The 72,089-nt window shown below is 29.3% G+C and overlaps 1 protein-coding gene across 4 annotated transcripts; it reads right to left on the bottom strand.

The window, feature by feature from the left end:
• Positions 1 to 14,775: 14,775 nt before the first annotated feature.
• Positions 14,776 to 57,070, bottom strand: betaCOP (coatomer subunit beta). Of its 4 annotated transcripts, none has more exons than XM_087151128.1 (22): positions 56,955 to 57,070; positions 39,883 to 39,977; positions 37,085 to 37,314; positions 35,805 to 35,974; positions 34,797 to 35,004; positions 33,947 to 34,084; positions 33,035 to 33,154; positions 32,629 to 32,736; positions 32,279 to 32,425; positions 32,055 to 32,200; positions 30,529 to 30,625; positions 27,595 to 27,754; positions 26,568 to 26,698; positions 26,190 to 26,261; positions 24,962 to 25,117; positions 24,787 to 24,876; positions 22,379 to 22,610; positions 20,690 to 20,809; positions 18,127 to 18,272; positions 17,944 to 18,033; positions 16,633 to 16,785; positions 14,776 to 15,034 (listed from the first exon to the last, which is right to left on the bottom strand). In XM_087151128.1, the coding sequence occupies exons 1-22, from the start codon at positions 56,996 to 56,998 to the stop codon at positions 14,966 to 14,968; spliced, it is 2,922 nt and encodes a 973-aa protein (XP_087007254.1). In that variant the 5' UTR covers positions 56,999 to 57,070; the 3' UTR covers positions 14,776 to 14,965. The 4 variants fall into 4 exon arrangements, with proteins under 4 accessions (XP_087007254.1, XP_087007255.1, XP_087007252.1 ...); XM_087151129.1 differs by lacking the exon at positions 56,955 to 57,070 and adding an exon at positions 40,989 to 41,118; XM_087151126.1 differs by lacking the exon at positions 56,955 to 57,070 and adding an exon at positions 41,059 to 41,095.
• Between the last annotated feature and the right edge of the window lie 15,019 nt (positions 57,071 to 72,089).

Below are 72,089 nucleotides of genomic sequence, written 5' to 3'. Positions count from 1 at the left end.
CTATTGTAATTCATCATTTCTTAAAAATGTGAATATTTCTCTTTATCAATTGAATATTTTTATTTTCCGTTTTAAACATGACAATTACGTTTTAAATCCAGATAAATTAAGCTGGAACAATATGAGAAAAATACTACACATAAAACTACTTAAATTTCATTTATTTTTCCGCATTTTGTGGTATATTATATGTTATATATGTATGTATTATGTGTTATATATATGTTATTGTGTTATATTTTAGTTTATTTTATTTTTCTCTTTAAAAATCCGAAGCAAATAAAATTCATTGTCAAGACAAGCCATTAAAAAGAATTTTTTATTTAGGAAAAAAGCTGTATAACCTTTTTCTTTGGTATTATATTTGCTTTGGAATTTCAAATAAATAAATAGTTCCCTGTCATGATTGTTTACTCATATATGACGTCGCGAATATATATATTTACATGCCTTTCTGATCAGAAGTTTCAATAGGCAAATTATTCAAAAAAGAATCTTCTTTAAAATATAGCCATATTTTTAGGTCCCTGTACACACTGGAGTAACGTAACTTTATTTTTAGCTCGATGTTAATTATATAACTGCTGAATATTTTTTTTATAGTGGCTTTTTAAAAGGAGAGCATATGTGATACATAAAACCGTAAAATTCCATCCAATTTCTATAAAAAGTGTTGAAAATTTTTAATTTGAAATCAATAAGTAATTTCATTTTTTATAACTATATATTAAACAGATTCAAGAAGTTTTATGAAATTGACACTTCATGACTTGCATTATAATTAGCTTGTTGACTAGGGATAATTTATTTAAGACTTTTTATGATTACTTTACTTATTTAATTTTAAGTTATGAGCTTCCATTGCCCATAAGTGATATATGCGCCAGTTTTATAAACTTAATTTATACAACAATACAGATATTTACTAAAATTGTCTGAAAAATTAAGTTTAAAAATAATAATAAAGTAATAACTTAGTTAATTAAATTAGCTCCAACTGTTATTATTCTTTTTTTAATTTTACAGTATCATTTAATCTAATACGTCATATGGTAACCATATTATATATAGACAGAGCTATACTTTCTTCAAAGTTTACATTTTATATTAAATCCATTTTTTGATTTTATAAAACCTTCAAAATACAATTTTCAGTGTCTGACCTGTTAATTCCATCATACCTGTCTTTCTGTATACCGGATAATAATAATAATCCGAATTAAAAATTAACTTCAGAAATTTTTTTAGAATTTTGAAATTTATGTACAAAAAAAAAGTTTTTTCTTATAAAATAATTTCAGAAAGCTAAAATTATGCAAAAATGAATATAGAAGTATACACCAAATAAAAAAATGGGATAATTCATTTTAAGATTTCGTCTGAAAAAGAAAAAAGAAGTCCCTGGGCAAAGTAGAAATCGGGAGCCATCACCGATTTTATAGTTAATACATTCAATGTCAATTTCTCTTCTACTAATCAATTTTCAGGATCTCTTAAAACGAAAATCTTCGCTTAAGTTCCAATTGTTCATGCGATTTCCTGACAATTTTGAGGAATCTCAACTAAAATTATTAATTGTAGCATTTAGAAGAAGCAAACACATATTCATCGTCGACATTGACACCCAAATCTTAAAAAAAAGTTTAAAACATTGCTCAATTTTATAAAGAATTATTAAAATAATTAAATATCCATTTAGTATTAAATTATATTTAGTTTTTTTTGCATCACATTATTTTTACTAGAAAAGCGATAAAAACAAAGATAAAAGAAAGCTATTGTCTTTTTATATTCTTATTGGTCAGTTTATTTTGAAAATTTACGGAACATGTACAGAAACGGCTAAACCGTGCAAACACAAATTATTATTTTGTTCAAAATTAAAAGTTATTTCGTTACTTGAGTGGTGAGGTTTAGCACTTTCTTGTAATATCTCGCATGCTCACGCACTTTTAATTTTTGATTCTGTGCAGTGCAGGTAATAATTATTTATGTACGTGAACTAGCAAGAGGCTATGCAGTGCAGGTAGTAATTATTTATGTACGTGAACTAGCAAGAGGCTAAAGTTTTCTATTTTGTAGCAAAATCAAACAATGTATTGAGCGTAAATAAATAAATAAACAAAGCGAGCACTCTTAGATCAAACAATCGCATTTTCATAGGACTCAATTCGGATAGTTCGGGAACCTGACTTTAAATATGTGAAATAATTAGTGTAAGGGTAGACGATTTTAAGAGTCAGGAAATTTCCCCCACGAAAACGTACTTGCTTTGAATAAACTTTTTCAATCAACGTATGCAGATTCTTGACCCTTAAAATAATGGGATGGCTGTAATCTGGAAGGAAAAAAAACAGTTCGACAATTTAGTCAGAGCAGTTAGAGCCTTTTTATGTTTGCGATTTGAATATTTTTGTTATACACAGGGCCGACGATTCTAAGGTTGTTCAGTGATGATCAGTAATCTTTTAATTTATTCCTTTTTTTTTGTGCGTCAGACATAGTTTAATGCATTTTTTGCAGGTATACCTGGCTCAGTAATTACGATTTTTTTCTGACATTATTTACTTTCTATATTTAGTCATGTATTATTGAAATGCTTTTTCCGAACATTTTAATTTTCAAACTTCGTAGTTTACTTTGATTATTTGTCAGTTATTTTTAAAAATAATTTTTTTTCGGATTTTTATTTTCTCTATAATAATTTCTATTCCTCTGTCCTTGTTATTTTTCAAACATTTTTAAGCTAAATGGGAATTTTTGTGATTAATTTTGTGACCAGTAACTCTTTATTCTCATTAATAAAATAATAAGTCTTAATAAAAACTATGTTATAATACAAAAAATTTTTAATAAGTACAGCAAATTTTTCAGATTTAGTCTTTGTTTAGTTGTAATAATTTTTTTAGATTTCATTTTTATCGAATTTTTGCTTTTACGCTTATGTTAATGATATTTTTGTTAATTGTTTTCTCTATATTTTGCTACAACATTTTAAAATCCTTACATATATTTCATTCAATTTATACTTGAAAATTTTTAAATATTTTAAAATTATATAACATACTTTCCCAATATCATTTGGTTTTTCGAAAGATTCTTTTAAATTTCCATTAGTCTTTTTCGCTCTACAATTTTGTTTCGAATAGCTATAATTCAAAAAGTAATATTGCACTGTTAAGTTAAAAAAGCACGTAGCCTCTAATATACAATAAAATTTTCGGTTATAATTTTATAATGTGTTTAGATTATACTTCTGTAAATAAGAAACATATTTAAATATGGCGAGCTGGAAATTAATTCCTTCATTTGTTTTAATTTTTTCATCCCTAGTCCTTTATCATGAAAACTTAATATGATAAAGTTAATTCTACTTCATTAAATTACTGCATAATTATATGTTTAAAATTGTATTTTTTTTTCTTTGTATACATTTTAAGCTTTACCTTGGAATTAACCAGAAAAATCAGAAGACTTGTTAAAATTCAAAGTCATTTTAAAATAAGATTTAATTTTAGAAATCAATCTCTTTTACTCCTTCATTTATTTTAATGTTTTTATACCATGTGCTTATCATTAAAATTATGATAAAGTTAATTTTCCATTTTTTTTGTAAACTGAAAATTTATATTCATGATTAAATTCAAATCTATGCTAGAATCAAAATTTAAATAACAAGTTATTTTTAATTCAATATGTTTTTGAGGAGCGAAAAACCATTCTATGTCATTATGATTAAAATGTATCGACAAAATGTATTGCTCAGCATTAACAAGTTTAAAGGAGTAAAATTACAAAATTCATTAATTAAATTTTTTACATTTTAATGCACTTTTTTTCTTTTTAATTAGTTTTGGATTGATAAATCATTTTTTGTTAACTAAGTTGGTGTGGATGTAATAGTTAAATCATCGTTGTCATAAACAACGGAAATAGTTTAGATAATTACAATTAGACAAATTACAATATTAAAATAATACAACTAACTTTAAAATATTAAATCAAGCAAAGCTTATGACTTTGCATTGGCTCGCCCCCCCAGTCAAAAAAAAGTTGGCACGCCACTGGGACGAAGATAACTTAACAACAACCATTGTGAAGTCTAGACTATTAGTTGAAGAAAAAAGAATATATAGAAATGTGCCAAATGTTGAAGAGCAGGAAGAACGGGCACTTCACACAAGAAACTATAATCAAGAAAGACCAATGCAGACAAACACTGTGAAGAAATGGACAACAAAAAGAAACAGCGGCAAATTCGAAGAAAACTGTCAGGTGTTTTAGCTGTTGAGAATGGGGTCACATCTCCAAATATTGTGAAGAAGCGTAACAAATAAATCAAAGCACTGCCAAGACTGCTATAGATTTAAAAACGAACTGGACCTTATTAACAAATAAATTTAAAGCTGAAGACTCAACAATCTTCATTCTAGACAGTGGTGCTACAGAGCACATGACGTCAGACAGAAAGAAATTTGAATCGCTAACTGATTACGCCTCAGTAGTAGAAGTGGCGAATTCTGAAAAAGTTCAAGTTACCGGAACAGGAAACATCACTATTTCAGTTCAAGAGGATTCTACCAAAAGCAACATTAATCTTGCAAATGTATTGTATGTACCAGACTTGGGCGGAAATTTGCTGTCGATTGGCAGGATTGAAGAAAAAGGTTTTAAGATTGAATTTGCCAATGGTGAAGCAAAAATACTGGCAGAAACTGGTGAAATTGTTTTGAGAGCTAGAAGACAGGGAAGACTATATATTACAGAAGAAGATCGTCCTGCAGCGTACATTTCAACGATCCAGTCGAATGGACTCTGGCATCGCAGGCTAGGACACCCTTCCCCAGGCACTTTAAGAAACATAATAACCACTAAAAGTAAACAAGAATGCAATCTTGAAACAAACAAGCCATGCTCTGTGTACATTCAAGGAAAGATGAAGCGCAAGAAGTTTCCAAAATTCTCAAACACACGAGCTAATGAAACTTTAGAAATTGTGCACTCTGATGTAGTAGGAAAGATTTCACCGCCATCACTGGGAGGCTCAAATTACTTTGTTGTGTTCACCGATGATTTTTCTCGTTACTCTACAGTGTATCCAATCAAAACTAAAGATGAAGTCATAATGAAGTTTGATGAATACAAGAGAATGGCTGAAAATTTTCACAGCAAAAAGATAAAAATTTTGAGAAGTGATAATGGAGGTGAGTTTAAGTCACAAAACTTTGACAACTATCTTATTAAACATGGAATTCAAAGGCAGCTAACTGTGCCGGAATCCCCTCAACAAAATGGAATTTCAGAAAGGATGAACCAGACTTTGATCAACATAACCAGATGCCTTCTCATAGAATCAGGAGCAAAGCCAGAATTCTGGGCTGAAGCTGTGTGCACAGCATCTTATCTCCGAAATAGACGCCCATCTACTGCAATTGGAAGAAGTACGCCAGAAAAGTTATGGTCAGGTAAAGAAACGAACTTGGATCACTTGAAAGTTTTTGGATGTCGGGCCTGGAGCCATACACGCTCATTTCAAAGGCGGAACAAATTTGACCCAAAGGCTATAGAATGTATCCATATTGGGTAATGGGTACCCAAGTGGTATCAAAGGATATAAACTTTGGGATCCAGAAAGAAAAAAGTTTTTTATCAGCAGAGATGTGCTCTTTGAAGAAGATGTGTTCCCTTTCAAATTGACCAAAGAAGGACCCTATGAAGATAAGATTTCCTTATTTATTGAAAATGAAGACACAGACAATATGAACTCAAGTGATGAAAAATCAAATAAACATCCAAATTCTGAACTACATGAAACATCGCCAGAAGAAATAGATGAGAATCCAGACACAAACGCCATCAGCCAAGATGAATCCCAAAATAATGTTTGTGGAGATCAGACTTACCAACAAGTTGAAATGACAGAGGAGTCCAACCAACTAGAACATGATCAAGAAGATCCAAATAATCAAGTCTGTCGAAGTGATTCTGCCAGAAGAAGCACAAGAGCTATTAAAACCCCTGCACACTTGCAAGATTATGTACTTTGCAAGGCAAAAGAAGCATGTTCTGAAAATGCAAAGCAATTCCATAGGGACCCTGTAACATTGAAAGAGGCTCTAACATCACAAGAAGCAAATTTGTGACAAAAGGCCATAGATGAAGAAATTAAAAACTTACGTTGCGCACAAACGTGGGAGCTTGTTAGCAAACCACCAAATGTCAAGCCTATCAGTTCTAGATGGATATTTCGGAAAAAGAAAGCTGAGACAGGAGATTGTGATAAATTTAAAGATAGACTGGTAGCTAAAGGTTACATGCAAATTCCTGGAATTGACTTTCAAGAAACATTCTCTCCCGTGATCAAATTAAAATCTATCAGGATTTTATTGGCACTAGCTGTGGAATGTGAAATGGATATTCATCAAATGGATATAACTGCTGCTTACCTGGATGGCACTTTAAAAGAAGACATTTACTTGAAACAGCCTGAAGGAGCCATAGTGCCAGGCAAAGAACATCTTGTCTGCCACCTTAAAAGAAACCTATATGGATTGAAACAATCTGGAAGAGAGTGGAATACGTGTTTCGACACCTTTTTGAAAGATTATGGATTAACACGTTCTAAAAGTGATCCATGCATTTACTATCATCCAAATAAAACACTTTACCTTGGCACATATGTTGATGATATGCTTATTGTTGGAAATCAAGAAGCCATAGACATGTTTAAACTTAAGGTTAAACACAAGTTTAGAGCAAGAGATCTTGGAGAAGTAGGTGAAATTTTATCGATGAAAGTGAAAAGGTATGCTGATGGATCCTTAACCTTAGACCAAACATCCTATGTAGAAGAAGTATTGAAGACCTTTGATGCAATCTTACTCCGAGGAGCATCAACTCCCTTAGACCCAAGTGTTAAACACTATAAGTTAATCAATGCTGAGTGGAAGGAAACTAAAGAAACATCGAACAAAATTCCATACAGGCAGGCGATAGGCAGTTTACTATATCTTGCCTGTGGTACTCGCCCTGACATTGCTTATAGTTCAACTTATATGAGCCAATTAACGAAAGACCTTCTGAAAATCATTGTCGAAGTTTCAAACACTTATTCAGATATCTTAAACAAACAAAACATCTTTGTTTGACATATAGAAAAACTCGAAAGAAGCTAGAAGTATTTTCCGATGCAGACTGGGCAGCAGATTGCATTGACAGAAAATCATTTAGTGGTTATGTGGTCATTCTTGGGGGTGCTGCGGTGTCTTGGTCCAGTAAAAAACAACATTGCACTGCATTGTCTTTCGCAGAAGCTGAATATCTGGCGATGGCCCATGCCTCAAAGAAGTATTGTGGATAAAGAGTTTACTGTTTGAGCTCGGTAAAGAAATGTTTGTACCACCTTCAGTACTAATAAATGTTGATAACCAGGCAGCTATGTTCATAGCTAAAAATCAAACTACGTCTGATCGGAGTAAACATATAGATCTTAGGTATCATTTCATACGGGACAATGTAAATAAAAGAATTGTCGACTTTCAATATATTAATTTACGAGATAATGTAGCTGACTTCTTAACAAAAAACATTTCGAAGAAAGTACTCAATAGTTTGAGGACTCAGTTAGGTTTTATAGAATAACTGTGATATATTATGTATATGTGTAGTGATCAATCCCTTGCTCTGGTAAGGGGGAGTTGAAGAATATAAAATACCAGGACCGGAGGTTATTGATGGAATCAGCAAATCGAGGCAGTCTGACTGATGCATTGCCTTGTTTTGTTCGTTTGATTTTGGCAACTATTTTATTATTAATTTTATAGGAAATATATCAATAGAAGTGTTCTTTTCTTTTTTTTTTTTGTCTAAGTTTGTCTTACGTTATAATCTTTATTAAAATATTTCTTTTTCTCAAAATGATCTGTTTATTTACAATTGTAATTTAATTTCAACACGTAGAAGGATCACTAGTTCTATTCAACAAGTCTTTTTCCTGCTCCGCTTGCTTCCGTGCTCTGTAATCACGGTAATATTGTGCATTTTCCCCTCGTGGACCTCTTGAACCAGTGGAAGTGCTTGTGGTTACCTCATCGTCTCGCCCTGGAAAATGTATTTGCATTAATAATGTATGTGAATGCGTCATAATGTAATTTCAGAAGAGAAAACCTAACAATCAATTGATATTCACAAGAGACGTACCTTGACATAACCTTAAATCCGTCGCATTGTCCGTGGGATTGTTTTCACTCATTTTTTACAATTGTTATCCACTAAATTTGAAAATAAAAAATTCTACCCTATTAAATAATATGTGTATCAAAACAAACTAAAAAAATATTTATAGGAAAACAATACTTTTAATATTTTTATGCTAGTGAGAACCAAAACAATATGAATGAGGAAGAACTGGATCCTACCACGTGATTTCCCGGCCAATAAAAATGTAGCGTTTAACGTTTAATGCCTCTATCACACGAGAGAAAAATATGTGCAATTGCAAGTGTAACTGCAAGTGTAAGTGCAACTGTAAGTGAAATTCCTCCGTTCGGAGTTGCCGAAAGGGTTGCTTAATTGCCTGAACGGTTGCATGAAATTGGGTTACCATATTTTGTTATTTATCTTTACTTTTGGCTCATATTTAATTTTATCATATGATTCTATTATATCATAGTTTCTCAACGATGTTCGTAAAGATGCTGTAGAATATTGATTGATTTTGATTTAATTTTTTACATTTGTATTTGTGTTAAGTCTTTTCTTCAGCAGGAAATTAAAATTCTGAAAACTTTATTTCCCCATTAGTGAAGTAGCATAGTATAAAAAGGATTATGATTTCTACCTCATAAATTGAGATAATATTAAGATATCATTGAATTTCATGCTGCGTCCCTAAAAAGTTAAGGGGGTGAAAGGGGGATGGACTTAAATACTATCTAGAATTTTGACGATTTTTTTACTTTGATTTGAGTGACTAATGTATAAAACATGGTGCGTAGCGTTTTTAAAAAGTGCTTATTTTTGATTTTCATTTTTTAAAGGCCCTTTTCTTAATAAGTGTTTTTAAAAAGTGCCTTATTTTCCTTTTTCGAAAAAGAGATTTATGAAAAGGAATGTCGATTTTCGCCACATATTATGTAAAAACGTACTTTTCACATTTTTCTATTTCATGTTTTCAGAATTCATTCGTCCCGCACTGGACTGATCGTTAAGACGCGGTTCCCAGCAGATCACCGAAGTCAAGCATCACTGGCTATGGTCAGTGTGCGGGTGGGTGACCACTTGGATCAGTCTGCGTAGGGACCGAGGGTGTGCGGTATGGGTCCTCATTAAACTGTGCTACCGCAAAGTGCTCAACTTCGCTCGCAGGTCGTCGGGCTACCGAGGCGGGGGTGCCATCCCCTCCGCAGAGGATCAAAATTGTGATGGCATGTCTTCGGATCATCCTCCGGGATGTTTCCCAGACCGTCGCCAATAGCCCATTGTGCAGCTCTAGTGCGAAGTAAATTAACAACAACAGCAGAATTCATTCAACCATGATCAATTTCAGCGTACCGTCAGTCAATAGCGTATGAAAACGCCAATCATTTTACAGGTTTGGTGAAATACTTGCGAGTCCGCATGTGCGTCTAGTGAGCTGGGTTCGGTGAGATTCTTGCTCTGTCATGCTGTATTTTGCAAGATATTCTCAATTTCAGGCTTTATTTTCCACCCTCTGAAATCGAACCGAAAAATCTCTTGATCATTTTTTTAATGGCTAATATAATCAAGAAAACAGTTCTTTGTCAAATTCTAGTTATTTTATCATGATCATGTAAAGTCTGAGAATTATTTTGCATTTTGTCAATTTACCTAGAGCTTTAAAATATTTTTTGAGTGCCTAAAATGTTCTTAAAAGTTGCTTATTTTTTGTTGAAAGATTTGGCTCCGCACCCTGTAAAAGCATAGTTTATTTATATATATTTACTATGTAACATGCTAGCTAGGCAAGTGCGGTATCATTATCTATGTAAACACTAAATCGAATGAGAATAAAAACCAGCTGTCTGATTTAATAGTTTAACAATTCGAAAATTTATAAAAAGTTCAATGTGTAGAAAGGACAATTTTATGACTTATACCACTTTATGCAACTGACATTGCTATCTAATCAAGTAAGGCATTTCTTCAAATTTATTTTTTAAGCTTAATTCAAAAACATAGTCCTTTGAAATAATTCTGTAGAAGAAATGATGGTTTAATGTATGAAATATAAAATTTTTGAATTACCTTTCACTCATAAAATATTTATAACATCAAAACTATTAGATCTATCAAATCAATTCTATTTTTTAAATTGAGTCTAGAAAATACATAATAAATAATGTCAGACTTGTCTATACTACAATGTCTCAGAATTTTATTTTCATCAAATTAATTTACATTACATGAAGGGATCATCAATTTTATTCATTTACACATTGCATATCAGGAATATCACTTTTATGAAAATTATTTTTTCCACTTTCTTAGTAAAATTGCTTTTTAAATATAAGAGGATTTTCAATGTCATACTTACATTTTATTATTGTAAAATTTAAAACATTCCTTATTGGTATAAGATAATTTAATTAAAAATTATAGGATTTATTTTGGGACAAATTTATTGTAATATACAGTATATAAATTAAAATTTATTTATAACTATGAAAAAAAAATATTTTATTAAGAACATACTTTTAATGTATCATATTATTTTGTTATAGCCCTTTACGTGTTTTGTTTTGCATTTTAAATAATACAAGAATCAATTTAAAAAATAAAACATTTATTGTCAAGTGAAACATTTAGAACATTATTCATTTTTATTTCTTATTTTTTAATTTCTTCCATAAAAACAGTATTACATCTCTTTCCTTCTTTACCAGATAAACCTTACAGGATTATACGAAATATCTGAAATAAAAGAAAGAAATCACTTTCATGATAAAATTTTACCAACACATTATTAGAATAAGGAAGATTAAATGCCAATAATTTGAAATCATTTAAGTCCTTAGGTATCCCTTTTAAACTTACTTTAAGTTTGACAGATATTTTGATTATAGTTCTAAGATTATTCTATACACTAATGAAAGATGGCAGGTGTGTTTAGTTTTGTAGTTCTTATGTTCGGATTGAAATTTGTTTCAAGAAAAATAAATTGTATTTATAAAAGAAGACTCTTAAAAATGTAATTATATTGAAAAATTAGTAAGGTACACTTACATACTTACTGTCATTATAGAAAAGCTAAGTATCAAGAGATAAATGTGAAGTATAAATAAAAAGTAAAGTATCATTAGTTAACTTTGAATAATTATAAACAAAATATTATGCAAATCATCATACACAAAAAAAAAAAAAAATAGAAGGGATGAATGTAGAAACAGACAAGGAGATTGGGAATTTGCATTTTTAATAATTACTTTTTATATATAATATACTACCTTTCTTGTAATACTTTTCAATAATTACTGGAAAATGGGGTAACTTTGTGAGAAACAAGGTAAATATTTACCACACATATTTTCTAACTTGTTTTAAAATGAGATTTTCAAAAATTAAAAGAATTCTTAGGGAAGAATAAAATAATTATTTCACTAATAATTATAAAACTTTCAAATAATCGGACACATGCTTTTACAATCAACAGAAACAAAGATTAAAATTTAAAAATAAAGAAATATAATCATTATTATATTTTATGTTATAATACTGAAACAAAGTTTGGCGAGTTGCTTGGCGAATATTTCAAAGTAAAGCTTTTCGCCAGTATAATTCTTTACATATATAAAAATAGAAATTATTTCTATTTAAAGTAATTAAAACTTTGATCGGAACAAATTATAATAAGTTTTAATTTTATTAGCTTAAAATAAATAAATATTTTAAAAGAAAATTTATCGCAAAAATAATGTACTATACTTACCGATACTAAAATCGTGTGCAGGTTCCTGTTATGGTAGTACATCAACTGCATTGAGATGGTCATCTCATAGTGCGAAAGTATTTTTAATGCTTTCATTTTAAAGGAAATGTTATTATTAAACTAAAAACTTGTTCCGTCTCATCTATAAAAAAATTTCATCCGATCATCCTCTTCCTAACGTCGCCGCCATTTTTATTTACATTTGTATATGTCATCACATAAAATTGAAACGTCATAAAAAGCAAACGATCTGATTGGTTCATGAAAGAAATTGCCTGAACGGTTGCAGATATTTCGTGCAACCATAATTTCTATATCACACGAGCGATTTTTGGAGAAATTTCACTTACAGTTGCACTTACACTTGCACATATTTTCTCTCGTGTGATATAGCCATTAGCCATTGCTATAAATTAAATTGAAGAAAATGCTCCTTTTTTTCGAATATTTACAAGATTATATACCTGTGTTGCTCGCTTAGTTTTTTTAAAGGAATATTAGATTTTTATTATTTGAGGTAAACGTACCGATATAAGGGAATCATATGTGAGAACTACATTCTTGTTGCCGTAGGCCATTAAGGCAAGGTGTGCAATTGTTCTTGTTTTTCCAGTGGCCTCCATCTATGGCCAAGAATTTGGCTTCAGCCAGACCCAGACATTATACCCGTTTAAAGAGCAGACCCTTTCATACTGTCATTCATTCACCCACAGACCGTAATTTTGACTTGAACCAGAGAACGATTAATCTCCAATTCAGTACCCGCAGAGGTATTGATTTGTTATGGGAACATGGAGGACTTTGCGACCCGACATATTTAACGTGCAGCAGTCACCATTTTCAACACGGGGAGCCTTCGGCCGTTAGGATTCAACTCCCGTTCTCCCGAACGCGAGTTCAACCAGTCACTGCCAACCAGGCTATACCAGCCCCGAAGACATGAACATTACTCATGATTTTGTAACATTATTCTGTATTAAAGTTTAACATCCGATTCTACCGAATATTGAATTTTATTTCGCACCATAAGAATTTTGTTTCAATTTAAATCATTTTAAAAATTAAATATTTTTTTAAAATTAAAGTATTTAATTTGCATTTAATTTACTCACTAGAAAATAAATTTTTTTCTTTAAAATTTAAGTCGATGAACATTAAAGATTTTCATTCTCAGAATTTATGTTAAAATTGATTCTAGTATTATTTAATGAGATAAAAGAAACATGACTTTTCTGATTGTTTTTATTTCACTTTATCTAAAATATTTTCTGATAAGGTAATGTTTTTTTTAACTAAGCAGTTTTTAATTGTAAACATTTAAAAGTATTTTATTTTATGCAAACATATTACTAATTAATTGATAAAAGGAATTTAATGATTAGAACATTGATGTTTCTATAACAATTACCCCATCATTACTGTCAACAAGCCTAAGGACTAGTGTATGCGATCCAACATTAGTCAATCTGCAGGGCAAGTGACCCATTCATGCAAAAATATTCTACACCCCTAATTTAAAGAAAAATCTTAATAAATTTGTAATGTGATAACGTCCATTATTATAAATCACTTATACGTTTTATAAAATAGGATTTTTTTTAAAAAGACTTTAAAAGTAATTTTATTTTATTTTATAACCGTCGTTGAACAGCCGACCCAAATTCATGGGTTTACGACTACTTACGTTCAACTCCGTAGCCTTGTCATTTTGAACCAATCCAGAAGACAAGGAAACTCCTGGATCAGTACCCCCAGAGGTATTGATTTGTTGTGGGAACATGGAGGACTTTGAGATTCGACAGATTTAGCGTGCATCAGTCACCATTTACTACACAGGGAGTCTTCGGCCGGCGAGGATCGAACCCACGACCTCTTGGATATGGGCCCAGCGCCCTACCGACCAGGCTATCCCGGCCCCTTTAAAAGTCATTAGTTGTTTTTGAAAGTTTGCTATAAAGTTATGCAGCAGGAAATTAGAGCTTTAAAACTCACTTAATCGTTCAGAGTGCTGAAACAGCCAATATCTCTATGTGCTATGTTTGATTAAAATTAGTAACTGACATTTTCTTTTTTTTGTGTGAAAACAATACTGATATAACATTTCCATTTAGCTTTATTATCAGTGATCATGATCAGTTTTTCCTTAAAACTTCACATTGTTATTAAAAATTAAAGTTCAAAAGTTCACTAAACACTTTATATGATAAATCCAATATCATTATTGTAAGTTACAGATTGAAAAATCAATAATTTTAAAGATTTAATATAGACAGGTATTGGTCAATAAATTTTTTTTTAAAACTAATAAATATGTTCTTTTGGATATTTTACCAAACAAAATATGGGATATATTACATAAAATTAAAAAAATTAATTTAAAAAAAGTATTAATGAATTTAAATTTATCAATAATACTCACATGCTTTTTGTTTTTATTAGTTCTCAACTGCCCCATTAATTTAAAACATTGATTAAGAAAACATTTTCTATCTATGATGAATTTAAGAAAAATCAACTGGTTTCTCGCTTAAAATATATTCCCAGCTATGGATTCTTCGTAGTTTTGAATTTTTTTTCAATTGCAGTGAACAAAAACAGATATTTTTCTCCTTTAAAAATTATTAGAAGTTAAGTATAAGTCTATATGATTTTATATGTATTTGTTAAAATGTTTTGTGCTTAGTGGACAAATTACAAAAAATAAGTAACTTTTAAGTTTGTCAAAAATGGAAGTTTTTTTCATTGTTTCTTGATGCTATTAAGATACAATTATTTAAAAACTTACACAAGATGTTAAATTTAAAAAAAATAATAATTACAACACACAATATTATTCAACGTGGATTTATTTATACATGGAAAAATACTATAAATTTAACATACAACAAAATGAAGAATGCTTTTAAAATACAATGTATAATAATATACCTTTAAATTTGAGATATCATGATCTTTGAATGTCAAAAAAGTTCTTATTTTAAATAATGAAGATGTTTTGACTCAATAAAACTTCTTCTTTCAAGCGCCAGTCTTCAAAGCCATTTTTTGGCTTGTATTGATTTTATCGCCTAGACTAAGGGCCATTCCCTGCAAAGAAAAGTAATTTAATGTACATTTTTATTTTACATTACAGTTCATAACAATGAAATATATGTTTTATCAAGACGACTTTATTAATACAAATAAAAAGTATATATATAATGTTATGCCTTTAAAGGCTAGATAATTGAAGAGACTTAGGCGGCTTCTGATAAAAAGGCATTTTATTACGTTATATTGAGTATTGAAACATTATGGGTGGGATATTTACATCAATGGTTTCCCCATTTCAGGGATTGTTTGGACTTGGCCCAGATTTCTCTAGCCGTGGAAACTATGAAAAAGACACGCATTTTTGGCTGTCTTGAGCTTTTAAAGTGAGGTTCCGAATGGGAGGGCGTTGCAAGCATCTTCTTATCTCAATGAAACGTCATTTAATTGATAAAATTTAAAGGTTTTGATTCACTAAAAGTATCTCGCCACTCTGACGGTGGGAACTTTCTGGGACTATCGCAATGCTTATATCATCCACGAATTATTGTCCATTAACTTCAGAAAATAATCTTTTATCTGGTTCATCTTGACTTTTTATGGCTCATTGTATTTTAGACACATAAATTACTCTTATTTATTAAACTGTCTATCCGAAAGGGCAAAAAAAAAAAAAAAAAAAAAGAGAAAGATTTTGGATCATAACTGAAAAGGAATGTCAAATAATTGTCACTATATCCATTTAATTATTAGACATTCACTTTCAATATTTAGATTTAATTACAATAGATGCAGTAACGATGTTACTACCAAGCCAGGTAAGTTCGTGGCATAATACAAAAATAGTCCATCACCGAAAAATTTCATAACCATCGTTGAACAGCCGATCCAAATTTGGGTATAAGACTACTATTATTCAACTTCATAGCCTTTTAATTTTGAACCCAGTCCAGAAGGCAAGGGAACTCCTGGATCAAGTATTGGGAGAAATTTGCCTTTGTAAAGGACTTTTTGATGGAACTAACCCGCATTTCGTTACATGGAGAGGAAGACCATGAGAACCTCACACAGCCTGACCGTAAGGGTACTCTCACCCATGATCCATCTACCACTGAGGATATTTCACATCAGTGCTGTGGTCGGTGCAAGCAGGATGTAGAGTTTATATCGACTGGCTGGGATTCAAACTGAGTTCACCCCATTGGAAGGCGAACGCTTTATCCCCTGAGCCATCATGGCTCTTTAAAAATTACAATTCATTTTGTATAAATGTAATTGGATGTCAGTGCCTTCACTTTATTGTTGATTCTTTTAAGGTTTAAAACAAAGGCATGTTAGTTTAAAAATTTGTAAAATCAGAACTGGGGCGTTATCTTTTATTTTAACCACTATTAACGGCGGCTACTCCAATTCATTAATTTCTATAGTTAATTTCCATTACATATCAAATGAGGAGTAAATTAATTTAAAGCAACAACAATAAGAAACAATTCAAGAAACATAATAAAAACTAATGGTTACCTATTTATTACCTATTTACAGGTGATAATGTTTTCATGAGTTCAGACATATTAAAGCGAATATGTGTTATTTTTGTCACTCTGTATAATTTGAATATTTTATATCATTGTTTAATGATATTATTTGTTTCATACCTGACTTTTAGCTCGAATTCTAATGTGACCAGTCACTGGAGCTTCAGGATGAACAGGATTTTTCTCAATGCTTACATTAGCTAGGGCATATTCACCAAAAATAGAACGGGCATATAAATTAGCAGCCATGAAACCACATTCACCAGACAGGGCCTACATGAAAAGAAATTAAATGACAATAAATATATCAATACAATTTTTATTTTTGTTCAAACAATTTTACAGTTGCATATTCATATCTTATTTATAAATTTACAAACACAACTAAATTTTATATCATTGAAATGTGCTATGCATAATACAATTAAGACAGGAGATGTATAAACACAAGATTTTTTATTAACCCCTTGCCAGAGTCGCCTGAATCCAGCTCGGGCAAATACTACACCCAATATTTGTGATGCCCAAACTGACTTCGGGTAAGAGAAAAGTTAACGTTTCTATTTTCTGAAGCCCGAGCTGACTTCATTTCTACTTTAGAATGCTTAATTCACTATTTTCCTAATAGATGGCATTAGTGGTCCTATATTTTCACGGATTACGACTTCATCCGAGGGATGGATATATGGGTGGGATTTTGGGGTATACCATACTGTAACAGGGTTGCCACTCAAATCTGGAAAAAAAATTCCCTGTGTTTTCCCTGTTCATATTATGCACTATATATTAAGAGGAAACAACAATTAGTGTGCTCTTGTGTGAGCTATATTGGGCTAACTATATTTATTAGTTTTAATTGCTGGAAAAACAGCTGAATATTATTAAATAATGCTATAGTAAATGAAATAGTTTAGTATAGCTGAAATATCATGGTTGAATATCCCATAGATTACACTTTAAGTGGTCACCATTTTTTAAAAGACAAAAATAAGAAACAAAATTCCCTGTATTTTCCCAGTTTGTAAAGAAAAAAAATCAAAATTCCCTGCATTTTAGGTGATTTTTTAATTCCCTGTATTTTCCAGGTTTTCCCTGTTCTCCCTGTGGAGTAGCAACCCTGTGTAAAATTTACGTATTGAAAATCATAGTGTTGTGTTGTTGTATCATATTATTCTAGCAATGTTATATTTTGCTTCGAATTCTAAAGTTAAACAAGACACCTTAAACCTGATGCTGCTTCAGCTATTAAGTTTGTATTTAAGCAGAATAAACTGAATTCTTAAATTAAGCCAGACGGTTTCAACGTAATGCTGCTACAGCTTTTCATAACGTCTGCATTTAAATTGAACAAATTAAACTCTAAATTTCAAGTTTAGTTTACACTGCTTTTGTACTACAGATATTGGGAAAAAAAACATCTAAGAGCTCTACCTTTTCTGGTGTTAGACACCTCATATTTGTAAATCCAATCAAATGCATGAGATAGCATTTTAGATCATTCAATGTAGTATTCACAGACACCTAGGAAATAAAGAACATATTAATATTTGTGCTGCCAAAGAGTGAATGGAACATTCAAATGTTAGCTTAAAATAAAAATAGGTAAGTTCTTACCTTATTTTCCCATTCAAACTCTGCCCACATTTGCCTGAACTCTTGATCGGTGCATGTAGCAGGAATAATGTAATCCATAATATCAATGTGAATATCATTCAGAACAACAACACTTCTGTCACTGGCTGATCCGCTGATATCATATACTGAAAAATAAATGACAGTTAAACTATGAAAAACCTGGAGGATAAAAAGTAATAACCCACTTACATACCTGCCAACCCGCCAGGGAAAAAAATAGGAACACGTCACGCGGTCGCGACATTAAAGTTTACTTCTTTACACTAAATGTTAGCATAATTGTAACTGTATAAGATTTAATGTAACAATTATTATTGATTATAATACATATCAAGTGACAAGATTTTTGATTATTATTCTTATTCAACAAACTAATTAAACAGAAATGATAGCTGATTTTAGTAATTTAAAACATATTTAAAAACAAAATATTTTATTATTACTCAAACATATGTGACAATAAACACATATAAAAAAATAATCAATTATTCTTGTTAAGTGCTACAGTTGTAGCAGATTTGGCTGATTTTAAAAACTTTTCATCAAACACTTGTCTATAACAAGGCTGAATCATTTGGGACTTGGTAAATCAAAATTGCCTGCAAAGTAGACGCATTCATGCTACCCCTAAACTCGGTCTTATTTTTTGGAAGCATCGCACAAAACAACTTTGATGCATGGTCCGCAGCAGCCAACGGAATAATGTGTTCAAGGAGAAATCATGTGAACAATAGTTCGCTTCTAATTGATTGTAGATCAATAGTGGAAGAAACAAAATCCGAAATTTTTGCTGACTTTTTCATATTTGTATATGCGGTAGCATGCTTGGCTGTTTTCCCGTGTGAAATGATATCACACTTTCCGCCATGTGCTATACTAATGTCTGTATTGCAAGCAATACATAACGCGTACGATGTCCCCTTTCTTGATTTTTTGATGAAATCAAATTCTTCACTATAATTGTCGCAAAAACAGACTTCGCCGAATGTGTGACATTTTTTCAGATTACCATGTGGAAAAGCATTCAAAGCTAAACTTAAATTGAAAAGATGCATTCCGAGTAAACATTCAACACCGGTAAGGTTGCAAGTAAAAGACAAGGAGTCAGGAAGCTAAAATTTCCTCTTGGTATCTGTTAAGGCTCCTATACCATCAATTCAGGGGCTCTAGTGTCTGTGAAGCGACCTGTACATACATCATCAAATATACGAATGCAGCTAGAGGCAGAGCTAAGCGATAACGCGACTTGATTGGATTTCGCCAATCAGACATGGATCGCTTTATAGAGTAAAAGAAAAAAATTACGCTATGATGAAAAATCGGTACACTTGGCAGCTATGCACTTATTTTGTAATTAAGAGATAGATTTTCCTGCACAGATACTAGAGAGATTTGTGGCTTATAAAAAAAGAGAGTTTGCATTGAAATACTTAATCTTCAAAGAAGCTTTTACTGCTTGAGGAGAATGAACACAAGATCTTGTTGAACATAATTATTTCAAAATTTTTTACAATATGTGGCTCATTACTTTTTTATCAATCAGATCTTCCAGTGATAACATTCTTTAAGAAAAAAAAAAAACAAACTTTTTTTTAAAATCTGAGCAATTAATTCTGTCTAACACACTGACAGTTCTGCCAGTAGAAAGCCTTGATTTTTTAATCCTACCAAACGCATGCAGAAAACCTCAATCCATTTTTTATTTACAAACAGTCCTGCTCTTGGAAGAAAAAAAACTTAATTTTATGAGCCAAAACAGTAACTCATTTAGAATTATATAGAAGAAAAATGACCCTTCTTACCACGGTTTTCGGAAGAAAAAAAACAGAAAAAAGAAAAAAAAACAGACATTTGAAAGGATAAAAAATAAAAATGTCAAAAAATAAAAATGTCAAAAAAGCTAGTCTGTTAAAGAGATCATATTCTGTCATATTGCAAAGAATTTTAATTGCTGAAAGAGCTGAAGTAAATGAATTATTTGTCTGGTAATAAACTAGAATATACTAATCAGAACTTGCATAAATTTCACAACATTCAATTTTATTTATGAGAATGAATCATTAGCATATAATATCACACTTAAAAACTTAAAAAAAAAGAAAAAGAAATGAGATTAAAGCAATCTTTCACAATTACAGTAAAATTCAAGGCACACTATTAAAATTAATCATGCAAAAATTTACATTTTAACAACATAAGATTATGACTAAAAAAAAAGGGTAATAATAGAAAAATTAATGTAAGTCATGACAATTTTGAGAGTTTTAACAAAAATTTAAATCTAATTCTACAAATATTTTTAAAATAATGAATAAAAATGAAGTATTTTTTGGATTAAGTAAAATATGAAAAAACATTTATTGTGTATTATATAGTACCAAACACATTATAACTGTTATTTAACTTGTTCTACCAAAAATTAAATAATATTGACAACAAAATGGTTGACACTTTCTTAATAGATTTCGTATAAGTATAAATTAATTATTAGAAATTAAATAATTCAATAGTCAAATTAATTTAATAGTTAATAATGACTTACCAATGTTACCAAAAATGATGCCATTCTCAGTCGATGCAACTTTAACACTTGCTTTGATGTTACAGAAATCATGAGGAGCAAGAATTACTGGTGATGGCTTTTCAACAAGTTTTAAATCTCCTGGAATAAAATAAAATCGTAAAATGTAGTATTTTCAAAAAAGATAAATATTTTCTTTTAAAAAAATATTCTTACTGTAAAGCAACAACTTAAGTAAAATACATTTGAAATTACAAACATTTTAATTCAAGTCTTTAACTACACAAACTCCTTAAAATGAGATTCTGGCAATTAAGAACTTCTGCAAATCAGCCCTGGACCATTGCAACTTATTGAGATTTCATAATATAAAAGTTCAGAAAAAGATAATGTTACTTTTTCTAATACTGTTTACGAACATTTTTAATAAATTTGTTGCAGATGTCTAAATTGATAATATAAACATCAACTTGAATAGCTATATTTTACTAACACTTAAATAATCTTAATATTATGATTGAAAGAAGTAAAATATTAAAATTTTACACAACTATTATAAAAAAGAGCAAATTTTCCATATTTAACTCAATTCAAATATCTTAATCACATCTTTTTATCACAAAACACTATTACAAATCTTATGGCATGAAATCACAATCATAAACAGAATACTTGTATTTAAAATCAAATTCTTACTTAGACAATATGGTAGATTTTGATATGGTAGATCAAAATAAAACAAAAAAAAACTTTTATTGTTTTATTTTGATTTTTTAAACATTTTAGTTTAAAAAATCAAAATAAAACAAAAAAAGTTTTTTTTTTAAAGTCAACCAAAAAAATATTATTGATAATGAATTTAATTTGTTTAATTTTTAAATACTTTTATAATGATTCTCATTATTTCATTAGTCAATTTTATTTTATTTCTTTTCATTGTTGGATTTTTTTCCACATCAAAAATAAGATTAATTTCATCTCCTAAGTCCTCACTAATAAATACTTTTTTTTTTTTTTTTTTTTTTTGAAAATTATAACAGAAAATTATAAACATAAATCTTATCAGCACCTTGATCAGTTTGAAAAGAGTGAGATATTTTTGAATAAACACACTTACATTGAATCCATTCATTTACAAATTCAAATCAATACAAATAAAAAAACATTCAGTTTTCAAACATAAGAAATCATTAACTATTCCTTCTTTCTCTGAACTGGTTCTGATCAAAGTCTATTGTGCATTAATTGCAGAGAATCAAGAAATTGTTATCCCCCTTTTTTTGAGCTATAAAAGATTGAGCCCTTTTTATTTATTTATTGTTTTTTTTTTTTAGAAAAAAAGGAAGTTAAAATGAGTAAAAAATTAAGTAATTTAAAATATTTAACATGAAATTAAAAGAAAAAAAAACGTCGGAACATCATAATATGAGAATAATAGTAATACTGTACAATTTAGCATCCTTTTCAAGAAAGGAAAAAAAATCAAGTTTATATGAGTGAAAATTAAGAAATTGACATTAGTATGAAATTATAAATAGAAGTTTCAGGACCTCATTCAAAAAGTTGAGTCACAGTAATAATTGGACTATCTTACTACAGTAATATAAAAATATTGTAATAAATATAAAAATACATACTTACTTACTTACAAGAAAGACAATAACAGAAAGAAAACGGAAATTGGAAAACTAAACAATAAAATTCACTTACCTAATGTAGCTAGTTCTAGAGTACAGTTTTGAAGAGTATCAGAAGTTTGGTTGACAATCAACACATCCAGGACAATATCATATTGGTTTACATGAACATAGGCTTCAGCATAAACTGGATCAGAGAACCCAGTCAGTTGAGTCACTTTGCTCAGTTTAGAGGAGCTTAAATCAGCTGCAGAATCTTTTTTCAACACTCCCATAGCTTGAGAAAGACTTAGCTCAAACATATTCTAAGATAATATAATAGCAAAATAAATAAGGTAAAATATTGAAATAAGACTTGAAAAATAGTATAGAAAATACTTAAAATTATCAAAAGAAATTAAGTCACTATTAATTACTTGATGCATGTTTTCTTGTTTTTTTTTTTTTTTCTTCCAGCAGTTATTGCTATGGACAACATGACTTTTAAAATCCTGATATTTTAAAACTACATTATTACAAGAAATATATTTTGAATTGAGCATTTGCAATTTAATGTGGATTTTGCAATTGCGACAGGTGTTTTTATATTCCCAATAATTTCAATAGTAAAATTGTAATATACATACATTTGAATTATCACTTTTAGACATGCACATTTTTGGATATCATCCCAAATGCATGATGTGGATTTTAAAATAAATTCCTTCATTCTTTTTTAAAATCAATTTTCTCTATTATGATGATATAATGGCACTCACATTTAAAAATCTCGCATCAGATTCAAAATTGATTTACATAAATTTTTTGTTGAAAATAATTGAATGAGTTGAATTCAGAGGTTTTGGGATTTCTGAGGTTATATTGCATGAAGAAATTTTTAAAACCATCTAATAAAAATATTTTTAAACCCATAGAAATATATCAAATTTCTTAAAATAAGTCAAGTAATATTAAAAAAAAAGTTTTGGACGAAAATTCTTGATTTTTTTTACTATGAATCAATAAACATGAATCTTTATACTGCCATACAATTGAAAAAATGCAATTGTGTCACAAAAGATTGCATGAAAAGTGGCTTGACTACTATTTTCCTTAATGCTAAATTAGAATTTTAAAAAACTGATAAAAAAAAACTATTTTTGGAAGAAGAATGTTTAGAATTTGTATAAAAATCACAATTTTAAAATTTTTTGTTGCTCTTTTTCTATTGCACATTAGTATACGAATCTTAAAGTTGGTCTTAATATATTTGACAAAGAAATTGGTAACAACTGACACCTTAAACTTAAAAAACTTATTTTAAACTTCAAGAGAGAAAAATTACACATATTCTTCCTTATTCAAACTAATTTGTTGAAGTACTTGTGGTAATTAAGTGAACCTAAAAATGACCAAAAACATTTAAAACGTAATGCAAAATTATGCTCATATTGTAGTTCATATACTGCTTTTAAGTTAATTTTTTACCATAGAACTACCAATATTTTGATTAAAAAATAATTGAATTAAAAATTAAACATAATTATTCTCTTTTTTCAATAATCCTAAGATTAGTTTTATAAGCTTAATTTTACTAAAAAACTAATTAAAATACTTGAAGCAAATCTAAATGTATTTAAATAATGATGTTCACAATTAAAAAAAAAGGCACTGTTAAAAGTTTAATCTTAACAGTTAAAAAAAAGACGAGAACTTCTGTTTTGAAAACATTTCTTTCTAAGAATAAAAAGAAAAAAAATATGAGAGTGCAGATATCTACAATTCTTTTTCATTAATATATATATTTCAAATAATTAACACAATACAATTAAAGCAAGTACTGCATAAGATTTAGAAGACAATAGATTTTAACATTAAAAGTAGAAGCTAATATTTATGTTAAACACATATTTCAGATAAAGTTAGAATTATCCTTGTTGTTGAAATTATTAAAGGAATGGATAGAGAAAAAGTTTTCAAAGTAAAACTAAAGCGAATATTTATTGAAGAATAAGACAATTTTGTAAGCTGTGTGATACAATCGAATGAAGTACTGCACAATATATCAAGTCATCAAACGGGGGGATAACTAACATTTTATGTAACATATTTTGGAACTGGATCAGAATCAGATGGGTTAAAATTGTGTTAGTATAAAGAAAACACAGTTGGCAACAGTCTCTTTTTAATAAATGAAAAACAAAATATTCATTAAAAATTGGATTTTATTTCTTTTTCCTTTTTTTTTTTAGCTATCATAGTTCCGATAACATACATCAATAACACTTAATATATATTATAATTACTATAAAGCGGTCACTGAATAAATAAAATATTAATAATATACATTTCTCTTTTATTTATTTAATGCTTTAAAATAAAATCAGATTTAAATGAATGATTTTTTTAGTAAATTCAGTTGATTTAAATCACTGTTTAAATCATGCTAACCTGGGGAGAAAATTGATTGTTCAAATAAAAAGAAACTGAATATTTTCTTACTTCAGTCCCAGAAGCATCTCCTTTGGCAGTCAATTGACTGAATGTTATTGGATCATCTGTTTGGATAACAACATTGTTTGTCTCTTTAGCCTGAAAAAAAAATAGATAAAATTCGTTTTTCTTACATTTAATTATATAATCAACAAACTAAAAACCAAATAAAAAATATACAAACCTTAAGGTGTTCTAGTTCTTCTTCATGTTTCGCAGCTAGCATGGCAGCTAATGATTTCCTACATTCGTCGTTGAATATATTAATCATAAGGGGTGAACGGTCAGCAAGTACTTTAATAGACAGAGCTATTCGTTCCAGATCATCATCATTTATGTTCTAACGAAGGAAAAACACAGGGAAATAATATTCAGAATAAAAATTTTAACTGATGAAATATAAATAACAAAAAAGTAACTTCTGGAGGAAAAAAAAAGGAGATAAATCAAAAAGTTTTTAAAAGCCATAGTGCTTAGATTTATTTAAATTGTGGGTTAGCTTAATCAGAATATGTCCTATGTTAATGCTATTAATGTTTTAATTTTCATAATTTAACAATTATATTTTATTTTTGAGCAGTTATTAGAAGCTGTTACAACTGGAAGAAACTGTTAGATACAGCTTCAATTAAACCAGTACAAAATACTTTTTTTTATTATCAAAACTATGCACTGATTCAAGAAGGGAGAACAAGGTGCTTAAAAACAGCTCTCACACACAAACCAGCTTAGATATGGGATAAAAGTAAATTATTGCCAACAAAAACATTTCCCATTCACTTAATTTTTATCAGGAATTATTAAAAAATTTTCCTCTTAAGTTGTGCAAAAAAAAATAGTATTTAGTCTAAAAAATTTTGAAGTAGCAATTTTTGAATGAATAAAGTTGAAAGATACAAGAAGAAAACTTTTATTGGACTAAATTATATACTCTATGAAGTGATAGATTACGTTTTCATGATTAGGACAACATACATTCAGAACAGTGAATAATCTTATTCTTTAAAAAGAGTGATTCCATGCATTTAACACTTATATATTTCAATTACCTTTGAAGTAAAAAAAAAATAAATACTTAAAGCATTAAATGTGAATGAAGGAACAGAGCTTTTGATATTGAAAGCACAATTTACAATGAAAAAAAAGTGTTAATAAATTTTTATTCAATATTTGGAAAAAAGAGAAGATAACAAACACCAATATTATTTTTTTTAATGACGATTAATATTTTTTAAAGAGTTACATTGATGTTAACATTCCTGATGTTCCTGCATTTAAAATATATTAAACTAAACGTACTTTATTTCACAGTATGTTTTTACTTAAGGTATTAAATGTATTTTATAAATTAATGTTATTATAATTCAAGTTTAGAAATAATGATAGAATATTTTAAAAAAAAAATTGCTTACCTTCTTAGCTATTCCTGATTTACCCAAATGAATTATTGAAGCCATAACTAACATGCATTCAGCAATAAAAGCCTGAAATTATGTGAAATATTAATATTACAATAAATAGATAATTGTACTATATTAAGAGAGGTATGGCATATAATAATAATTACAGTTATTGCACACCATATGCAGAGATAATAATGTAAAAAATATTAACAGAATACTCTATTTTAGGCATAAAATTGCATATTTGTTATAGCGGTATAGATTAATACAAAGATAATTATGAAGGCAAATCACAATAATTCCTCCCCAAAAATCTTTAAATAAATTTGTTTTTATGGTAAATAATATGGTAACCATGATTTTTTGAAGAAAAAAAAAAAGACTTACATTTTGTTTTTTAGCATCATGTACCAGAGTAATGTATCGAAGTGCAATTTTTGCTAGAGTAGCTGACAATGCAGCACCAATGAAATAATCTCCAGCCAATAAGCAAATACGCAATGGAGGCTTCTTATCATCTGGAAAAAATACATATTAAAATAAACGATAAATAATGGAAATTTTTTTTTATCACGAATCATTTAAGATACTGTCTTTCAATGGTAGGTCAGAGGATTAATAAAAATTTTATTTATGGGCGAATTTCTCAAAATGTGAAGTTTTGCTGAAGCTAATTAGGTAAGATTAATCTCATAAGTAACCTAATGTGGATGATTTCTACATTTAGACCATACATTTAAGTATATAAATCAATGACCAGTAATGAAAAAATTTAAAAATGAAAATTTAGCGACAGTTTTAAATTGTAATTGCATAAAAGAATTTAATTACTGTCCCTTCACTTCAAGGCTTTAAAAACATGCAAAGAAAAAATTAAAAAAATTTTTATGTGAATCAATAGTTGTAAGTTTAATATTTAAAATATTTAATTGAAAATTTAATTAATAAGTTTTAAAATATAGATTATATCTAGAATTTTGAATAAATATATAAAAAAAATTATTCCCTGTCCTTGTAAAAACATTTTTGTACTGCTTATATTTTTATATTATACTAATTCTGAAAATAGCAATATGAAGAAAATCCAATACCTTATTAAGATTTTAAAAATTACTCCTACACTGCATTATTTGGGCTGATAAAATTTTCTAACAATTCAGAATCATTCATTGATTTCCATAATTTTCATCCAAGTAAAAAATATATCACCAAATTAATGACTTATAAATAAATTAGAAATAAATGGACTTTTAAATAAATGGAAAAATAACTTTTAAAGTTATTTTTCCATTTAAAACCCCAAATAACTTTTAATGTAGTTTGCATATATAGTTAACATTTAATACATATATAGTTAACACTTAAATAAGAAGCAATAAATTTAGAGTGTTATTCTTGACAAAATTAACTTTACTTTTTGATGGAATCGGTGCAGAACTGAAAGCACTCTGTGTAGCATAAGTACCATCAGCAGTCACTAACTTTTGAACAGGAGCACTCATTGTCACATCATTTTCATTTTCTTCTTTGTTTTCACCAGATGCTTTTTTTATCTCATCATCCACAATTGGAAGCTAAATTAATATGCAGAATATATAAAAAAGCATATGAAAAAAATTAACATACACTACTAACCAATTTTAATGTTTTTAACCAAAAATGTCTTGTAAAAAAATTATTTAGAGTTGAATTTTTTTTTAATCAGCAAAGTCATTTTCAATACACCCTTTACAATCTGCATTGACATTAGCGAGAATGAGCAGGTAATATGGGTAATTTTCATTGAGGGTCATTTCCTCAAAATAAAAAATATCTAACTTTTATTTTGAGTAAACTTTTATAAAAAGACTTCTGATAAAACATGATCTCACACTTCGATTTTTGAAACTAAGAGTTTCATAATCACATACCTGCCAATTTTCACTCTTTCCGAGAATGGATTTCCAGAGTGGTTGTAAAACAATAAACGAAAAACAATCTGACTCAAAACTTTATTTATATTTTGATCCTGTTGAAATTCGCTTGTGCAAGAATTATTATGCTTTTATATATTTATTGTAATTATTTATATGTAGTGGTGGTCAAACTCATCTATAATTATCATTATAATTCAAAAAGTTAATTAGAATAACATGAGTATTGCTACCACCTTAAATATGAAAATAAAATCTTCCGGAAAATCCGGAAGAGTTGGCAGGTCTGTAATCATACTTTACTACTAATTTCTGATCATTTTATTAGTTCAATAAATAAGTGTTTAATTTCTCCTAACCACTGTTATATTATATAACATAACAAATACATGTCTTTAAAAAAAAATTAAAAACCGTATTTTCAGAACTTTAATTAGGACCATCACAATTTAAGGTAACAGACAATTGCCCCCAACTTTCCTTATCTGATGGATAAAGCCTAGGGCAATAGAATATAAACAGAACATGGTGCAAATTTAGTACAAGAGTAAAGATTAAAAATTAATAGCATTTCATGTGCTACTGAAGTTCTACTAAGTTCTGGTTATGATTAACATGTAAAAAATGAAACGTGTAAGTAACATTTCAAAGTGAGTAGGTTTTTATGAGTATGAAAAAGAGTGATATAAAATAATGTAAATTTTTAACATATTATTCCAGTTTGCACAATGACAAATTAAACTAATATTTCTTATACAACGAATAACATAAAAATTTAACACATCATAGAAGAAGAAATAAACATACAGAAAAGAGTGGTAAAAAAGTTGAAAATTTTAGTGTATAAAAGACAAATTTTTTCATGCTATTATTTCTAAATGCTATATCTTAAAATTTAAATAATTTACAAATAAAATATGCAATATGCTGTTTAGTTAAAGCCTAAAGTGGTTTAGGAAAAATAAAAACTTTACAAAAAAGCTAGCTAACACTTAGGCAAAACAATGAGGAAAGAAAAACTATGAGTAAGAAAACTTATGCAAACGTGGTACGCTCTGTTTCATTGAAATTTAAAAATCTAGGCCTAAAAAAATGCCTCTGGTGAATTCCTAAATTGGCAAATCTGATGGAGGTAATGTAATTATGGTGGAAGTAAAGTGACGAGATTTTCAAATCATGATTTAAGGACAAATCAGCAGAAAATATTAATTTATAGAAAAAAAAACTTTTTATGTGCAATATGTCCACTTAAACAAAGATTTTTAAAAAAAATTGATAATTAATGTCAAGTGCAGAACCATCTATGTCAAAATTGATTTCATTCTTGAGCAGTTTTGAAATATATAATATTTTGAATTTGAACACATGTAAAATGAATGATCATTAAAATTTATTTTCTGATGAAATTATTTAAAGGGTATAGCATTTTAATCCATTAGCTTTAGCATGGTGCCTTTTTGTTCTTCATTAGTTTTCTGTGTAAGGCATAATTATCTTGCTTAAAAAACATGCACATTCTTTTCTTTTTTAATTTGAACTGAAAGTAAAAAATAAAAATTAAATGTTCTTGGAAAAATTCGAGGATCTTTGAAAACATGTTAAAATTTAGGGACATTTTATGCCCTTAGAGTCCTTCTGCTCTAACAATCAATGAAATTCGAGGCCTGTAACTGAAATGCAACAAAGTCTTGTCACCATAAGTATAATTCATATAGATGCAATGAACATGTTAATGAAACATGGAGAGTGGATTGAAAATCAGGACAAAGCTACTCCTATCCAATTGATGTTGGGAGAATGAATTCATAGCCAATGGCTTAGAAAATTCTAATTATACAGAAAACAAAAATTCACCAATGATTTTTTTTAGGATATTGTGTCTTTACTTGGTAGTGAAAAATAAAACATGCGTTTTACTTTTTGTCTAAATATTTTTCAATTACAGGCAGTTCTTATTTTTAGTATTTGATGCACATTTCATACAAAATATAGAATTAAAAATTCCACTGATTATGATAAAAATTTGACTTTCTCGACACACCTCTGGTTAGTAGCAAACTCATAATTGTTGTACAGTACTAAAATAATTATCTAAGATCAGTTATAACTGAAAATATTAAAAACTTGATGACCACTTCAGTAATTATAGGATTTTCACATTGAACATGGCAAACTAACCATATATTAACATCTATCTGCTTTTAAGAATAATTATTAAAAAAAATATTTATAAAATTAAATTTTACTTAACAAAAAAGTTTGCATTAAAGAAAAATATCAGGCTTTTTAACTTAAGAAAAATAAAAAGGTTGATTATGTTGATTACATCCTTCCTTTCAAAATATACATATGAAAAGATTTTGCAATGATAGTACAATTTTGAGAAAAATGAATAGAAGTAACGTTGATGAAAAAAAAAAGACTTAAAATCAGACCTCTCCAAGACACTGCCGAAATTCTGTCATTACACTATGAATATCTTCTACAGTTTCACAATATTCTCCAAGAATCCACATTGCACTTCTGTGAATTCTGTGTGAAAAAAAAATTGCATTATGAGGCAAAAGAATAAAAAGTAACTGAAAAGCACATTAATTACATTAAAAGTTAAGGGTGCAACACTATCATTCATTTAAGCTTTAAAATAGCTCTTATTTACTTTACATCATTTTAGTTTACATCAAGGATTAAAAATACAGTTGTTAATTACTTTTACAGTAGTTACAGTTTTTAATTGTAATACACATTGTTGATTGTACATGTTACAACAAACATTAAAAAAAAAAAAAAAAACATTAGAGCTACCTGCACAAAATAGACTTGAAAAATTTTTAAAAAAATTTATTTTTTTCAATTTTAATTAAAAAGTAAATTTTAATATGTAAAGACAGCAGAGAGAGTAACTTCATTCAAATATTTATAATTCGAAAATGATATATTTTGAGTACCAAATAATTCAACAACCTACAATCGTTAAAGCAGTCATTAATATATCACTCAACTGATATGGTTGACTACATTTAGAATTTAATTTTTCAAAAGAAGTGGATGAGCTGCGATAAACAAGAACAGTAGTACATATTCAATGTAATGGAAGCAAATGAGGCTATTAAGTCTGACAAAAATGAATAAAAATAATCCAAAATTAAGATAAATTTTTTAAAAAAAGAGAGGGAAAATTCTAATTGCATTAGGGCAATCACAGGTTACCCACTGGTCAATTTTTTTCATAACTTTCCAAATAAAAGGGAGTATAACAGCTGAATAGACTGTCAGTAAGGCCCAGAAGTTGTGCAGGTTTCTTAAGATATCAGAAAATTCCATTGCTTCTTCAGCATTGATATGTACATTAAAATCAACAGCCAAGGCAGTAATAATGAGAAGAAGTTCCAAAATTGTCATCTGCTTTATTTAAATTAATTTATATGTTTGCCTGATTTTTTATGACCCTTATAACTCTTTATATGTGATTAAGATGTTGAAGTAGATCAAGTCGAAAAGTGTGCGGACAAACCTAGAACACCAATTTCCTCAATGGGTAAAAAAAGAAATACTAAATAAAACAAAAAGAGGAAAGCTCATTTTAGTGCTTTGGAATCTGCATTTAACAGGAGAAAAACACTAAGGGGGTTCAAGTTCTTACTTAAAAAATAAAAATAAATAAAATTTTATTTAAATAGCAGAAACATAATAGAGCTAGTTTAAATAATACATAGATCTCTAATAAATTGTAAGGTGATTACGAAATCATTTGAATTGAAACAAAATTAAAAAAGTATCATTTGAATTGAAACAAAAAATTTTAAAGGCATATTCTCTACTATTTATAAGAGTTGTACATTATAAATATAAAGATATGAGCATGCCTCTATAACACAATAATCAAAAAGCTGTCACACTTGAATTAAACAAATAAAGAATTAATTAAAAAAAAAGGGAGATAAATTAATGATTGACTCACTTGGCAGTTTTGATTGCGGAAAATGATTCCAGCAATTTCGTTAAAATTAAATTTCTCAACTGTTCAAAACGCTGCATGGCTTCACGCATGAATGCAAGAACATCTGCAGCTGCTTGTTCATTGTTATCAGATAAGAACTCCATTAACTGTAAAAATTAAAGACAAGTTCAAAAGAAAGTTTTATCATAATAAAAAATTCCACGCAATGTGAACTGTTTACATACAACAGGTATGATAGCTGGGGCAACATCAGGAAACTTTACGCAACATGAATGAAGAGTGCGGACTAACAACTGACGATATTTTCCTGTGTCTTCATGTTCTGCCACATTGTGAGTCTTAGTCACTTCCTTTTTCAAAACTAAAACCATCTAAAAATACAAATATAAGCAATTAGAGAGGCAATAAATGTTAAATAAATTTAGTGATTATTTTACATTTGTTAACAAAGCATCTTAAACTATTAGTGATGAGTTTAACTACAATTTCAAAATCTTTAGCTACATTGCATTTCAGGAAACAATTGTGTTTATCGGGAGAAAAAAAATTAACACCACAAAAAACAGCTTCTTACCTCTTCAACATTTCTTGAAGAAATAAGATCCAAAGCTAGATTTAAAGTTTTTCTTCTAACCTCTAAGTCAGATGCAGCCAACACTCTTAAAATATCCATGACAAGATCCTGAAATGAAACACACACACAAAATAGAATTATAGGATTTTAATAACACTAATGACAACAACAAAAAAACTAAAGTTTTTAAAGCAATTTCAATAAAACAGGGTCAAGTTATTCCAAGTGTGTAAAAAATCAAAGCAATATAGGAACTGGCAAAAAAGATCATATCACTGAACTCAGTATTGACCATGAGTTAAATTTTCCTTTCCTCATTAACAAAAAATTTAAATGTTTTATTACAATTTATTTATAATTTAATTTTAGGTAATATTTCTTAATAAAAATATGTATAAATACATACTTGTAGCACTCTTTCATGTGCAGGAGTGTCTTTCAAAGCAATCAATCGATCTAAAACAATGAGTTTCACATTGTTATCACTCTCTTTGACAATTAGTTCTATGTAACAACTTGCTGCTGCCTAAAAATGAAGAAAAAAAAGTAGTTTGCATTCATAAATTAGTCACTACTATTATTACAGAAAAGCATCTTCGCAACAAGCCATTGTAGGCCAGTGAAGTTACAGTTCCATCAATTTGAGACCAACAGCAGGATTGTGGCAAGGTGGTCAGCATTGCGCACAAGCCACCCTTAATTTCTAGACAAGCTGGTACCAATTGATCTGAAGCTTGGCTGTTATTACAGTATATAAAATTATTTCAAAATAAAACAGGTATGAAAAAAAATCTAGAGCAAATGTACATTATACAGTGTAACACTGTTCACCAGGATACTTCTCTTGGTACTGTACAAGACAACTTAAAAATTCTGCATTATAATTATAAAAGAACTGTGGTATAGAAAGAAATGAGTTTCTTTTTATACCAATTTTGATTTGATGAATGATAATTAATAATGATATTGACGATTATAACAGGAATTCCTTAGCAATAGCATTACACTCAGATAATGAGAACTATTTTGTTTAGTTTCAATTGCACTCTATGTTTTTCATATTTTTTAAAAATATAAAAAAGAATTCTGACATTTTAAGCTAGCAGATAACAAAAGATTTAGAAGGAAGAGATGAAAAAATAGTACTCCCAACAGTTAATTAAATAAATTAAATTTAAATTATGCATTGCGAGATCATTTGACAACTAAATAACTTGATTCAAAAAACAAATTTAAAATAATTTGCACATTTCTGAAAAATTAAATTTATCAAGTATTTAATGAACATAAGAAAATTTTTATTATAGGTAAATCTCACTTTGATGGCAGTGGGTGCACTTGAAAGAGTGACTAATGTACCGGCTGCTTCATACCGAACAGAAGGGCTACTGGAATTCAAAAGATTATAAATACAACGAATGAATCTTGATCTTTCAGATGGGTTACCATGGCAGACCTGTAAGATAAAATGTAATGAAATTTTTTTTCACACACTCATAAAATACATTACTGAAATAAGCCAAATATATTTGATACATGAAACACTTTAAAAGTGCACAGAACTGATTTGCTACAACCGATATTTCTTGCCAACCATATTTGGTACATTTTTAGCGGTGCTGCTTTTGCCATGTGCCAAAAACTAAATAAAATATTGCATCCAATAAATTCAAATTTCACTTGTACCACAATAACTTTTTAATATAAAACATGAATTTCGTAAATAACTGCAAATCTATGTTAAATGTTAAGAACCCAGACACCTGCTTTGTTATGCATCTGTACCCAATGCCGAAAACGGAATTAAATATTGGCATCAGTGAAATTCAAAATTAGCTTGTATTGCAGTCAATTTTAAGCAACAGAGTTGGGTATGCAATGCAGCAGCAGTTAACTTTTTAAAAAAACAGCAGAGAAGGGTATACCAGGCAAATATATACTGGGTAGTGGCACAAAAAGAGCAAAACAAAAAACTTAGCAATTAAAAAAAATAAATCTCTATTACACAGGTAAATCACATATAGTTATTAATACAGGCTAGGCTATTAGTTGAAAATACTTGCCTCCCACAATAATTTATTCTTTGCTACATTTAAAAACCTACGAATTATATGTCATGATATTTATTTAAAAAAACTGACATGTAGAAAATATTGTTAGATAATAACCTTATAAATAAGTTCAACTATAACAAGTTGCAATATGTCACCAAATGTGTGAACTTGATCAATGCAGGATCCAAGGTAATTCAGAGCACGTTCCTGATCAACATGAATCAACATCATAAAGGCATTTCTTTTGCAGGACATGTCTTGCTCTGTCTCCAAGAAATTCGCTACAAGTTCAGGGGCATCAGGAATCAGAAATTCAAAATTCCTATAAAGAAAAAAGTACATATTAATCTAAAAATAGGCAGCAAAAAAAAGAACAATGAATTGAATATTTTCAGGAAATTTTTTTTTTTTAACATTAAGTTAATTTATAAAAATTTTTGGCATATAATTCACATCCAATATGTTTTGGCCATTTTATCAAAAAAAGATGTTGTATAATGTTTAAAATGAGTAAAAAAAAAAAAAGACAGTCTTAATGATTTTTGTTCTAGTGAACAGATTTTCTGCATTAAGTGCAAGTTTTAATGGATTGAAAAGTGTTTATGTATGTTGATTAATTAATACCAACTATTAATTAGTTAATCAAACAAACTAATTAATCAAACATAATAACATAATTAACATTAATATAATTAATCAAACAAAAAATTTTTTCTGAACACTATATATATATACCTTTTCTTTTCCAGTGATTTAGACTTTTTGACCATCAAAATATGAATTGCAGCAGAAATTTATAAAACATGGGCACAACTGTTTAGTCAAGGAATCAGTTGAAAGTTTGAATTATTTTATGTTACTTTAAATTTTTATATATTTCATCATATTTCCGAAATCTGTAACAGTATATTAAAAACTTTTTGAAGATAATTACAAAACTCATTTAACCTATGTTAACTCCATGAGAAAAATGGCAAGAATAATAATTTTTAACAATTATTAAAATTCAACAAAAGTTATTCCCAATGATATCTTTTATTTAAACCACAGTACATTCTTACTTTAAATAACTATTTAATTTTCTTATAGATTCATAATAAATAAACATCGTTCAATACTTACTTATAAATAGTGAATATAGCTAATACAGCATTTCGGCGCACATAAGAATGTCTGTGTTCTAAACAAGCTCTTATGGCTTTCATTAGAGGTTCAAGAAGCTCTGGCTCTTTTAGTTTGCACAAAAACCGTAGAGTTGATCCTCGAATAAATTCATTTGGGTGTTGTAAATCCTATACAAAAAAGAAACATATTTTAGAGATATATAGACGTAGTGAAACTACATAAATCAAAACATAACCAAGATTCATAAATAACTTATTTTCCTAAGAAATAGAATTTAATTTATTACAGTTCAAATGAGCTAGAATTAATATAGATGTAATGATAAGAATTTGCATAACAAGCAAAAATATTTAATGCAGCAATAAATCAATCCAATTTAAATATTAATTCATAATACAGTAATAATTATAGAGATTAGAAAGCTATTTTAAACAAAAAAACATAGTACTTATAATAAAAAACTTATGTACAGTAACAAACAGTTACTGTACATAAGTTATGTACAGTAACAAAGTTATGCAAATTTTATAATTATGAAAAAGCCAAACAAACTAGACATTTTTACTTTAACTAACATAGAATAAAGGAAAAACCTTTGTTTAAAACATAGTACGCTACACTAGAAAGAAGATATATACAAAACAATTAACCATACAGCTATGTATAACAATCTTACAGCAATACATATCAATTTTAAATCTTAAGTCAGGCAATGGCAATACCAACCGTAAGCCTCGAGAAAGCCTAATAAAAATTTCACAGCAATAAAAAAAATTTAATAACTTTCATTGAGTTATTAAACAGCATAATGAAAACATGATTCAAAAATTAAAATTATACAGAAGAAGAAAAAAAATTTCTCAAAACTAAATAATTGTTAAAAGAAAATTAGAATTATTTTGCTTCTATTTTTCTCTTATTATTTGCTTGTCTGTTATTATTTGTATTATAAAAGAATTAGATACATATAAACAAATATAAACAAGAAAATGAACTTTGCAAATGGGCAGTTTTTACTCTTAGAGGATGGAAAGCAAAACTTTAAAATTTTTTTAATACTTGTGAGAAAAATGTACTTTGATTAAGCCTGATTAAGTTGTAAAAAAGAATGCAAGTCAGTAAGAATTCTAAGAAGAAATTTTTAAGAGCAACACGATTATTAAATTATCATTTTGAATAAAAAATTTTAAAAATTAAATTAAAAGGGAAGAGACAAGATAAATGCCTTTTAATTTTATTAATCAGTATCAGTGAAAAATATTGAAATAAAACTCAACCTTTCTATAAGCATCACAGACTAAAATCATTTCTTGCATCAATTTTCCATCAGGGGTGGTTTTAGGAACAATTTCCCAAAATATCAGAAGGAGTTTCTTGATTGTATGATCTTGGAGTGGCAACACAAATCTGATAATGGTCATCAAAATGGATGGAAATTTTTCACCATTTAGAATGAGGTGGATAGTCTTTTTCAGAGCTTCAATTTTGGTCTTTATGTTTCCTTTTTCTGTAAATAATTCATATTTTTAAAGATAATGTTTTAAAAAAATAGTCATCAAATAAAATAAATATATCATTATTATAAAATGCTTTTATACTTTAAATCTATTCTTGAGATATCTTACAGTAAATTTCCTTCTAACTAGACAAAATAGTCATGAAGTATATCATGTATCAATTATATTGAGTATAACTTATTAAAAAAAGCAGATAAATTTCACAGAAACTTCTATTTCCTTTAATAATTAAAAAAGAGTAGCTGAGATCCAAAAAAAAGTCTTCCTATTTTCAGAATGAAAACTTTTACGCATTACACATGATCTGTAAAAATAAGGTATTAACATAGCCACATAATTTTTCTATAGACATTTGTATACATAGGAGTAAAATAAAAACCTGTTCATTTGTTACATAGATCTGAAAATTAGAACATTTTCACAAAGAAAAAATAAGTTATAAGACTTGATAGTCAAGTTATTGTTACAAAAGTAAAAAGTTCCTTCATATAAAAAAGAAGTAAACATCTTAAATAACAACTTTTTATGTTTTGTTGATTATGTCCAAAATATCCCATTCACAGCCTTTTTGTACTAGATTATGTGGTTGGAAAAGATTCTTTCGTAACATAATATTGGTTAAAGCAAATAACATAAAGTACTTAGCATAACCAAATATAACAAAGCATCTATCAACTTTAGAGGCATAGTAAATTTCTTAGTAAATTCGTAATATTACAATTCAGTTCACTTTAGACAATATTAAGTTAACATAGTGCTGACCAGCAACTTTACTGTGGAACGGATGTGGCAGTAAAAAAATATAAATAAACTTTAAAATTTTTTATTTATTATTCAACTCTTAATATTTCTTTTTCGTATGATAAAAAGTATAACAATCACCTACATGTAATAGTACACCATAAGTTTTGCCAATATATCGGCTTTCGTAAAGTTATAATAAATTGGTAGAGAATTAAATAGTAAAACTTGAAAAGTAAGAAAATTACGCCCACTTTTTAAAATAGTCACCACGAGATCACTGCTAATATGATTGCTACGACAGAGTGCATAGCCAAATCTTTGAATCAAAAATAAGCACTTTTTAAAAACTTTTCAAGCACTCAAAAAATTCATATTGAATCAATAATATTATTGAAAAACAAAAACTTTTTATGAACAGTTTTAACATTAAAAAAAAAAACCAAAAAGAAACGGCATAAATCGAAACAATCAGTACTTTCCCACATCACCGAGTGAAATCAACTTGACTCTGAACTCAGAACAAAAGTATCCTTACCCCCTAAATCAAAAAAGTGTTAGAAGTAAAATAAAATAAACAAGAATAAAATTAAAATAAATTAAAAAGAAAAACATTTCATAAGGATCTGACTCTATCCGAATTGGAGCACTCGGGTTTCAGTTTTGAGAGTGCGCGCATGCGCAAGTCATAACGTGGGTACGACATGAAGTCCGTGTGAATGATTACGTAGCAAACACCCCATTTTTCGTGAAATGCAGGGGATCCGCCAGATATCACTGAAGGAAAAAAAAAATTGTGAAAAAAAAGCACTTTTAAAAAAGGCCAGCTGAAAAAAGCACCTTTAAAAGCTTTTAAAAACGAAATCCCCCAAAAAGCACCTTTAAATACTTTTTACAAACGCTACGCACCCTGTATGACTCGTGACCAGTCACCAATGCTTGGTCACAAAAACACGAGTTAACTCGTGACCGGTCAGCAATGTGTTAAAAATATGAATGGTTTTCATGTAAAAGAAAAGGCAGTTTTTTCCCCACTTTTTTTTAAATGCCACCTTCTGAAAATTTTTTAAATCTCTTTGCATCATGTTTATCTTATTCTCTGTTTTAAATATACTTCCAAAATGCAGATTATTAACTGTTTTAAATTTTAATATGTAATTGAATGTAAGATACAATTAAATTGAGATTATTTAAATAAAATGCCTAAAATAAATAGCAATTTTGCTAAGAAAGACAATTTTTATCCTTCATATTTAAAAATACTCTGGCCTCAGATTCTGACTTCTATTGTGCCTTTGAAAAACTTGGATTATAATAATAAACAATAAAGCAACTATTACTACAAATGGCTGAATTCAACAAATTTGATTTAATAAAAACCATCAATCTGACTTAATATAACTATTATCTTAACTTTAAATGGCACGCTATATCTGTAGGGATCACTAAGTCTTCCAAGTTCCCATAACAAATCAAAACCTATGCGAGTACTAGATCGGAGATGGATCGCGCTCTGGTTCAGATCAAAATTATGATGTGCTGATAGATGAAAGCTGTTTGAATGTGTCCGTCCTGTAAAACGGGGTGTGATGTGTGTATGTTGTCCAGATAATCATCGAGGATGTTTCCCAGACCGTCACCAATAGCCCATTATGCAACTCAAGTGAGAAATAAATAAAAGTACAGTACCTTTATTTTAAAATCAATAACATCATAGTAAAGTAAAATTAAAAGAAAATATTAAAAACTTGCATTTAAGGAAAAATGAAATATTTAAATAAGTTAAATAAACATAATACAATCTTTTCATAAGTTACCTAAATCCATTTTCAATTGCATTTCATTTGGCTGCTCAGTATCACTTGGAGCACTGATAAGTGTATAACAAATCTGATCTGCGGCACTCATTTTTCTATGGAAAAAAAAAACATTATCAGTACAATATATGACATTTCAATCATTTTACGCATGCATAAAACACTTTTGAGTTACCCTTCAATATAAATAAATTTTAAGGAATTACAGCAATATTCAATATATTTAATAACACAAAATAATATTTGATATTCAGGGCTCGAAATTGACACTAGTTTGATGCCACTAAATTATCAGCAATCAGTGTAAAGGTATGCTGCCCTGTAGTGGTTTATTGATAAGTTTAAGTTTTGGAGAGTAGTCACAAAATAACATGTTTTATCATAGTTGTGACTTCATAAAATAACTTATCATAATGTTTTATAATTTTTCGTATAAATTCGTCAGCTAACAATAAGAGAAATCGTATTATGACATTTAAATGGACCATTGAATTAAAAATTGTTTGATTTCTAACCTTGCAGATATTACCTTTACTTATGATATTCATCCATTTTCTAAATTGAGTATAAAGTACTAAACTACATAAATTAAAATAAAATCCTAAAAGTATTTTATTTTCGCAAGAAAAATGCAGGACCATAAGACTAGACAATTAAGAGCCCAATTCTACTACGCCCCATAACAAACAGAAATTATAAATTTTCAATGTAAAACGTTATAATCTATGAAAACTACGCGTACAAACATTGTTCTTTCTCGGTATATGTCCTTACAAGTCTATAGAGGACAATACGTGTAATTTTCTTAAGCACACAAACATGGGAGACAGATTGTTTATGTACGTGTACTAAATAACAGACCGGTTGATGTTCAAGTTCCATCACCATCTAATACATTTTACAACAAAAATAGTAAATGAAGTGAAATATTTCTACATTAATTAAAATAATTCAAATGCAACCTGTGTAAACAGCAACTTCTTAAACATAAATTTGATAGTTTGTTATGTACAGCATACTATTAAGGAGTAACAACGTTGTTAAAACTATAATAATCAAGTGAGAAAGTAATAGAAAAATACAAGCGTTTGCCAAAGTTTACTTACAAGACTTTTAAATATTCTTTAATATAACTACAAAGAGTGCCGACGGATCATTAAAAATTGTTTTGCTTACGTAAAATTAGATGTTGTCAGTTTTCGGTTTTGGTAAGGAAGTTGAGATGTTTTCTTCCTTGCCGATTCAGTTTGAAAAATGAGGCTCAACTGCAAAATTATTAAGTGAGTATTCACACTGAATGCAATTCGCATATATGATCGCACGCAAATGCGATTTGTGTATTATTAAGAGCCATTCTCACTGATTTTGGTTCAACACGGTCAGTCAAATATGAGAACCCGATTGCTGATGCATATTTCCCAGCGAAAAATTCACTAATAAAGTTATCTTTTTCTCTTGACAGAGTTGGGAAATGCGTAAACAGCATTCAGATTTTATTTGCCCGAAATGCCAATGCGAGGTGTTATCAAGCATCCTGAGGGATCTTTCTGTTTTGTTCAAAAGAAATTACTATTGACTGATCTGTAAAATTAATACAGAGATCATAACCCTGGGAAGGGTAGCCATTTGCTTCTTCATCTGAAAATAGAAGCAATAGTAGGAAGGGGGGAAATTACTATTGCACAGCTGCGAACTTGTACAGACGTTCAGAAATTGTTTTTTTTTGTTTAAGTGGTAGCGATAAATTTTTTGGGGTCTTTAATTTTTGACAAAATTCTAAGATTTTAAAATTTCTAAGAATTGTATTATCTACAAGCAATTTAGTAATTCAAACTTATAAAAAATAGATACATTATTTACCAGATTCGTATGGTCTTTAAAATGTTTTTAGAAAGTTGTCAATATGTAAAAAAAAAAGTTTTAGAAATTTTTTTTATTAGATTTCACTTTAAAACTAAGATTAAGAAAGTCCTTGACTTCCCAAATAGATATATTTAATAATAAACAAGCGTGTTAATGATTAAAAATACAGAAATTTTTAAAAAAATACCGACCCTTTTTAAGTTTATTTCAGGCATTCTATATATATATATATATATATATATATATATATATATATATATATATATGGGTCATTCTCATAAAAACAGTCATTTTCATGTCCCCAGTATATTTTATGTTTGTTTTACAGCTTACGAAAAAAAAAAAAATCAGGGAAAGTGTCCTTCAGAATGCAAGCTAACTAAAGAATAAAAATAAAATTATCGTTTTTTATTTTTTATTTATTTTAGGTAATTAAAATATACCAATATGTCATTCCCTCACTTGTCCCCACTGCTGATTTAAAAAAGGAAAAAAATTGTTTCCGAAATAAATTTTTTTTTTTTACAAATTCGTGATTTTTATTTCAGAATACTGAAATATAGAATTCAGAAAATCAATTTTAAATTTAATTTCTGATAAAAATATTAACACAGCACTATTTTAAACTTTGTCCCCAGTGTTTCGCGTCATTCCCTCACAACAATGTTCTTATGACCTGCAATCTTCTTAGAATAAAAATATTTTAATAAAAACTTCAGAAGTTAACAACTGACATCATAGAACAAAATTGCAGTATGTTTCCATCTTCAACTTAAAGAAGCTTTGCTGTGGAATAAATTTGAATGAATCAAACCAGGTAAAATTTTTTACATTTGTCATTCCCTCATGTCATTTTTTAGAGTAAAATAAAATACAACTTCATCGAGAAAGTGGATAATTATATGTTGCTTTCTTGTATGAATATAATTGTATGCGATTGACTTCAGAAATTAATTAGGCCTAACTGTTATTTTTAAATTTTATTGAATTCGTCATTCCCTCACTAGTGTATAAAGTGAGGGAATGACGCTAAAGTGAGGGAATGATTCAAGATGAGTATATTATTAATTTTTTTTTTTTTTGTTCAATCGTGCCAGCCAATTTTATTTCCCAAACCTGTAAAAACTATTAAATATATAAGACTAAATTATAATAAATATTAGATATACTTAGTATGTTATCATTTTCCAACTTTAGGTAGACGTATCTTAGATAAAAACATGTATTAAAATAAAATATCATTCCCTCACTATTAGTGTCATTCCTTCACTTTTTAAATAGTGAAAATAATTAATTTACTTATTAATTAATTTGAAAAATAAATTAAAAAAGTAATAAATTATTTTATTAAATTAATTTATTTATTTATTAAATTAATTATTAATTATTATAAATTAATTAATTATAAATTAATTAATTAAAATATTAAGTATAATTTATAGGATATATACTTTCTTTATAATGCCCTTACATATTTCTATTAATATAAAAAGTTTCAGAGCTTTTTATTCACTTTACTTTTTTGGGATTTTATGAACTGAAAAATGACAGTTTTCATGAGAATGACCCATATATATATATATATATATATATATATATATATATATATATATATATATATATATATATATATATATATATATATATATATATATATATATATATATATAGATATATATATATATATATATATATATATATATATATATAGCATTTCACATTCATATATAGAGAGAGTAAAAGTTGTATGTAAAAAATTAAAAAAATTTTCTTTTCATGGCATGTTTCTTTTTATATTCTTTTTTATGACGTCCATAAAGCTGTTTTCTACAATCAAAGACAAGAATAATGATGATATTTAACTGCGTGTTGCAAGCAATTTAATTAAAATAATTTTAAGTTTTAATAAAAATTTTAAGTTTTAATAAAAATATTTTAAGTTTTAATAAAAATCATTATTTAGAAACTAAAAAGCGTAAAACAAAGAATGCTTACGATACAAAGCAAAAAAGAAATAACCAATTCTAAAAATTCCTTACATTAAAATAAACAACTTTCATGTTTTTTCTTTTTTGATTCATAATCGGACGCAGAAAACCATTCTATATAATTATATTCTTTCAAAACATAAAATACTTACCAAGAAAACGATAAAAAAAATTAAGAATCAGCACAAATGGCACTATTTCAAGTAATTTAGATAATTTTTTATTGTTGTCTTTCGAATTATATGAATACAGAAATATATACTATTCTATAACGAAGAAGAATATTCTATAACTATTACAGTTCTGTACGTTCTGAATTCACATTTATTTATTGGAATGACGAAAGCAATGTTGATTTCACTTTAATTTGTAATGAATTGAAGACAGAAGAAATGCATTTTACCTTAATACACGCATCTGTAACAGCGATAGCGAAATCGGAAGTTATCAGTTGCAAGTTTGTTGATAATAGAAGTTAAAAATTATTGAGAAATTTTTCTTAAATGTTCGGCGTGTTCTGGGTATGAAAGATATCCCAATATTCTGGAGAGTTTTTTCAAGTTCTTCGGCTTTTCCTTAGGGAAATTTTGATTTTTATCTGCTGCTAAGAAAATGGCGTCTGATTCAGCCAATGATTTTGATGAAACTAAATGAAAACGAGATAAATTAATGTTTGATATTTACAGGCTCCCGCTAGAGGACGTACTCGAGCGCATAACATAGAGGGACTGCTATAAAGCGAATAAGTAACTGCGGTTGACAAAAGTAATAGTGAGATTTTTCAAAGCGTTTTTCTTAAACTACCCGTAACGTGAACCTTATTTTCAACACCTTCCCTATACTGATTTGTAAAGTAATTTTCACACTTGCGCTGTAAAGCTTAAAAAGCGCAAACGTCAGAATTCATAAAATCCGCAATGCTAGGCAGAATCTCTCTAATATTTCAAGCAAACGCCTGTCTCTAAAGAAATTAAATTCATTATGCTTGTGGATGCAAAAATATTGTTATTTGTCTTAGCAAAGAATAGAGAAGAAATCTAGCTCTTCGAGTACGCAACCAAGGCAGGCAACAGCTCAGTGAGGTATACTTTACGAGAAAAACAACTTACAGGGCGAGCAACATACTCAAACATTGCATAGCATCATATGCACTAAGATCCAGCGCATGCGCATAAGAAGCAAGGTGACAGTAAAGAGGTCATCTTTGAACCGGTTGCTTGACAACTCTACGTGTATGCTTACATACGCTGCCTCCTGCCAACCACCATTTTATTATTCCCTTCTACTTCAAAATATGTTAGCAGATTTAACCAACATGGATGATATAAATGTATTTTTAAAAAATATCTTAATTAACAGTACAGTATTGCTTATAAATTGTGCAAAAATCAGCAATAAATAAAAAGAGAAAATTTTTCATCTCCTCCCCAACCCCAACAGGGTTGGGGAGAAGATGAAAAGCGGAGTGGAGGGTGAAAACACGTTTCAAAATCCTCTACTGTTGTGCCCCTAACTGTTGCTTTTTCTTTCATACACAGGGACCTTACCGAGCCTTGGGGGAACGGTTTACGTTATGTCTATCGAAGATAGCCTTTTTCGTCTACGTATATTTTTTGTCCACAGTTCCTTATGCAGGCATCTACAATTGGATATTTTCAAGCGACGTAATGCGTATGTCAAACAATTAGATTCGACACACATGCGTGACGTCACTTGAAAGTATCTAATCAACTCTGATACGAAAATTATTCTAGCATGCTAATAAACCTTAATCTTTTAACTGTAACGTTAACCGCACACAACCACGATATCAGACCCAACCGACATACTTTTTTAGTTATCTGCTTTCTCCTAATGGTACAAACATTTGCTGTTTGGATAACGAGCGAATTAATCATTAGGGGAGAGTGGGGTCAATTGTAACATTTTTTACTTAACTATTTTTAACTAACAAAAAATCCAATATATAATTAGTATTAATTGACAGACGAGTAAAGTAGACTATCCTCTACTAGAAAAAAAATAAATACCTAATTTTAAATGTTATTATATTAGTTATTAACAATTTTTGACAGTCGAGCACTTGTTACAATTGTCCCCACTTACGGGGTCAATTGTAACAGTTCATAAATTCAACTAAAACATAGTTAATTATACATAGTATCATAGTTGTGATATATTTCTTTATTGATCAAAATAGTAGTGATATTTTAGGAATAAAAATAATAATGAGCAGAAACCTAAAGGGTTAAACTTTTAACTTTAAGGGGTTAAAAATTTTAATTTATGCTGTGAAAGGTGACAAATAAAATAATGCACATGCAACATAATATAGATGATATAGGAAACTAATGGTGGTTCTTAAAGACTTAAGTAATGGTTTGTAAACATAAGATTATTTATTTTCAGCTGTTACAATCGTCCCTTTACTTATTGTTACAATTATCCCCAAGACGCCATTTCAGCTTCATTTGTTAAAAACAATGCTAGTTAATTAGCAAAACTAATCTTTTTTTTTATTGAAATGTTAATTAAGGTTTCCACTTACATATTCGGTTACTAATTTTTATTTGTTTAAACAAAATTACTTTGTTACAATATAATGTTCTAATACCAAAAAAAGTACTTGCGTGGCGTGAAAATATCTTTTGTGATCTAACTCTTTCAAAAGTACATAAAAATGATTGCCATCAGGGGTGTACATGTAGATTTATTAAATACACCTTGTGCGCCATCTAGGAACCAAATCTAGAACCCGACACTCGAAATTTTTGCTTTGTTACAATCGTACCCTGTTACAATTGACCCCACTCTCCCCTACAGTTAAGTTCACATAGTTTGAGTTTTCCATACTTTAAGTCCCTTTAATTCATTTTTATTTTTGTTCTGTCAATTCAAATTTCTTATGGTTTTGAGATCTAATAATTTCGATGCTATAACAACATTAGGTCCAATAAAGCTGTAAGATTACATGAACGACATGACAACTTATTTTCTTAATTTAGCAGAATTATTATACTTAAGTGATGTACCGTTGCATCATTTGACGAATTTCTATTGATGACTTCCAACTATGAAATAACCTTAATAAATCGTCTTCTTAACAAATTTAAATATTCTTAGAAACACTGTAATGAGGAAAATTGACACGCGCCTAAAATTTCATTTCAAACGATAACCTATTCAATGATCTTAAAATTGATACAATTTACTTACAATTTCCCACCTCCAATCCAATGAAGCACAACACTATAAATTTGCCAATTTAATTTTATTTAACAACCGTCGTTGAACAGCCGACTCATTTTATGGGTTTACTGCAACTGATGTTCAACTCCGTAGCCTTGTAATTTTGAACCCAATCTAGATGATCCTGGATCAAGCATTAGGAGAAGTTTGCCTTCGATGAGGACTTTTTCTTGGAACAAACCTGCATTGCGTTACACGATTAGGAAAAACACCCACCGTCATCCTGATAGCAAGGGGACTCTAACCCATGATCCGTCTACCACTAAAGATATTTTACGTCGGCACTGTCGTCGGAGCAAGCCGGATGCAGAATTCGTATCGACCAGCCATCGCTGGGGTTCGAACCCGGTTCGCCTCATTGCAAGGCTAATGCTCTATCTCCTGAGTCATCACGGCTCAACGTTGCCAATTTAATTTTATTTTATGACAGTCGTTGAACACCCGACCCAATTTTGGATTTACTACTACGAATGATCCACTCCGTAGCCTTGTAATTTTGAACCAATCCTGAAGACAAGGAAACTCCTGGAACAGTACCTCCAGAGGTATGATTTGTTATGGGAACGTGAAGGACTTTGTGACTTGACTGATTTAACGTGCATCATTCACCATTTACAACACGGGGAGTCTTCGGCCGGTGGGTATCGAATCTACGATCTCTTCGACATGGGCCCTGTGCCCTGTTAACCAGGTTATCCCGGCCCAACATTGCCAACTGTAACAACAAAGATTTCCTGAAGAATAATATTAATTACCTATCACACTATCACCCACACTTGCACTTGATTAAATTTTCATAAGGATTATTCTTCCCTTTGAGGATAGAGCTTGCAGATTCCGAGTCCAATCTGAGCACCGTGATTTTTTAATTATCTATTTTCCCCTAGTGAGAAATACTTGTTCTCTAGATAGCGTGTGAATTGACCTTTATTTTTTACTCCTCAGAAAATAAGTTTGACCTAGTGTGATTCTTTTAACTTCATTTTTAATCTTTATTTATTCCAATTTAAATTTCTTTTGGTTTACTGGCTAATATCTTTGTTACTATAATAGCAGTAGGTCCAATAAAGCTGCAAGACTACTGAGACAGCATAACTTCTAAATCTAAATTTTGGCGTATCGAATATCGATGCTGATTATTAACGGATGGGTAGCAGATTCATTTCACAGGTAAAACTGGTCGACTGACAATTCTATTGATTCCAGAGAATTGATAAAGCTCATCAGCTTAATTTACAATCAGAACAACATACGGCATTTCATAAATGGATGAATAAGTCTTAGAATTTCCAGGAATAATAACATGACATTGCCACATTTAATTCCTTCATTTATGAAAGCTAAGGTGAAATAATTTCACTTATGAATAGTCAATAGTGTGATTTGTTATTTTAGTGCAGATCAGGAAATATTTTTGATGTGCCTTCTCCCAGAATCAAGATCGTGCTTTGAAATTTCATATGAAACATATCAAACCTGTAGAAGAATCTAAAGAAAAATTTTCATCGCCAAACAATAATATAGTTGCTGTTTGAACTAGTCTGCGCACGATTATCTTCGCAAATGAACACGTAGGGATTTTAAGTTCTAATTTGTGCTTGATTCTACTTCTTTGACCACAGAGAAACTATATTTACTATAAAATGGAAATTAAAATGCAATAGTGTAATATTTAAAATTTCTAAAATTTTTGATATGCATTCTCCTAGAATCAAGATTATGCTTTAAAAATTTCTGTGAAACATATCAGAACTGAGGTAGAATCTAAAGAAAAATTTCCATTTCCAAACGATAATATAGTTGCTGTTTAACCCCTTAAGGATCGGTTGATTTTCAAGAAAACGGTCTTAAAAGTGCCTATTTTTTTAACATGTCACAAATACACGTATTTGATTAGTGCTGACATATAGTTTAAAATCGCGGCGCTCAACCTACGTCAACCAGGGTTCTCCCTGGAGTTGCCTGTGCCTCCCTTGCCCATTTTTCCGACGTGTTGCCATGGATCGCCACCAAGCCTACCTTTTCGAATCCTCTTTTTCTTTTGCTGAGAGTGGTCGACGTGCGTGCACTTAGAGTCTACAGTATTCTCCGGATGCCCTCTAACGGGGACGGGATTAAGCTTTGATCTAGTTTAAAATAAACTAACTATCTACAATTACCTTAAAAATTTCCTGGTACTGCCATCTGGTGTGTGAAATGAGAAATAAAATGTTTTCCGGACAAAAGAAATGAACTAGTTTTATTCTTAATGACGCGTTACTACTGAACACTTCAGCCCGGAAATATCACGGGAGCTAGAAATAGAGGGCGAAACCTCACCCCAACATTTTCACGGGAGTGAAAGGGGTTAAACTAGTCTTGATTATTTTCGCAAACAAACACGCATGCTGCTTAAAGTTCTAATTTGTGTATGATTCTGCCTATTTCACTTAAGAAACGGTTCAATTACAAGATACTGGTTTACATTTTAAGATTTCATGTATGCCTCTCTACTTATGCATTCTCCAAAAATGATTTTTCATGGAAGAAGTAAAGCGAAAAAAAATTTGTTAAAATGAAATAAAGCATAAATCAAAAAATTTTGCTATCACATTAAATATGAAAGTAAAATTTTATTAAAAAAATCCTTAACATTGTGTCTTAAGATATAAATTTCTCGTTTTTCATAAGAAAGGTTTTAAAAAAAAAATTTAATATAAAGTTTTATATTTTAAAACATAACTGCCGCTACTATCGGTGAAATTTTCACGTCGTTAATCGGGAAAATTCTCCCCCGAGTTTTTCATATTGTAAATTTAAATTTTTTTTTATTTATGCTATTAAACAATAACAATATTTTAATATCCAACTTGTGCCTAACGTCTTTTTTTAAAAAGAAATTTATTATAAATATTTTTTACAAAAAATAATAAGTAAAGCATTAATGTTTCCATGTAGCATTTATTTAGCAAAAGCAAGATAATAAAATTAACAACGTATATTTGGATCTGAAGTCAAGTAATAGTATGTTTTCAGACCTGAAGAGGTTTATAACAAAGGAAAAGTATACTTAAATTTAAACGCAATTTGCAGTGTGGAAAAAAATGGATCACTTTGAATATTTTTTCTATCTAATGAGGGATCTTTACATTCTAAGACTCAATTTTGTTGGTTCAAGGTGTTTTTGTTGATCTCAAATATGGTAATTAATTGGAGCAGGGGATATTTTAAAGTCAGAGGAGTTGACAATGTAGACACTTCTTCGTTTATTTCGAAGATAAATGTTAGATAGGCGATGAAGATAACGCATGATAATGAAAAGTAAATCGAATTAGGAATAGATCAAATAATGAAAAATATGTAGAATAGATTCCCGGTTTAAAAAAATTAAAATGAAGAAGTCATGAATAAAAATTTTTATTTCTCAAAAACCGTTCGATCAATGCATTTTTAAAAATTTTATTTTAAATAGTAATACATTTAAACAATAATATTTGATTTTATTTTAAGTTTAAAATAACTTAAAAATTTTCATATCTAATTATTTTTTCTTCCATTATTAAATGAAATAGAAAAAAAATAGTAAATGATTATCAAAAATTAATTTTAACCTGAAATTATTTTGAGATACGCAAGTTTTATGATTGTAAGCAATTTTTTTTTCTTTATAAAACTTACTAGAAAATTATTCTATTAATACCAGTTAGTTATTCTATCAGTAAAATACCATTCCCTTTAAGAAACTCATTTTCAGTTTCATTCTACATAAAATAGAATAACAGTTAAGTATTTAAAAAGATACTCAAGGATTTACATATGTACTAAAACAATTATTTTTTTCGTAATATTCAATTCCTTCTAAGTGACCCTTTTTTAATTTTTATCCTCGTAATATATGTACTATAGTAAGTACTTGAAAAAAATTGCACTGCGGATTTTAATAAATTATTTTGGTTCATAAAATTCAATTCTTTCTAAGCAAGCCATTTTTACTTTTTATCATAGTATAATAAATATAGTTATAGTAAATGTTTGAAGACGCGCTGCAGATTTTAATAAACTGATAAACTATTTTTGTTCGTAAAATTCAATTTTCCAAAGAAAATAAAAATTTTTCCTCCGAAATTCCTCATATTTCCGCGAAGGACTGGTAAAAATGTATAATATACATCTCTATTTTGAGTTATGCATTGTAGATTTTAATAAACAAATTATTTTTATTCGTAAAATTTAATTCTTCCTTAGAGAATAAAATGTTTCTCCTCAAAACAATATATGTTTAAGAGGCAAAAATGTATAAAATACAATGTTGTACTAACTTTGCTACCTATAAAATAGTTCAGAGGTATTTATTTGACACAGTTACCTTATAATCAATTAAGATGTATAGATAGGCGTTGATGGGAAGCCATAAATATTTTGGAAGCATTAGAAAGAAGATAAAAGTAAAAGAAAGGCGTCCTTGTATAAATTGCGGACGAATGTGACAGAATTTTAATTGCATTACACCGGAAAAATTGTTACGCAACCATTTTGTTTACGTCCTTCAAGGAGTGCCTTAAAAAAAAGAGAAAGAGACATTAAAAACGTCCATTCTCATCTTACGCCGTGAGATATCTTAGCGCAATTAAAAGGAAAGTGACCGTGGGAAAATTCAGACGATATTAGCTCTACTTCCGTTATACCTGCCCGCCAACTCGTCACTAATTTCGATAGCGGTTTTTATTCCAACACTTCTCATACTTCGGTCTTTTCGGAACAAAAATTTTCTCCGATGAGTAGACAGTGTCGTCGCGTGAGCTCGTGACGACCTTTAATTGGCTCGCTTTTTGTTTCCTGTGCGTGAGAGAAGAGCCACCATTTCCGCAGACGATATTTTTTCGAGTTAATAATTTCTCTCTTGTTTTCTTTTTTGTGGCATCGCAATCATTATTATCCATTCGGACTATGAGCATTCGAGTAAAGTGAATTCGGATGAAATAACTTCTAATTTTTTTTCTTTGCAGATTGGGGCATTTTTGAATTCGTTTCACTATAGATTTTCTTCTTTTTATCAACTGGCAGCTGCTCTTTTAATCACGGAAGAAGACTACTAGTTTATTATTGATGAACTTTAAATTAATGAAGCCGATTATTTGTCATTTGGATCAACAAGAAGTTCTTCCGCTCAGACACATGAATGAATGTCATTTCTACAAATAAGCACAACAAATTTTGATCTATTATCAATAAATAAGTCAAATTTAGATTTATCACCAAACGTGTAACGGTGAATTGAGACTGTTTAGGAAGAAAAAAAATAAAGAAAAGCTATCTTTAAATATTGGCTTTTTTAAGCATAAGATTACCAGATTGAAAGAAAAAATGTCTTGATAAAGTAAATACCAAAAAAAAAAAAAAAAAGTCAACTGATTACCACCCACTGTCACATTAATAGAATAGTTTAATTTTTACTTAGTCAACCCTTTGTACTCGAGATTCTTTCCAACGTTTATTAAATGGGATGCACTCATGATGTTTACACACTTATTATTTCATTTCCGAGAGCAACTCTACATAATAAAAGTTTAGAGAAGTAGTAATTTATAAATGGCAATAGTACTTTATATATTAAACGATGTTAACTTATAGTCATACAAATATTTAAAAGTATATTTCTTTTAATAAAAAAAGGTAATAGTACAACTGTTTTATTATTAAATTTTTTTTCAAACAAGAAAGCTTTGACCTTTGTCTATAATAATAATAACAATATACAGGGTTCCCATGACCTGGAGAAAATAAATTAGTGGTAGCTAAGATTTTTCAAGACAACTGAAAAATGCTTACATTTCGTTTTCTTTTGAGAATTACGAATTTATTCCCGATGTATTAGTATTAATTTTTTTTGCGTCCATACATTTTAAGATCTAGATTTATCTCAATTTTGCTACCACTTTAAAATATTTTCCAGACCGTGGGATCCCTACCATTTGTACCCAGATCCCTAATTAAAAAAGTGTAAAGCTAAAGAAGGAAATTAAACAACAAAATAACAAATGAATTGTCTATTTGGTAAAATCGGTAAATAATTTTTTTTTCAATATAGATGTTCCACATGCATCACTTTCTGGACATAATTCTTTTTATTAACCTATCGCTTTCGACGGTTTTTTCACAGTTACAAAAACGGGCGCACTCACTAAGAGCTCAAACAAGTCAAAGCCCACTGTAAGCACATTCACCATATAACACTTGCAGGCGATTAAGTAAAGTGGCTGCTAAACATTAAATTTACCATTAAGAATTCTAGATGGTGCCAGAGCGGAGCCTTTACCATCTACCTCTCTTTCTGGTGCAAAGGGTTAATGTATTATTTATTCAGGAGAAGCAAAATTTACACAACTACACTTTTATATAAATGATACTGTGATATTTATAATTAGACTTGAAATTAAATGGAACAACTGCCGACTTTCACAACTTTTGATACAGGTATTTCTGAATCATGGTGAAACACAAAAACTTTCTTAGAAATAAGTAAAATGTTTTTTTAAATTTTGCAAGCAGAGTCTTGAAATGAAAGAAAAATATTAACTACTCGAACTAGAAAGGAAGAACCACTGAGTTCATAATTGCAGTTTAAATGTTATCCAAACAATAAGTTCAAAAATGGCTCAGTGTTCCGCGAGAAATGTTTAAGTGCAGAGATTAAAACTGCTCCGGATTCAATAAAATATTGAAAAAAAAAAAAATTAGAAAAAAACAACAACAACGTTTTACTCTCTTGTTTTTATGTATATTTTCACATTATTTTATACTTGTTTAGCTTTTATATTGAATTAAACTCATCTATATGCCACAGTGATAAAAAGTTGTTTTAAACATTATTAAACTAAGAAATGAATATTAAAGCATATATTTTTTTTATTACTTTGTATGAAAGATAAAGAAACTTGGCAGATATATCGGGCACTTACTTTAAAAAAAAAAAAACGCGTCAATCATGGTTTGAGAAATATATATTGTGTATACTTAATCAATCATTGTGAAATATTTTACGAAATTGTAGTAAAATAATAAATGAAGCAGAATTTTTTCTAAACTTTAAAGCTATTTCGCCTATGTAAAACTACTTATTAATTTATTTATTATTACACATACATATGCAGGCTTGTGTGCTAATTACGAAGAGGGCTCATAAACCTTAAGAAATATAACATAAATTAGAGGAAGGCACTATAAAAAACGCATATAGGATTACAGTAGGATTTGGACTTGCTACCTGCAAGCTTCAGTGCGTTTAGAAGATCGAGACCACTCGGCCACTGCGGAAATACTAAGTAATTGATTTTCAATACTGTGTCTGAACTTTAGATTTGACACGTTGTGACTAAAAAATTTTTTTTCACTCTTTAAAAAACAAGATTTATACATTAAAACATAAATATTATAAAGTTTAAGGAACCTTTTCCTCGTGTACCTGTTTGCGAGTATGTAAAAACATATTCTCGTGTATAACACTTTACTTTGTTTATCATCTAATGCAGGATTTTCGCGAGCCTTGCACAATTTTTGTAGTAGGGCTGGGATAGACTGCCTGGTAGGGCGTTGGACTCGTACTCGTGAGAATGGGAGTTCGATTCCTGCCGACTGAAGAATCCCCATGTACTGAATGGTGATTCGTGTGCGTTAAATCTGCCTAGATCAAGTCCTCCAAGTTCCCGTAATAAATTAAACTTTTAAAAATATTTGATGTTAAAAGAAAATTTGTTTACATCGAATTATAGAAGTGTTTACTTGTTTTTGTTCAATCCCTGTTCGTTTATACTAGTACAATTGTCTTTTTTTATATAATTTAATTAATTAGAGATTCAGTGGCATAGAATTTCACTCGAATATGTTTTCTTTCAACACATTGAAGACGAGTCAAGCAAAACTACATGTTTGAAATTCCTTGTATCCAAGCAAAATTTTAATAAGTGGTAGCAAAATTACTTCATTTCTACCCTGTTTTACGAAGAAATCATTCATTCGTGATTACTACAAACGTAAATGATTCACTATATATGTGATCAGTACTACAATCAATAGTCGTAATTTTTAAAAAAAATTAAAGTTGTAGCTTTTATGAAATCTTGCTAAACAAATTTTAGTCTATAATAGCTGTAAATCAATTTTTAGGAAATTTGTCGGCGTGCAATGAGTTGTTATTGTTGTCGTAGGCCATTAAGGCAACTGTGCTATTGTTCTTGCTTTCCAGTGGCGCCATCTATGGCCAAGAATGCTGTTTACAGGGCGACCACCTGTGGGCGGTCATATATGGCCACCTGCTTAAAGGGCAGACCCATTCATACATCCATTCATCCATTTATTCTTACACAAATCGTAAATTTGTAACCCCAAATAAGTACCCCGTAATTTTGTACTCCAATTCAGTACCCCTAAAGGTATAATTTGTTATTAAAACATGGAGGACTTTGTGATCCGAGAGATTTAACGAGCACCAGTCACCATTTACTACACGGGGAGTCTTCTACCGGCTGGATTCGAACAACCGGTCTCACGAACGTGAATCCAGCGCCCTGCCAACCAAGCTATCCCGGCCCTGTACAATGAGTTAAAATTTATATATGTAATAGTGTTTATAGAGGTATCAAAATGTTGAAATTAGATAAAATTTTTGTTATATACTTCCATAGTTAACTAATTATCGTATGATAATTATTATAATCCATCGTAATCCGTGTATATTTTTCAACACACCTCCGCTATTACAAATTTCTAAGTCTTATTGTTTTAGCGTAGCAATACAAAATCTAACGTTATTCTGAACACCCGAAACAGCTGCGACGACCCTTAAGATTTTTTAGTACAATATACTTTCGATTTCTAAAAGTTGAAGGGACGTGAAAAAAATTTCGAGATAAGAAATTCAGAGCTAAATATGTTTAAAAAAGTAGAAAAATTTATTCTAATATAGTACTCTGTAAAGTGGAGTCATGAAACATAAGAATAATTACTATGTAATCATAGTTCACTGTAAGTCCTAATACAGCGATGATATTTTTTATAAGTAAGACAAAAATAACTATGCATTAAATAGAAAAGAATCTAATATATATAATTCTCTTACGTGGCTACCAAATTTTAGCTGTATTTCTTTTCCGCCGGTGGCTTTGTTTTTTTTACGTTACTATTTCTCTTACACGGCGACAAAAAAAGCCTCATTACAACTCCCCGAATGGCAACGCTAGAAAATCGACCAATGATTGCCGCTAAAAATGTCACATGCCAAATCCAGCTGAGGTGGCTCAACAAATAGCGCTTTTAAAAACGGAAACTGAAATAACCAGAGAGCATCAGCTGCAGCAATCTCATACTATTAAGCTAGGCAGAAGTGAGTAGTCTTTGTCGATAGATCTCTATTTTAGTATTTTGTCAAAAGTGCTTTTTTTTTTACGAATTTATATATTACGAATTTATTTGACAATTTTTGATTTATATCACGAATTATACTATAGCACATTTCTAATAGGTTTAACGAATTACATGCCATTTATTTGAATTCAAATTTATTTTAATGACTTAGTATTTACTTAAAAAAAGAAGTTTTTATGTGGATTTGAATGATTGTTTTGAATTCTTAGAATTTGTGCACTTGCAATGTACCTAAGTTATTAGCGAGCGAAGCGAGCTTGGTTTGCGAAGCAAACCATATAAGATTGCGTAGCAATTTTCGAGGGTTGGCGAGCGTTAGCGAGCAGGGGGAGCAGCCCACTAGTTGGTTTATAATAAACGTAGTGATTTTTCCGAAAAAATTATTTTTCTATTTCGAAATATATTCGACAAAATGAGGGTTTGAGAAGAAACTTTTCAACATAGGAATTCATATTAACATTAGGTAGATATGTAATGCCAAGGGGAAAAAATAATTTTTTGACTTAACGAGGTTTTTGAGATATAGAAGCTCGAGATGTCGAGAGTATACTGTATAAAGAGATAGTTACTTACTTTTCTTCCACCATTAAAAAATTGTATTCCAGGTAATCCTCCATAGTTTCTTTTAAATATGTGCCAGCTAGCTTACTGTACTTTCTTCTGTCTAAACACAGTTATACCAATCTTATAAGACTAAAATAATGTAAAAAACTGCTTCTGTGATTTCCACTAAGATAGGATGCTACTTTAATCTACGAAACATTTTCGGCTGTAATAAAATTTCTTTGTCAACAAATTGGACCTGTACGGTGTCTGTAGATTTCTTATCTCCCCTCACATCGATGCTTTTTTTGTTTTAAGATGTTGCTATTAAAGGTAGTAATAACATCATTTTTTATTTCAATATTTATCTATATATTTGTACTTAATATTACGTGGCATCAAAATCATAGCCATTTCTCTGTATCCGTTCAGAAGCTCTAAGAAAAGAAAAATGACCGTGTTTTTAAAGCACTGACACTGTATTAGTTTTTATTGTTTAAGCAACGCGGTTTTAAATTAATCACTTTGAATTTTTTTATGATGTTTATACTTCATTTCACATATATTTTACATTTTATTTTGATGCCACGTAAGAGTAAGTGCAAATATATAAATAAATATTGAAATAAAAAATGATGTTTATACAGCATTTCGCATGTATTTATGAAATTTTGAATACATAAATATTTGTGAAATGTAGTATAACCATAATTTTTTATTTCAACTTTTATATATATATATTTGTACTTAATATTACGTGGCATCAAAATCAACTGTAAAAATAAACATTTATGTATGAGAAATGTAGTATAAACATAATTTTTTATTTCAATATTTGTCTAGATTTTTTTACTTAGAATTACGTGGCATCAAAAACATTGCCCTTTACCTGTTCTTCTTTGTTAACTTTAAGGTGGTACTTTCCGGTAAATGGAATGCCAATTGGAGTGAAAAGAAAATTAAATATTTTGTATTCCAGATAAAGATTTGTTGATACAAAAATAAGCAGCCATTGGCCTGAGGTTTATGTTTTCTTTCAAGTTTTTAAAGGTCAAATTTCATTAAATCCAGTGGCATCTACGTTTCTTTCGAAAAATTTGCAACTAAACGTAGATTTAAGATGGTCTGAAATATTAATGTTGAAACTGAAGTATATCTAATTCTTCGACTTTTTTTTTTGCATTTATATTATTTATGTATAGTAGTGGGCTAAAATTATTTCAATTCCAATTTATTAAATTATTACTGCATAAATAATTATAAATCTTCCACTACATCCGGTCGAGTTGACAGGTATGCTACCGATTTTAATTAGATACTTATGTGAACTTAGATCTTACAGCAGTGCCTTTAAATATAAAAATAAACAACCAATAATTATTATAAAAAGTTATTGTTTCTTATCAGCCAATATCCTATATAATTTTTTGAGGAATGTTTTTCCTAGTGGAGATTTCGTTGATTGTTTCAAGGAGGAAATATTTTGAATTTCGGCAGTATTCGCTAAAATTCATCTATTAATTAACAGACCGAGCAAATTAAAAAGCCTTCAACTATTTAAAAACTTTCGCATTATCCAACTAAAAGTCTTCCTCCTTAGAAATAAGATTATAAGTGATCGACATACCCTAGGAGGAGTTTTCTGATAAGGGTTTGACCATCACCTCCTACATCAAGAAGCCTCCACACGGTTTCTGATAAGTAGTCCGCGCAGACTGTTTAAAAAGTGAAGCAGTTGTGCGCATGAACCCAAAACCTTTTATAAAAGTAATTGAGAGAAATTTATCTTATATATTTGAGAATTGATTCTGTAGTGGTTGACAAGTGAATAAGGCAAACCAATAATATTCAGAAATAAAATAAATTCTTAGTCATATACTTGCTACCACTTTCTTATTTTAACTATATTCTGTATTAAATGAATCGATCGGTAAGTGGATATCCTTCACAGTGGTCTGATCGGACTATCTATATAAAACCGTGTGGAGGCTTTCAGTTATAGGAGGCGTTGGTTTGACCCGTTGTCACGTGAGAACCAAACACTACGAAATTACAGTAAAGTAAAATTAAAATTAACAAAGATTGATACACATTAGAAAATATCACAATATCGGTGACGTGTTGATTTAAAACAATAAATCAAGTATTATAAGTCATGTAGGAAAGTAAAAAATGCGAAGTGAATAAATGTGCCAAGCAAGAACAGATAGTTCAGCATCGCCAATAAGATTTATAAAATTTGAAATCAATCATAAAATTTTAAAAGGGATTTATAGTTAAATTAAAATAATATAAAATTTCAGAGCAAGTCATCAAAATGCATGGTTATCACAAAAGAGGTCATCAATGACCAAAAGTTCTCCGTGGAAGGTAAAGGCCCCGGAACAGCAATCAGTTCAAGTGTCCGGCTTCGTTCACGCCGGGGTGACCCACCGGTGGGTCACGCTCGATTGTCTCATCTTGGCAGCGCACCGGAGTAAAAATTGGTAACAATAAATTTCATTTTTTCGTTTTTTTCCGGGAATAATAAAAATCTATAGCTACCAATTGTTTTTAACGGATGCAATTTTTTATATTGAATTGATTCTTCGCTGTGATAAGAATAGATTAACTTCTCCCTTATATGATCTAATATTGAAATAGTTCTACTACCAGTATTTTCTCTTTTCCCGGCGTGAACGTGTTAAATGTAAAAGATCAAAGAGATCTTGAAGAAAATCAGAATTCTTAAAAAACAAGTTATATTCCTTAGAAATAAATATGATTACATAATTTCATAGTGTCATATAACAGCTTTACTTAATGAATTACTCTTCTGTTTTGGCAATAAAAAACGTTTAACGTAAACCCCTTCTCAGTATTCTTCTTAACTTCCTAGATACTTCAAATCCCCTGCCCCTCCCCCGAAGTCTTCACTTCATCGGGGCTATCATTTGAATGTGCCACTTCAAAAATGGGGGAAAAGTTCTATTAAAACCCTATTTTAGCTCTTATGCAGGTGTTTGAGCGTGAAGACGACTTTTTTTTTCATACTGTCCTCCACCGCCGTGTCGTGGATTGAAAAGGCAAAGAAATACGGCATTCCAGAAAAATAATAGCAAAAAAAATATCACTCTACACGACGGACTCCCTAACAGTTTGACATCTATTTTACTCTCTTCTTCACCATATTTATATATAGATTTTTTTAAACTTCAACCCTCCCTACTTCAACTTTCACTTTGGAGGAACGAAAATTATTCTAAAAAGAACTTAAAAGGGGAAGGAATAGGTTAGTCTTCGAAGCATCAACCCAAAAGGGCGGAAGTCAGCATTTCCTCATTACAACAACTCAACTTTTTTCTTTTTTTTTATAGATGTTTTTTTTCTTTTCTTCAGTAGGACCCAAAAACTCTTTTGTGGTGGCGTTCATATCAAGAACGCTTTGTAGGTCCTAAGTGGTTTTCCGAACGCGCCCCATCGCACAGAGAAGCGGAAAATAGGAGGTAAAAGAGGTAGGAAAAAAAAAACTAGGTGTACAACGCACGTATACAAAAAATTCAGCTTCTTGGAACGCTCTGTTACGGAAATAAAGGGGAATACAATGTTTTTTTAGCCCCATTTTTGTTAATAGAATAATTTTTGTGGGTTACGCTCTGGAAACTATTCCTTTTTACCTTAATACCCGTTGGACAAATATTTAATAATGATTTTTAAGGATTTTCTTAAACGAAATGTTAAATATATCTCGGAGGTAAATTGTGAGTTCCGGCTATCAGAAATCGTTGTCTCCATTTTACAATGAGCCGGACTTATCGGAAAAGTCGCCATCATAACCCTTCCAGTCTAATAGTTCCCAGATTTTTTTTTTTACACGTTCACGCCGGGGTGACCCACCGGTGGGTCACGCTAGATTTTCTCATCTTGGCAGCGCACCGGAGTAAAAACTGGTAACAATAAATTTCATTTTTTAGTTTTTTTCCGGGAATAATAAAAATCCATAACTATCAATTGTTTTATAACGGATGCAATTTTTATATTGAATTGCTTCTTCGCCGTGATAAATTTCCTTACAGTGAATTGTTATTGTTGAGAATAGATTAACTCCTCCCGAATATTACCTAGTATTGAAATAGTTCTTCTACCAGTATTTTCACTTTTCCCGGCGTGAACGTGTTAATCAGCCTATTTCATGCCTGCCAACATTCCCTCTTTTCGAGAATGGATTTTCCAAGTGGTAGTAAAACAATTACCGAAAAATTATCTTCCGCAAAAATTAATTTATATTTTAATCAGGTTGAAATTCGATACCGTAAGGACTAATATGCTTTTATATATATATGTTGTAATTATTTATGTAGTGGTGGTCAAACTGATTTAAAATTATTATTATAATTCAAAAAGTTAAGTGAAATAACATGAATTTCGCTAGCACTTTAAATATGAAAATAAAATCTTCCGGGAAAACCGGAAGAGTTGGCAGCTATGCTATTTGTCATTGAGGAATTATAAAATGAAGGAAGATTACTTCAAATCCATCATTTTCTAGCAGAAAATGTTTCAAGAGGTTGTTAGAACAAGGGGATTTCCTTTTGCTTTGATGATTAGTTTACTACCACTATGTATTAATTTGGTACAAAAATTTATTTGTTTGCTAACTTCAATTTACTAGACCCCCAAACCTTAAAGTGGTGTCGTAAAATAGGAAATTACTGCTAGCATTAAGGTGAATTTCTTTCTAATTACGAATTGTTCCAATAACAGTGGGAATTTTAAATAATATTTACAAGTCCGACATAGCCCATCACCTCTTACATCAAGAAGCCTCCACACGGTCTTTCATAAGTAGTCCGCGCAGACTGTTTAAAAAGTGAACCAGTTGTGCGCATGAACCCAAAACCTTTTCTAAAAGTCATCATCATCATCAATATTTGTCTGGGCGCCTGGGGCCGTTAGCGGCCTTTTTCCCATTCGTCTTGAATTGTGATCTTTAGGGTGGTTCTTTCTGGTAATTGGAATGCAATTGAAGTAAAAGGAATTTAAATATTTTGAATTTTAGATAAAATTACGTCACTACAAAAGTAAGCTGCCACTTTTCTAAAAGTAATTCAGAGAAAAAAATCTATATATTTGAGAATTGAATCTGCATACCCTCCAACTGCTACGGAATTTCCGTAGTTTCAGAAATCTTCTTTTCCGACGGTAGCAATTTTAATGTCTTAATATTTAAAAAAAAAATAATTTTAGCGTAACTTGTCCACTATTACTTATGAAAGTGCAGGCCATATGGCTAGATTCTTAAGTTCTGATAAAAGTTTTATGAGAGATCCATTTGCTTTAAAAATTTCTACTTTGGTTCGCTACCACTAGAAAGAATTATTTTCAAAGTCCTCATAAGTTGGAGGGTATGAATCTGTAGTGGTTAACAAGTGAATAAGGCAAACCAGTAATATTCATAAATAAAATAAATTTTTAGTCATTTATTTTTTCCACTTTCTTATTTTAACTATATTCTGTATTAAATGACTCATTCGGTAAGTGGATATCCCTCACAGTGGTCTGATCGGACTACCTAGGAAAAAACGTGTGGAGGCTTTCAGTTATAGGAGGCGTTGCATAGCCCTATATAGTCATCAGGCTTATTGTCCTTGTAATCATTAAGTAATAAGACTTATTGTAATTATTATGACTGCACTTTCAATAGAGATATAAGGGAGATAAGTCCAGTTTAGGCTAATAGAACATTTCTGCTATTTATCACTCAAAAAATATGTTAATTTTGACAGATTGGCAAAACTGAGTAACTTTATAATGTGTATTTATAAGAAAAAATAACAGATAGTGAAGAAGCAAATAAAAAATTTATGATTTGTGGTGGAAAATTTATTTTGTAATTTTTGCTTTAATTGTAATTGCCCCTACTTACTTTAGTTGACTACTTTTATCATAGGAGATATCATGTTTTGTAATGATTCTATTTGTTACGTTATTTATTAGTCCCTCTTGAAATGTCTTTCTTTAATTAAAGAACAATGAGAACTAATGACTACATGGAGCAGTGGGGGGCACTTGGACAAAATTATTTAGGCAAAATTATTTAGGATTCCCACGGGTAATGGAAAAATGCAATATTAGAAATAAGTTCACTTTAATACTAGAGGGGTTTTCATTTTTTAAAACACCACTTTAAAGTTTGGAGATTTAAGTAGGCCTGCATGTAAGTATTTTCAACCAAATGAATTCTTAGTAGTAAACTATAATCATCAAAGCAAGAGAGAATCCCACAGTTCCAGCAAACTCTTAAATTTAAAAAAATTTCCTCAATAGGATGATAGATTTCTATTTATTATTTCAGTAACTTAGTTTTGAGGTCATCGGCAAATTTTTATGATAGATTTTATAAATGACAAAAGTCGAAAAAAAATTATAAATTTATTAATAAAAAAAAAAAGATTAATTTATAAAAATGTTTGATGGAACCGATTAGCTTACTAATCCAAGGAAAAGGCAAACAATGAAAGAATTAAGTTGCTAGATAGTATATTTTTCCAAAAATGGAACATTGGCATTGCAATCAGTACTGTCAACGGCGCTTTTTTAAAAAAAATATATTTCAGAATGGTACTAATTAAAAATTAAATTTGTCAGAATTTATGGTGATTTTACTAAATTTTTAAAAACCTCACCACTGCTCTGGATTAAAGTGATGTTTCATATAAGCTTTTTAATCATTTGCGTGTAGTGGGACAGAAAATAACAGAAACTAACAATTTTACAAAACAAAGAATCATAAATACAGGGTGAAAATTTTAAAAAGTGGTAACAAGAATAAACAAATGTCGATATTTTAATTTCTGTGTAGCCACCACTAAAAAATGTTTTCAGAAGAAAACTTATATGTATGACAATTACAGCTTGCTTCCACAAGAGGAAATTTTCCTCAAGGCATAGAAAGTTGGCAGCTCTGAATTGAAGCGTAAATATTACACTTGTTAATGCTTAGTGTTGTTATACAATTTAATTTCTCTAGTGGTAGCAAAATTTATATTTTAATAGTCGATTCTTGTTTTAACAGATATGGTTAAATCTTATTTAGATTTATAGTTTTAGTTAGTATTTATAACCTAACAGTCCTGTTATTATCGACAGTCTGTGACAACTCTTGTAAATTCAAAAGCATTGAATAGATATATGGGTCATTCTCACAAAAAGGCGATTTCTTAAGTCCCTGAGTAATAAATATTAGGAAATACAGCAGATTTCTTAATATTTTTCTTTATCATTTTTCGTGAAGTTCTTAGCTAACAAATCATATGCATTTCTGCTAAATGTATTTAATATTTCATTCTTATTTTTTAATAAACATGACTTCAAAATCCCCTTCGTGGACGTTCCTACGTCTGTGGCACAAAATAATTTTTAATGCCTGTTAAACAATTTAAATGTTATTTTAATGATTTTTGTAGTTTTACCTAGTTAAATGTTTATAATAACTTTTCATTTAATATTTTTTTAAAAAAAAATTTATTTTTGTAAAATAAATGACTAGTAAACTTTGTCCATCAAAAATGATGTCTCCCTCCGTGGACAATTAATATAGTTCTGTAAATATGCAATAAAGGGCAGCATATGCGAAATCCCTATAAGACAGCTGCTTGGAGGTGTAACCATTCCATTTTCTTATGTTAAATATCAGTTGTTTTTGTTCTCTTTGGTGTCAGTTTTGGATTGTTGTGTTCAACTGGGATTTGGCAAAGTTCTCACCGTATACTCCGTGGACATCATAAAGAAGGTAAGAGAAAATTATTTTATTTTTGATAGATGAATTTCAGATTGCAAAAATAGTATATTTAACAAAAAGAATTGCCCCATTTTTCTAACTTTAAAATTAAAAATCAGAAAAATTCAAGAACTAGTTTTTGTCTCCTCCGCGGACGTCCCCTCCGTGGACATTACAAGTCCACGGAGGAGAAGACACAGTCAATGTAAGAGACAATGTGTTAGATAACCATAATACTATTTTAATAATTAAAAAACTATTTTCTTTTAATTGATATTTTTTAAAATGGAACAAATGTGTCAATTTGCTTCTATTTTTAAAGAAAATCAATTAAGTTTAACTTTTTCTTATCGGAGAAGTAAATATTGGCAATTTTTCTAAATAACTTCTGTGATGTTTAACATTTTTTTTCTCTTCAAATTTTAGGAAAAAAATTGCAAAACCAAAATTTAAGAAAAGAAAGCAATCAAATGTTCAAATGCAAAAGAGAAGGGAACAGAAAAAACTTAGTATGAGGCAAGCTGGACAGAAATTAAAAGTAAACCCTATATTGTTTAAAGAAAGTAAAAAAAAAAAAAAAAAAAGAGTAAGAAACTTTAAAATTTGTATCAGAAAAAGATTTAACAGAAAAATCGTGATTAAATGTACTTAAATTTCTAGAAATTGATAGAGCTAGTCGTTTGTGCCCAGCGAAAAAAGAAACAATAACAATAAGAAAAGAGAAAAAACAAAAACGTTATTCGGATGACAGTATGTTTAACTTGCATAAAATGGTTACAAAAGAGTACCCTCAACACTCAACTTTCATGTGGAGTCTGAATTTTTATTTCAATAGTCTTTACATTTTAATTTATTAATATTCAGTAAGAGTTACTTAGGAAATTGTACACCTAGGTTAAAAATGGATGTTTCCTTTCATAGCAGCAGGATTAATCGGAAGTAGCTCTATCTCTAATAATGAAATATTTTATTATTTACTTATAAATGTTAAACTCATATCAGTTGCGCCCAATAATCAATGAATTAGTCTTCATTGACATTTTATATTTTATAACATAAAATGTCTCCTCCGTTGACTATTACATCTCCTCCGTGGACAAGGCAGAATTTAAAATATTTTAAATCTTGTAAAAAATAAAATAGAAAACTTGATCATTATTATAAGGACATATAACAAAAATAAATAAAGGCATTTATGTAATTTTTATCACTTATTTAATTACTTTAATTTAAGAAATTTATTTAGTCTATTTATGCCTTTTCAGTGAGAATGACATATATACATATATGGCAGTACTTTTACTTTCGTTACTTGTACCGCCGGTACAAGTAAAAAGTACGTACTTTTACTTGTACTTCGTTACTTTTTAAGTTTAGTACTTTTACTTGTACTTTCGTTACTTTTTTAGGGAAAAAGTACAAGTATTTGTAACGGAAATATCGAATGAAATCGTTACTTTTTTCTAAAACTCGGTAAGCTTTAAAAAAAAAATTCAATTAAAAAAAATACTTATGTTTTTTTTTTTAATTTATAAAATTAATGTGCAATATATATGCATTCACGGCTAATTTCGTGTTTAAATACCTTCTGTTTCAACTTATACTGCACATTAAATTATTTTTTACTAGCTCAAAGATTACAAAGCTATCTGAAACCCCGTGTTTGCTTTGTTTACGTTTGTGTTTTTAAAACGTGTTTCTAAAAAGTTAAACAATTTTAAATCAATGGTAATTTAAATAAATAAAAATAATAAACTAAAAATTAAAATCAATAGATAAAATTTCTTTTTCGTGCAAATCCATAAAAAGTTTGATATTAAAGTTATATTATACGATTATATTATAAAATTATATTATAATATTCTTCCGAATTTAAAAATAAATTAATATCCATAACTTTCAAAATTAAAAATAAATAAATAAATAGCAACAATTTTGGAAAAACATTAAAGAACATAATATTATTCAATAAAAGTTTAGGTTACTTTGAATTTTCCATTTCCTGGAAATGTACTTTTAAATCGTTACTTTTTTTGTTCAGTACTTGTACTTGTACTTCTACTTTTTACTCGTTACTTTTTAAAATAAGAACTTTTTACTTTTTACTCGTTACTTTTTTTAAAAATACTTGAACTTTTACTCGTTACTTTTTAAAAGTAACGTTGCCATGTATGCATATATATATATATATTTAAACAGTCATTTTTTTACAGTACAGTAAGATGAGAGTATTTTCTTTTTTTAACAAGTCAATGACGAAGGAAATCACTAATGTCTGTCTCTGAAAACAGGTACTCTCTTCCCCTAGGTACATTTGTTAACAAGCATCAACACATCCTGTGTAATTTTCATCAATCACTAGCAAATCACATTATTGCATATGGTCCTATGTTAACACGGGGCTTTGTTTTCCAAATGGAAGTTTGGCTGCATAGGGTAACCTGGTAGCAAATTGTAAACGTACTAAAAGAGTGTGAAGTACTGTGATTTGGAAGCAGACATAGAGTTTAGAGGAGCGAGAGTAGATATTACTTATGTCTGTTGTTTATCGATATGAGTCCTTATGGCACCTGCCTTAAGAGTCTTGACCAGTTGTTTTGCACGTAACAAGATCATTACTGGTCGTGAGTAAGTCAATGTTGGAGTGGCGATCGTGATCTGTAGGTGTCAGTGGAAAAGTGTGAAAGTTACGCCTACAACGATAATTTTGTTTACGGGTTCGTTTCTTTTTGCCGACGTATATTTTTCTGGTGAGGCTGTTATGATTCCCCTTATAAATCGAAATCATTCGCTAAGAGAAAGAGACAAACGATTTTCTACCTAAACGTTTCGTTACCAACCCTTTTAAGGGTTCTATTAAAAAAAAAAAAAAAAAAAAAAAAAAAACTTAGCCATTTAAAAAAAAAAATTATAATAATAATCGGAATCTATGTAAATAAAAGAAATTCAACTTTTTCTCGTGTTCTGCCTACTGACTCACTAAATAATAACAGCGAATTATTAATATATCTAACGGCAAATTTCTTTTGAGCTGGTATCCGTGTTTTTTACGATTTAAAATGGAATAAAATCTAAAAAAAAGGTTTTTGCAGCATCTCAAAGTTACAAAAGGAAACAAAAACAATTTGAATGCGTTTTAAATTAACCCCTTGGGGACAGGTGATTCAGAAAAGCATTCGTACAAATTCAGAATCTAGTTGTAATTAAATAAAAAGCGGTAACTTAAATGTAGTCGTTTCTAATTTGACAGACTTACTTTGCTTTTACTTTACTTATTGTTAGTTTAATCATATATATATAATCAATGTTAATTCAAAGTATAACTAGATAGTTTTATTTTGAAGAAAGTAATGGTGAGTTAAATAAATCAAACAATTATAACTCCGCCCTCAAATAAACTGCTAAAGAAATACTTTGATTACCAGTTTTATCTTTTTCCCCTGATTGATCCGGTTTTATGCTGTCTCGTATTTGTGACAGTCGGCGAAAAAAGTTAATGGTGAAGCTGCTAATGATTCCCCTTAGAAATCGAAATCATTCGCTTAGCGAAAAAAAAAAGAAAAAAAAAAGAAAAACGATTTTCTACCTTAAAAGTTTCGTTTCCAACCTTTTGAAGGGTTCTATTTAAAAAAAATAGTAATAATAATACTAACTAAGCCATTTAAAAAAAAATTATCGGAATCTATGTAAATAAAAGAAATTTAACTTTTTCTCGTGTTCTACTCATTGACTTGCTAAATAATAACAGCGAATTTTTAATAAAATTAAAATATCTAACGGCAAATTTCTTGAAGCTGGTACCCGTGTTTTTACGATTTAAAATGGAATAAAATCTAAAAAAAAAAAAAGAAGATTCTATGGTATCTCAAAGTTACAAGAGAAAACAAAAGCAAAAAAAAAAAAACATTTTGAATGAGTTTTAAATTAATGTTCGGAACTTATCTTAAAAAAAGGAAATTTTTATTTTTTGCAGCCCTGATCTGACGTGCTAATTAATAAGAGCTAAATTTTAATTAAATTAAAAATTCAATCAGAAAATTTCTTTGAAATAACACCCGTTTTTACTTAAGGAAATTCAATGGGTAAAAAAGGAAAAACATTTTTGAAAGAAGAAGAAAAATCACCAAAAATAACAAAATTATTTTAAAAATTCTTTTGAAAGTTTAAAACGAAATTAAAAAGCCAAAAAAGCAAAGTCAGTGTTTTGGCTTTTTAATTTAATTTTTTTTGAAAATGTAATTTAATTATTTTGGTAGCTGTTCCTCTTTTCCTCTTTATTTCCTTCTTTGTTTTATTTCTATTTTTGTTTTATTATATGGGTTCCATGGAGAAAACATGGAAAATATTAAGCATTAATGAAAAGAGAAGAAAAAAGCTAAGAAAATTAAAATAAATATTTTAAAAACAATTTTATTTTATTTAAAAAAGCAATAAAAAGTGAACAACAAAATAATGAAAAGATATAATCTCTTCATCAGCTCACACGGTTATATCAGCAAAAAAGAGTGCTTTCTAATATAGTATCAATATAGCCAAAGCAAAATATATCAATACAATAGTGTGAGGAGCACTCAAAAATTTTTTAACGAAAATAGAACACATTAAGTAAAAAATACATACGAAATAAAACAAAAATAAAATGTAAAGAAAATACAGAACAAAACTAAATCTATAGAACGAGTAGAGAATACAAATGAACTCTTACGCTTGCCGGAATCTTTCAAAAATGTTATTATATATGTATATAACCTGTTAATTTCTTTTTTAACAAATAAAATTATTAAACAAATTTTAAAATCATAAAAGTATTTTGCAACTCTGAAGTACAATATATCACCACCATAATTTTAAAAAATTTGTTTATATAATATAAGCCGCGCTTCAATAAGCGAAAGAACAAAGATTATGGTATCTCAAAAAGAAAAGCGACTATTACTTAAAGTGGTCGCTATAGTATGTATTAATATCCTAGAGCTAAGTTATCTTTTATATTTAAAGTGGTAGTAAAATTACAGTTGCAAAACGAAATGATTTTGACAAAAGTTGTTGAATTGTTAAAATCATTTCGTTTTTCATCAAGCTTACACAAAGAAAAAATTCTCAAAGTGTTTTCAGGTCTTTTTATCTACAGCTGGTTGAAAAGAACAAAAAGATCACCTTAATAATTTTTATTCGTTCGTATTTTAATTCTGTCAAGTGCTTTCGTAACATCAGAGGAAGATCCCTAAACTTGCGTATAAGGGTCAAAAAAGTCTGCCAACTTTCTGGACTTTTTGGATAAAGTTTTTCAAGTGGTAACTAAGCTTAGGTTTCTATGTATGACTCTTGAAATTTGATTTTAAGTTCCTTTACTTACAAGTAAATGATACTTACAAGTACAAGTAAATGATTCAAAAGTAAGTATGAAACACCTCGTACATAGTGAGACCTTAATTAAATGTTGGCAAAAATTCTGAACGCTTCAGTTTTTATTTGTCTGCCACTAAATAAAATCGATTGCAAGAGGCGTAGTAGTTGGCAGCCATGCAGATAAATAAAATCGTTGTAGAACATGCTTATTTTGACCCAAAAATGCACCTTTTTTTGAAGGAACATACCTTCTTTTACCATCATGCTTGGAATTGTCACTCCCAAAATGGGCAAGTTTTTTAAAAATGTCCTTTATAATTTAACCTTAAAACAGTTCAAAGTTTTGTTTCTCTAATGTTATTTTAATGTGTCACATTTCTCTTCATATCTCTTAACACGTTCACGCCGGGGTGATCCACCGGTGGGTCACGCTAGATTTTCTCATCTTGGTGGCGTACCGGAGTAAAAACTGGTAACAAATAAATTTCATTTTTTAGCTTTTTTCCGGGAATAATAAAAATCCATATCTACCAATTGTTTTAAGTGGATGAAATTTTTATATGGAATTGCTTCTTCGTCTTGATAAATTTCCTTACAGTGAATTGTTATTGTTGAGAATAGATTAACTCCTCCAGAACATTATCTAATATTGATATAGTTCTTCTACCAGTATTTTCTTTTTTCCCGTACCAGTATTTTAACTTTTCCCGGCTTGAACGTGTTAAAGGTTTCATTGCATTGAAGTAATTCTTTCATGAAAAGTTAAAAGTTCTAGGTCCAAAGACAAATATGTAATGTAACGAGGAACTTAGATAAAATAATTTTTATTATCTAATTTGTAAATTTTGAATTGTAAGGTATAAATTTTTTTATATATTCATAATTTTCAGTTTTTTAAACCTAAATATAATTTTTCATAATCATTTGGCACATTAAGAAAGCTTAAAATTATTTTTTAAAATTAATAATTAAATGGGTATAAAATGTCTTGTGATTATATAGCCAAATTGCAGTACTTCAAATTCTTAGTCATTCGTGTTATCGTTTAAATGAAAGAGATAATCATTTCTTTTATCACTTAGTTGTAAAATTAAGAAACGTCTATGTTTTGGAGAATTTTCAAAATTTAAAATTGTTAGACTGTCCTCTTCATTTCATTTGACATTTTTCCCCCTGACATTATGAATTTCAGTTTTAAAATATTCCAGTCCCGCAGTGGACTGATCGTTAAGACACGGTTCCCAGCAGATCACCGAAGTCAAGCATCACTGGCTACGGTCAGTGTGCGGGTGGGTGACTACTGGGATCAGCCTGCGTAGGGACCGAGGGTGTGCGGTATTGGTCCTCGTTAAACTGTTCTACCATAAAGTGCTCGACTTCGCGTGCAGGTCGTCGGGCTACCGAAGCGGGGGTGCCATTCCCTCTGCAGAGGATCAAAATTGTGATGGCATGTCTTCTGAACATCCTCAGGGATGTTTCCCAGACCGTCGCCAATAGCCCATAATGCTGCTCTAGTGCGACGTAAATGAACAATAACAACAACAATAAAATATCCCTCTGACCGTTTTCATTATTAATCTAGAAACAGATTCATTGAGACGTTTTTTTTTTCCAAAGTGCTACTGGTTTTAATTTTATCGGATTCCGTTTTTCGAAGCTAAACTGTTAAAATGTGGTATTTTTTAAAATATAAAATTCTTGTTAATTAGTCAGCATTAGTTTTATTTCAGTGTTTTGCGAGGATGACACCTTGCTCAACTTAATAAAAAAATATTTTCTAGTAATAAAAAGTTTTAGTATTTTTATCACTACTACATATAAAAATTCGAATCTTCATATGAAATACAATTTTATTGCAACATAATCCCTTTGGTTAACTAAAGTAAGTGTGAATAATAAACTCATATTAATGCACTAGTTATCTCTTTATTAAAAATGCAACCTGTCACAAAAAGGTGACTGAGCAACAACGAGTCCGTAGAAATTTTGAAATAAAACTGTCTGTTTTCAATAAATATCTACTAAAGTCCTGCGTCCCCTTTGCAATGATAAAAAAT

This window comes from Parasteatoda tepidariorum, chromosome 9, assembly GCF_982258835.1.
Source record: "Parasteatoda tepidariorum strain Cologne lab strain chromosome 9, Ptep-v5.0, whole genome shotgun sequence".
Lineage (NCBI taxonomy): Eukaryota > Metazoa > Arthropoda > Arachnida > Araneae > Theridiidae > Parasteatoda > Parasteatoda tepidariorum.
Note: the sequence above shows the minus strand (reverse complement) of the source record. Positions and strands in the feature narration are given on the sequence as shown.

What these genes read in the sequence shown, in the direction of transcription:
- betaCOP (XM_087151128.1), bottom strand. Translation starts at nt 56,998, where the DNA reads ATGGAGGATTACCTGGAATACAATTTTTTAATGGTGGAAGAAAA. An exon ending in TGCACCGATTCCATCAAAAA is followed by an intron (nt 26,699 to 27,594) that starts GTAAAGTTAATT and finishes TATTTTTTCCAG; the next exon opens with ATGATAAGAAGCCTCCATTG. An exon ending in TCTAGAACTAGCTACATTAG is followed by an intron (nt 20,810 to 22,378) that starts GTAAGTGAATTT and finishes ATTTTATTCCAG; the next exon opens with GAGATTTAAAACTTGTTGAA.